The following is a 72,089-nucleotide window of genomic DNA, read 5'->3' as shown; positions in this document are numbered from 1 at the left end:
GACTCCGCTGCTACTAACCATATTTGTTGTTCCTTGAATGGTTTCAAGAAAACCAAAAGCTTAGAGGAAGGCGAGTTCTGTTTCAAATGGGGTGATGGGAGCCTGGTGTCTGCGAAGGCTGTGGGATCCGTGACGCTGTCATTTGAAGACCGTACTTTAAACTTGAATAATGTTTATTTCGTTCCTTCCTTTGGAAAGAACTTAATATCTGTTGCTCGTCTTCGTGAGCAAGATTATTGTTTAAAATTCATTAAGAATGGAATTCGTATTTCGTTTTCTGATAATTCTTTTGTCACTGATGCATGTATGAAGAGTGCTCTTTTCTACATCTATCTCACTCAACCTTCTCTTTTAGACACCAAAATAGATAACGATCTAGTTAGGGAGCCAAAGAGGATCAAACTTTCTGAATCCTCCGATCTAACAAAATCAACACACCTATGGCACTTAAGACTTGGTCATATCAGTCTAGATAGGATTAAGAGACTTGTGAGGGACGGTCCACTCCAAGCCTCTGCAATAGGTTCACTACCTACTTGCGAATCCTGCAAAGAAGGAAAAATGACTAAGCGACCTTTCTCTGATAAGGGTCGAAGAACCACTGAGTTGTTGGAACTAATACATTCTGATGTATGTGGTCCGCTCAGCCAACAGGCACGTGGGGGATACGAATACTTCGTTACCTTCACTGATGATTACTCATGATATGGTTTTGTCTATTTGCTCAAACACAAATCCAAGACCTTTAACGTATTTAAGGTCTTTAGGGCTTTAGTGGAAAAGCAAACTAGCAAAGTGATCAAAACCCTTCGATCTGATCGAGGTGGTGAGTATATGTCTGGAGAGTTCGATGACTTTCTTAAAGAAGAAGGTATCGCTTCTCAGCTTACCGCACCTGGCACACCTCAACAAAACGGAGTGTCAGAGAGAAGGAACCGAACTCTCATGGAGATGGTTAGATCAATGATGAGTTACTCATCACTCCCTCTTTCCTTTTGGGGATATGCCCTCGAAACAGCTGCTTATATTCTGAACCAAGTTCCGTCTGAAACGGTTCCTGGTACTCCTTATGAAAGATGGACTGGCCGTAAAGTAATTTTGGGCCACATCCGAATTTGGGGTTGCCATGCACATGTGCTAAGGCAAAAGACTAGCAAGTTGGCTAGTAGATCAGAATTGTGCTTGTTTGTGGGATATCCAAAGGAAACCAAGGCTTTCATCTTCTATAGTCCCGAGGACGATAAGACTTTCGTTAGCACGAATGCTCGTTTCCTTGAGGAGGACTTTATGAAAGATGCAAAACCTAGAAGCAAAATTGTGCTTGAAGAAAAGTTGGGTGAGGAAGCTTCTACCTCATCTGTAAAAACTGTTCTTACCCCAACTGAAACACAACCTAACTCATCAGAATCTCGTCAAGTAGTACTTCGATGTAGTGGGAGGGCTACTCAAAAGCCTGATAGGTACATGTCTTATGGAGACTCTCTCGTAGCCGTCTCTGACATGGATGATCCTGTTTCCTATAGCCAAGCGATGGCTTGTTCTGAATCAAACCTTTGGCTTGACGCCATGAAAGTTGAAATGCACTCGATGTATGTCAACAAAGTCTGGAAACTTGTAGACCTTCCTGAAAGGATTAAACCCGTAGGGTGTAAGTGGATATACAAGAAGAAAAGGGGTCCTGATGGGAACGTCGAGACGTTCAAAGCACGACTTGTGGCGAATGGTTATACCCAACAAGAAGGGATTAACTATGAAGAAACCTTCTCACCAGTCGCGATGCTTAAATCCATCCGCATACTCCTATTCATAGCTGTAGCTCTCGACTATGAGATCTGGCAAATGGATGTCAAGACAGCCTTCCTGAATGGAAATCTTGACGAGCGCATTTGCATGGCTCAACCAGACGGTTTCGTGGAAGAAGGTCAAGAGACCAAGGTTTGTGAGTTGCTTAAGTCCATTTATGGATTAAAGCAAGCATCTAGGTCATGGAATATTAGATTCGATGAAACTGTAAAGAGCTTCGGCTTTGAACAGTCAATAGATGAGCCTTGTGTTTACAAGTTAATACACGAAGGCAAAGTTGTGTTTCTGGTACTATATGTCGATGATATATTACTCATAGGTAACGATGTGGGTAAATTATCTAAGGTTAAGGTCTGGCTAGCAAAGCAATTCGATATGAAAGATCTAGGAGAAGCCGCGTACATTCTGGGGATCCAAATCTTTCGAGATAGGAAAAACCGAACACTGTCGCTCTCTCAAGCATCTTATATTGATAAGGTAATGGATCGCTTCTCGATGCAAGACTCCAAGAAGGGCCAAACACCCTTTAGGCATGGAGTCTCACTCTCTAAGGACTAGTCTCCCAAGACTGCACAAGAGATTGAAGATATGAGGAAGATTCCTTACGCCTCTGCCGTAGGAAGCCTCATGTATGCTATGCTTTTCACTAGACCTGACATCTATTTCGCCGTTGGCGTAGTTAGCCGTTTCCAATCCAACCCTGGACCCGAGCACTGGATTGCTGTTAAGCATGTTCTTAAGTATCTTCGAAGAACTAGGAACTTGATGCTTACATACTCAGGTACTGACCTGACTATGACGAGATATACCGACTTCGATTTTCAAGCGGATAAGGATTCCAGGAAATCCACTTCGGGATCTGTGTTCATCCTTAATGCTGGAGCTGTTGTGTGGAGAAGTATTAAGCAATCTTGCATTGCTGACTCCACAATGGAAGCAGAATATGTGGCTGCTTGTGAAGCATCCAAAGAGGCTGTAAGGCTTAGAAAATTCCTTAAGTATTTGGAAGTTGTTCCAAATGTCGACGAGCCCATGACCCTTTATTGTGATAATAGTGGGGCTGTCGCTAACTCAAAGGAACCTCGAAGCCATAAGCGCTCTAAACATATTGAGAGGAAATAGCATTTGATTCGAGAGATCGCGCAACGCAGAGACGTAGAGGTGAAGTAGATCTCTAGCAGATCTATTCACCAAGGCCCTAGCGAACATGGTCTTCGACCAACTTCGAGAGGGATTAGGCATGAAGGACTACATACATCTTCTTTGAGTCAAGTGGGAGTTTGTTGTCAATGGTGCCCACAAGAAGAGTTGTAGTGTGTATTTATGTACATTTGATGTCATATAGTCTTACGAAGACTCTTGCTTGTAATTTCTTATTCATTAATAAAAAGTTGAAACATTCATTCATTCTTTCTTGTCTGTTTGAAGCTTTATGATAAAAAAATTAGTCTTTAGTCCATAAAACAAACTAAACAACTTACAAAGAGACAAATGTAGATTTGCATGAACAAACTCTTCGTAGTTTTCTTAAAACGATATATTCGCAATCTAAGGGTCAAAGGACTATTGACCCCAGTATGATTGTTAGAAGAATCTATGATGTCTGGTTATGAGGCATTGAGAGTTGGAGACTCTACAGTTCTTCTAGGTATCTTTCGAAGGTACTGAATTGACCAGTGTACTTCTAGAGACAAGATAAGAACAAACCATTTAACCTCTTATGTCTCGAAGTCATTACGTATGAATTGCATCGTGCTTACCATAATCCTGAAATGAGACATGTCATTTCACACCTTAGTATTCTCATTTGAGAAAGTCAGAGTTCGGACTCACTATGTGATTCGGAACAAGTCCTATTGGTGAAGTACTAAGTTGTGAGAATGTCATGAGTAACTTTGTGAAGTTCTCATAGATATGGAATTTATGTACAAGATTGCTGAAATGCAATGTATATCACATCATGCTTTGTTCCTTGGAGTGTGAATAAATGAACTGGCCACTGTCCAAATTGAGTCTTGACTCTTTTGGATGAAACAATGTGACTTGTTAGCTCCTCGTCAATACATTGTTTCTAACTTATTCACAAGCGACAAAAGAGTTGAGGAAATAACAGCTAGAAGGGAAAAATGATAACTTTGTAAATCCCGACTAGCTCTGATGATATTCATGAAGGGTAAAGACTGATAATATTCTGTGGATCCACTCATTACAATTAGGTTGAATTCTTGAGTAGAAAATAAATTCATTTGAACCGAGAGACTTTCAGTGTCAACTCTTTAGTGGAGTCAGTTGGCATTAAGCTAAACTTGGAAAAGGTTTGTGAACTTTTGAGTCCAAGTGTTTAGCTCAAGCTTTGTTCATTTGGATCCATGAGGTCACTGTCACGAATCACATCGAATAGGAATGAAATGAATGTCAATAAATTTTTTGACATGGTCATTTGATGACAAGTAACACTCGGCCATAATATGAATAATTGGGCCTTGTGAGTTAATTTCATTTCATAAGAATTTTATTGAAAATTCTTAATGGGCCTTTTCCATGTTGTCATGAACAAATGGAAAAGCTTCTAGAAGGCCTTTCTAGAGTGTAGTAGGCGCCCAAAATACCCAAGAGAAGGAGAGAATATTTAGTGCATAAATGTATCAAGATACTTGCCAAAAGAAAAAGAGGAAACAAATTTCCCCTAAGAGGAATCAAAGTGGGCGCCCAAGACAAGGACAAGGCAAGCAAAATAGGAAACAAATCTTGTTTCTAGAAGGCTGCCACACGTCCAAGAAGGGAATGGGAAATAAGGGATTTTTGCTCATGAATATGTGATATTCTATAGAAGAGGAAACTACCTTATTGAAGGTGAGACCTCTCCTATAAATAGGAGCCTCATTCCACACATTTCATTCATCCAAGTTTAAGAGATTTGAGAGACTCTCTCTCTAGAACTTGGCCGCCCCTCTCCTCTCTCTCTCTAGTCAATTTTGTTTTATTGTTTTGGCACCTAGGTCCTCATTTGACCTAGAGTTTAGCTCTGCGACTTCAAGACTCGTTCTTAAGTCGTAGTGTTTAAAAGTGCCCACTCACTGATTCCTTTTATTTCGAGTGATTTAGTGATAGAAACTATCGTGGTTGCTCGAGGTGCCGAGGGAAGAAAGAGAGACGTGCTGCGAGGGAGACGAGCGTTGCAACTTTCCAAAAGCTTCTCAAAGTTCAAGCTTCAAGAAAGGTTAGTAAACTTCTTAGCTCATAATAGTTTTTATTTATATGTACTTGCTCTTTGTCTAGGTTAGTAAAAAACTGTTTTTACTCGAAAAGAAAATTTTTAAAATTCCGCCGCTTTGCGAAGCGTTAAACTTTTTCTTAAACCCTAGATCAATTCCAACACCCCCCTCTTTGGGTTACCCGTCGTGCTGAGCAGAAGCGGCCTATGATCCGAGCCCCAGAACTCGAGATGGATAACTCTCGCAGAAGGATACAAATTCTTCCATCCCGAATTCTGGAGACACCGGCCCGCATTGCCACCTGGAGTGTCACTGCGTCGCCAAGTAAAAATCTCCCCCTCAAAACCAAGGTCGCAGAGGCCATAATCTTCCATCATCCTGCGGAACTCCTCCAGCAATCCCGGACCTCTCGATCTCTGCCCACTAAGCTCCGAGTTCGCCGCTACCTCATTAAGGTCCCCACCAACAAGCCAAGGATGGTCGGGCCACGGACGTAGCCTTCTGACAAGCTCCCAAGACAACTTCCTCTGAGCAGCCACCGGGTCCCCATAAAGACCTAGAAAATTCCAGCGCAGCCCCTCCTCATCGATAACCAACCCTTCCACATGGAATCTCGAAAAAGAACGAACCGAGAAACCAATGGATTTTCGCCAGAGTACCATAAGACCTCCGCTACGACCCACACTGTCCACAGTAAAACACCCCTCGTAACCCAAAGACACCCGAACCCTCTCAGCCGTCATACTCCTCATTTTAGTCTCCGAAAGGAAGATAAGATCAGGACGATAAGTCATCGTTTAAGAATGCAGAGCCCTCTTCGTCCGGGGGCTGCCCAGCCCCTGGACGTTCAAAAAAACGCCTATCATTGCATTCGGCGGCCCTTCGCGAAGAGGGGCGCCGCTTCAGCTAACAAGGAGTCTTCGCCAAAACCCCCCGACGGGGAAACAGACGGAGATGAGGGTGGGGTTGAAGCAAGGGGTAAACTCTCATGTGGTGGCTTCGAAACCACAGGAGACAAAAACTGCTCGCCGGTTACAGCCTTAGACTCCCCACGAGCCATCTTCATCACAGGATCCACCCAGCCAACCCCACTGGATTTTCATTTGGAGCCCGGGCCAGGGCACGCCCCCACGAAAATCTCTTTCTTATGAGTCGAAGCTTTACCTTTCCTTTTCCTCGGGACCGGGTCAGCAACATGCTTCTTGGCTTTGAACACCAGAACATTGTCCTTCACCACGTTGCTAGCGTTCGAGACCTGTCTCTTCAAAAGGGAGACCCTGTCCGAGTCCTGGAGTCCAAAACCCACTGTGTTCACAACCCTCACTTCTTTACGCGCAAGTTTTTTCCACCGGGTGCCATCCCCCCTTACACACAAAGCAGCGAAGGGGTTAGTTTTAATCGCCCAGTTCCCGGTCGGGTTTCCCTCCTGACCCCCAACATGGAGAGGCGTCGGTAGTTCCCCCTTCTTAGACTCCTGCGCCAGAGTATCAGTCTTCGCCGTCCGAGGATCCTGGGGAGCGAGGTCGTCACAAACGAACTCCACATCCGAAGACGCACTGGAGCTGACGTTACCAGCAGGGGAGGCAAGAGCTTGACCCATCCCAGGATAGGGAATCCGGCCCGAGTGAGTAGGCCGAATAGGGCTCTCAGGTCCACTGAGAGAGGACCCGGCAGAGGGCCCAAATTCAGAGAATCCTGGCCCGATTTCAGGATGCCCATGCTTAATCCACTAGGCCCACCCTTGGGCTTGGAGAAAGCCTCCACACGGGCTTTAATAAGTGGGCCTACCTCTTTAAAATCAGCCTTAACCCTATTAGGGGCCTTCGACCGGGAAGAAGACGTAAGTGTCGACTTCGAAAAAAGAACCGCATTGGAACCAGGTTTCCCATGTCTCTCGAACAAATCCAACCCAGTATTCCCATAATTACTGGTGTGATTCCCACAACTTTGGGATTGAGCAGCCGAAAAGAAAGGAGGCTTCCTAGTGGTCGGCTTGGACCCACTTGTTGTCAATGGTGCCCACAAGAAGAGTTGTAATCCTTATATTGTACATTTGATGTAATAAAGTCTCATGAAGACTCTTGCTTGTAATTGCTTATTCATTAATAAAAAGTTGAAACGTTCATTCATTCCTCCTTGTCTGTTTGAAGCTTTATGATAAAACATTAGTCTTTAGTCCATAAACAAACTAAACAACTTACGAAGAGACAAATGTAGATTTGCATGAACAAACTCTTCGTAGTTTGCTTAAAACGATATATTCGCAATCTAAGGGTCAAAGGACTATTGACCTCAGTATGATTGTTAGAAGAATCTATGATGTCTGGTTATGAGGCATTGAGAGTTAGAGACTCTATAGTTCTTCTAGGTATCTTCCGAAGGTACTGAATTGACCAGTGCACTTCTAGAGACAAGATAAGAACAAACCATTTAACCTCTTATGTCTCGAAGTCACTACGTATGAATTGCATCGTGCTTACCTTAATCCTGAAATGAGACATGCCATTTCACACCTTACGTATTCTCATTTGAGAAAGTCAGAGTTCAAACTCACTATGTGATTCCGAACAAGGCCTATTGGTGAAATACTAAGTTGTGAGAATGTCATGAGTAACTTTGTGAAGTTCTCATAGATATGGAATTCATGTATAAGATTGCTGAAATGCAATGTATATCACCTCATGCTTTGTTCCTTGGAGTGTGAATAAATGAACTGGCCAGTGTCCAAATTGAGTCCTGACTCTTTTGGATGAAACAATGTGACTTGTTAGCTCCTCGTCAATACATTGTTTCTAACTTATTCACAAGCGACAAATGAGTTGAGGAAATAACAGCTAGAAGGGTAAAATGGTAATTTTGTAAATCCCGACTAGCTGATGATATTCATGAAGGGTAAACACTGATAATATTCTGTGGATCCACTCATTACAATTAGGTTGAATTCTTGAGTAGAAAATAAATTCATTTGAACCGAGAGATTTTCAGTGTCAACTCTTTAGTGGAGTCAGTTGACATTAAGCTAAACTTGGAAAAGGTTTGTGAACCTTTGAGTCCAAGCATTTAGCTCAACCTTTGTTCATTTGGATCCATGAGGTCACTGTCACGAATCATATCAAGTAGGAATAGTTAAACTGGAAGCTAAGTCAAAACAAGAACGAAAATAGTCAAAAGGGTATTTTTGTCTTTTGAGACATAGGATGAAATGAATGTCAATAAATTTTTTGACAAGGTCATTTGATGAATCAATAACACTCGGCCATGACTTGATCATTGGGCCTTGTGGATTAATTTCATTTCATAAGAATTTTATTGAAAATTCTTAATGGGCATTTCTCATGTTGTCATGAACAAATGAAGAAGCTTCTAAAAGCTCCTTCTAGAGACATGTTGGGTGCCTACCACCCAAAGAAAGAGAGAATATTTTGTGCATAAATGTATCATGATACTTGCCAAAAGAAAAAGAGGAAACAAATTTCCCACACATGCTTGTAGGAATTTCGGCCAAGTAGACAAAAAGGCAAGGCAAGGAACAAAAAAAGAAACAAATCCAATCCTTCTAGAAGGCTGCCTTGGCCGTGTGGAATAAGAGGGTAATGGGCAATATTTGCTCATGAATATGTGATATTCTATAGAAGAGGAAACTACCTTATTGAATGTAAGACCTCTCCTATAAATAGGAGCCTCATTCCACACATGTCATTCATCCAAGTTTAAGAGATTTGAGAGACTCTCTCTCTAGAACTTGGCCGAACTCCTCTCTCTCTCTCTCTAGTTAATTTTCGATTTTTGTTTTGGCACCTAGGTCCTCATTTGACCTAGTGTTTAGCTCTGCGACTTCAAGACTCGTTCTTAATTCGTAGTGTTTAAAAGTGCCCACTCACTAATTCCTTTTCTCTCGAGTGATTTAGTGATAGAAACGTTTGTGGTTGCTCTAGTTGCCGAGGAAGGAAGAGAGACGTGCTGCGAGGGGAGACGAACGTTGCAACCTTTTTCCAAAAGCTTCTCAACGTCCAAGCGTCTAAAAAGGTTAGTAAACTTCTACGCTCATATTAGTTTTTATTTACATGTGCTTGCTCTTTGTCTAGATTTGTAAAAACTGTTTTACTTGAAAAAGAAAATTTTTAAAATTCCGCCACTTAACGAAGCGTTAAAATTTTTCTTAAACTCTAGATCAATTCCAACAAATGGTATCAGAGCTATGGTCAAAGATATGCATGTACATGTATTTAAAATTATGAGCTTGAAAATCGTTTTCGAAAGTTTACTAATTTTGTGACAAGTTAGAATTGTTTTCTTAGATTTTTTTAATTTATTGCTCTTGCCTTTAAATTAAAAATCATGTTGTTTTTCTATGAGTTTGGGATGTTATCAAAATACATTAGAATCAGTTCTAAAATTTTTTGATTTTTTGTATTGAGAAACGTGTTTTAAAGGTTTGAGAAATTTCGAGTAAAATTTTGTGACTAGTTATATTGTCTTGCTAGTTTCTTTTATTTACTTGAATCGTTTTATGCATGTTGTTATTTCTTTTATACCATGTTATTACCTTGCTAATAAAACACAAATAAAAGCTTTAACAACATCCTAAAACGCTCCGTTACACTCGATACTTTTTCGCACCTAAAAAGGACCTAGCTTTAATTATTTCTTTTTCTTCGAGCTGGAGTAAAATCCGCAGTAAAAGTGGCATAACTCTCTTCTCAAAAATCTAAATTTAATGATTCTTGAATCATATTAAAGCTCTGTCTGTCTTCTCTCCAATTCCACCGTTTTCAGGTCAAAAGGACATTGGAGCCGCCAGTTATGGTGATTTTACTCCGAGGTGCGCGGCTGTTCCGAAAGTCCAATTTTTTAGAATTCCGGATTTTCAGCCCCACTACCATGAGTTATAGAACTCTAATGAGAAAAATTTCTTGAGAAAAAATGTTTTTCATAAGATTATAAACATGATGTGTAAGGTTAAAATGTTTTGATTTTTGAAAGTTTAATTGAATTTTTTTATTTACAAAACTAGTTTGAATTTTGAAAAACCGTTTTCGCTTTCAAACTTGAAAATACTTTGTCATCCAAATCAAATAAGTTTTCAAAATGTTTTCAAAACTATATCTATATCACATATGTTCAAAATCTATATCCTCTTGAAATTTTGAGTGGAAGATCTCTTTGTAGACAAGCCGAAAAATAAAAAGATGTGTAATCTCAAACTTTCAAGTGTTCGAGTGAGTTGAAGTTCACACTTCCCTCATGCACTTTCCCGAAATAGAAAATAGGAAAAGATCAGAGTATGTCCCGTGTGCCTTTATGCACTAACACTGCTCTGAACATGAAGATCTAGGATTCTCTTCTAGTTGTCCGCTCTGTCGCTCTCTAACTAGGAAATCTGTTTCCGAACTTATAAGAGTCGATGAACCAACTCCAAAAACTAAGTGGGAGGGTTATATTTGTTGTTTGTAACCCACGATCCCCAACACTAATGAAAGAAGCAATTAACGTGGGACTAAGAGCCGCTCTTGCGACTCTCTCTTAAATGGGAGTACTCCAAGACGTTTTTGCTTCGATCATTGCTCAATGAGCTACGTCCGAGAGTGAGATGATGATGACAAGGCCTCCCCTTGGGGGATTGTTTTTCAAAGTTGACCTTTTGGACTAAGTGGTTGGTTGCACACTTAGGCTCAATCCCTAGTAATCCTCCCTTGAGGCTCTGCGAAAGGATGTGAGTGATCAAACCAATTTAAAAGGTGGCTAGTCAAAATTGATGTATTGACATCATGGCTAAGCATTAATGATGTGTCATTTACTTATAAATGGAGATTTTTTGCGGCCTTCCCTCGAAGGAGTAAATTATCGTTTGGTTTATAACACCTTTGGATTTTATAAAAGTCATAAAGAAACTTAAATCGTAAACCAAAGACTAATCATAAACTTTTTTCAACTTATATAGGCAATATGTCTCTCAACCTTCTATCGTTCATCCTTTCCTCGAACAAACTTGAAAACGAAAACTACGTAGATTCGAAACATAACCTCGATATCATCCTTTCCATTACTAAGCACAAATGGGTACTCACCACCCCATGTCCTCCTCTGACGAATGATGATTCGACTCAAGAGGACAATGACGCCTTAGCGGCCTGGCTTCGATCCGATGAGATTGTGAGGTGCTATATCTTAGCATCAATGAACAATGTGTTGCAACAACAACATCGTGACATCGAGACTGCCGCCGACATGCTCAACAATATCCATGAGATGTTTGGAGGGCAAAGGCGTCAAACAAGGCAACAAGCAGTCCGACAGTTTATAAACTGTCGCATGAAGGCTAGGACTCCTGTTGGAGACTTTATGATACTGATCATTAGTTTTCTGAATAAAATGGAAATCCTAGGATCTGAGATTGATGAGAAGAATGTCATAGATATGATCTTATAAACTCTCCCCGCATCTCTTGATACCTCCAAGATGAAATACTCCATAAACAAGCTAGAGTACACTGTTACCAAGCTTATGATGGAACTTCACACTGCTGTAGGTCTCACTAAGAGAAAGAGGAATAAAGGAGAGGCACATGCTACTGAGCACAAAGCCTCCGCCTCTGGAACTAAGAAGAGACCTCACAAGGCCGATAAAAAGAACTGTCCTGCCTATCTCAAAGCAAAGGAACATAGTATTGTACTAGTTACCGAAGCATGCTTAGTAGCTAATAATGTATCAACGTGGATTCTTGACTCCGCTGCTACTAACCATATTTGCTGTTCCTTGAATGGTTTCAAGAAAACCAAAAGCTTAGAAGAAGGCGAGTTCTGTTTCAAATGGGGTGATGAGAGCCTGGTGTCTGCGAAGGCTGTGGGATCCGTGACGCTGTCTTTTGAAGACCGCACTTTAAACTTGAATAATGTTTATTTTGTTCCTACCTTTGGGAAGAACTTAATATCCGTTGCTCGTCTTCTTGAGCAAGATTATTGTTTAAAGTTCATTAAGAATGGAATTCGTATTTCGTTTCCTGATAATTCTTTTGTCACTGATGCATGTATGAAGAACGCTCTTTTCTAAATCTGTCCCACTCAACCTTCTCTTTTAGACACCGAAATAGATAATGATCTAATTAGGGTGCCAAAGAGGATCAAACTTTTTGAATCCTCCGATCTAACAAAATCAACATACCTATGGCACTTAAGACTTGGTCATATCAGTCTAGATAGGATTAAGAGACTTGTGAGGGATGGTCCACTCCAAGCCTCTGCAATAGGTTCACTACCTACTTGTGAATCCTGCATAGAAGGAGAAATGACTAAGCGACCTTTCTCCGATAAGGGTCGAAGAGCCACTGAGTTGCTGGAACTAATACATTCTGATGTATGTGGTCCGCTCAGCCAACAGGCACGTGGAGGATACGAATACTTCGTTACCTTCACCGATGATTACTCGCGATATGGTTTTGTCTATTTGCTTAAACACAAATCCGAGACCTTTAACGTATTTAAGGTCTTTAGGGCTTTAGTGGAAAAGCAAACTAGCAAAGTGATCAAAACCCTTCGATCTGATCGAGGTGGTGAGTATATGTCAGGAGAGTTCGATGACTTTCTTAAAGAAGAAGGTATCGCTTCTCAGCTTACCGCACCTGGCACACCCCTAAAAAACGGAGTGTCAGAGAGAAGAAACTGAACTCTTATGGAGATGGTTAGATCAATGACGAGTTACTCATCACTCCCTCTTTCCTTTTGGGGATATGCCCTCGAAACAGCCGCCTATATTCTGAACCAAGTTCCGTCCAAAACGGTTCCTGGTACTCCTTATGAACGATGGACTGGCCGTAAATTGAATCTTGGCCGCATCAAAATTTGGGGTTGCCCCGCACACGTGTTGAGGCAAAAGACTAACAAGTTGGTTAGTAGGTCAGAATTGTGTATGTTCGTTGGATATCCAAAGGAAACCAATGGTTTTACTTTCTATAGTCCTGAGGAGGATAAGACTTTCGTTAGCACGAATGCTCGTTTCCTTGAGGAGGACTTTATGAAGAATGCAAAACCTAGAAGCAAATTTGTGCTTGAAGAAAAGTTGGGTGAGGAAGCTTCTACCTCATCTGTAAGAACTGTTCTTACCCCAACTGAAACACAACCTAACTCATCAGAATCTCGTCAAGTAGTACTTCGACGTAGTGGGAGGGCTACTCAAAAGCCTGACAGGTACATGTCTTATGGAGACTCTCTCGTAGCCGTCTCTTACATGGATGATCCTGTTTCCTATAGCCAAGCGATGGCTTGTTATGAATCAAACCTTTGGCTTGACGCCATGAAAGTTGAAATGCACTCGATGTATGTCAACAAAGTCTGGAAACTTGCAGACCTTCCTGAAGGGATTAAACCCGTAGGGTGTAAGTGGATATACAAGAAGAAAAGGGGTCCTGATGGGAACGTCGAGACGTTCAAAGCACGACTTGTGGCGAATGGTTATACCCAACAAGAAGGGATTAACTATGAAGAAACCTTCTCACCAGTCGCGATGCTTAAATCCATCCGCATACTCCTATTCATAGCTGTAGCTCTCGACTATGAGATCTGGCAAATGGATGTCAAGACAGCCTTCCTGAATGGAAATCTTGACGAGCGCATTTGCATGGCTCAACCAGACGGTTTCGTGGAAGAAGGTCAAGAGACCAAGGTTTGTGAGTTGCTTAAGTCCATTTATGGATTAAAGCAAGCATCTAGGTCATGGAATATTAGATTCGATGAAACTGTAAAGAGCTTCGGCTTTGAACAGTCAATAGATGAGCCTTGTGTTTACAAGTTAATACACGAAGGCAAAGTTGTGTTTCTGGTACTATATGTCGATGATATATTACTCATAGGTAACGATGTGGGTAAATTATCTAAGGTTAAGGTCTGGCTAGCAAAGCAATTCGATATGAAAGATCTAGGAGAAGCCGCGTACATTCTGGGGATCCAAATCTTTCGAGATAGGAAAAACCGAACACTGTCGCTCTCTCAAGCATCTTATATTGATAAGGTAATGGATCGCTTCTCGATGCAAGACTCCAAGAAGGGCCAAACACCCTTTAGGCATGGAGTCTCACTCTCTAAGGACCAGTCTCCCAAGACTGCACAAGAGATTGAAGATATGAGGAAGATTCCTTACGCCTCTGCCGTAGGAAGCCTCATGTATGCTATGCTTTTCACTAGACCTGACATCTATTTCGCCGTCGGCGTAGTTAGCCGTTTCCAATCCAACCCTGGACCCGAGCACTGGATTGCTGTTAAGCATGTTCTTAAGTATCTTCGAAGAACTAGGAACTTGATGCTTACATACTCAGGTACTGACCTGACTATGACGAGATATACCGACTCCGATTTTCAAGCGGATAAGGATTCCAGGAAATCCACTTCGGGATCTGTGTTCATCCTTAATGGTGGAGCTGTTGTGTGGAGGAGTATTAAGCAATCTTGCATTGCTGACTCCACAATGGAAGAAGAATATGTGGCTGCTTGTGAAGCATCCAAAGAGGCTGTATGGCTTAGAAAATTCCTTAAGTATTTGGAAATTGTTCCAAATGTCGACGAGCCCATGACCCTTTATTGTGATAATAGTGGGGCTATCGCTAACTCAAAGGAACCTCGAAGCCATAAGCGCTCTAAGCATATTGAGAGGAAATACCATTTGATTCGAGAGATCGTGCAGCGCGGAGACGTGGAAGTGAAGAAGATCTCAACGGTGGACAACCTAGCAGATCCATTCACAAAGGCCCTAGCGAACAAGGTCTTCGACCAACATCGAGAGGGATTAGGCATGAAGGACTACACACATCTTCTTTGAGTCAAGTGGGAGTTTGTTGTCAATGGTGCCCACAAGAAGAGTTGTAATCCTTATATTGTACATTTGATGTAATAAAGTCTCATGAAGACTCTTGCTTGTAATTGCTTATTCATTAATAAAAAGTTGAAACGTTCATTCATTCCTCCTTGTCTGTTTGAAGCTTTATGATAAAACATTAGTCTTTAGTCCATAAACAAACTAAACAACTTACGAAGAAACAAATGTAGATTTGCATGAACAAACTCTTCGTAGTTTGCTTAAAACGATATATTCGCAATCTAAGGGTCAAAGGACTATTGACCTCAGTATGATTGTTAGAAGAATCTATGATGTCTGGTTATGAGGCATTGAGAGTTAGAGACTCTATAGTTCTTCTAGGTATCTTCCGAAGGTACTGAATTGACCAGTGCACTTCTAGAGACAAGATAAGAACAAACCATTTAACCTCTTATGTCTCGAAGTCACTACGTATGAATTGCATCGTGCTTACCTTAATCCTGAAATGAGACATGCCATTTCACACCTTACGTATTCTCATTTGAGAAAGTCAGAGTTCAAACTCACTATGTGATTCCGAACAAGGCCTATTGGTGAAATACTAAGTTGTGAGAATGTCATGAGTAACTTTGTGAAGTTCTCATAGATATGGAATTCATGTATAAGATTGCTGAAATGCAATGTATATCACCTCATGCTTTGTTCCTTGGAGTGTGAATAAATGAACTGGCCAGTGTCCAAATTGAGTCCTGACTCTTTTGGATGAAACAATGTGACTTGTTAGCTCCTCGTCAATACATTGTTTCTAACTTATTCACAAGCGACAAATGAGTTGAGGAAATAACAGCTAGAAGGGTAAAATGGTAATTTTGTAAATCCCGACTAGCTGATGATATTCATGAAGGGTAAACACTGATAATATTCTGTGGATCCACTCATTACAATTAGGTTGAATTCTTGAGTAGAAAATAAATTCATTTGAACCGAGAGATTTTCAGTGTCAACTCTTTAGTGGAGTCAGTTGACATTAAGCTAAACTTGGAAAAGGTTTGTGAACCTTTGAGTCCAAGGATTTAGCTCAAGCTTTGTTCATTTGGATCCATGAGGTCACTGTCACGAATCATATCGAGTAGGAATAGTTAAACTGGAAGCTAAGTCAAAACAAGAACGAAAATAGTCAAAAAGGTATTTTTGTCTTTTGAGACATAGGATGAAATGAATGTCAATAAATTTTTTGACAAGGTCATTTGATGACTCAATAACACTCGGCCATGACTTGATCATTGGGCCTTGTGGATTAATTTCATTTCATAAGAATTTTATTGAAAATTCTTAATGGACCTTTCTCATGTTGTCATGAACAAATGAAGAAGCTTCTAGAAGCTCCTTCTAGAGACATGTTGGGCGCCTACCACCCAAAGAAAGAGAGAATATTTTGTGCATAAATGTATCATGATACTTGCCAAAAGAAAAATAGGAAACAAATTTCCCACACATGCTTGTACGAATTTCGGCCAAGTAGACAAAAAGGCAAGGCAATGAACAAAAAAGGAAACAAATCCAAGCCTTCTAGAAGGCTGCCTTGGCCGTGTGGAATAAGAGGGTAATGGGCAATATTTGCTCATGAATATGTGATATTCTATAGAAGAGGAAACTACCTTATTGAAGGTAAGACCTCTCCTATAAATAGGAGCCTCATTCCACACATTTCATTCATCCAAGTTTAAGAGATTTGAGAGACTCTTTATCTAGAACTTGGCCGAACTCCTCTCTCTCTCTCTCTCTAGTTAATTTTCGATTTTTGTTTTGGCACCTAGGTCCTCATTTGACCTAGTGTTTAGCTCTGCGACTTCAAGACTCGTTCTTAAGTCGTAGTGTTTAAAAGTGCCCACTCACTAATTCCTTTTCTCTCGAGTGATTTAGTGATAGAAATTTTGTGGTTGCTCGAGTTGCCGAGGAAGGAAGAGAGACGTGCTGCGAGGGGAGACGAACGTTGGAACCTTTTTCCAAAAGCTTCTCAACGTTCAAGCGTCTAAAAAGGTTAGTAAACTTCTACGCTCATATTAGTTTTTATTTACATGTGCTTGCTCTTTGTCTAGATTAGTAAAAACTGTTTTACCTGAAAAAGAAAATTTTTAAAATTCCGCCACTTAACGAAGCGTTAAACTTTTTCTTAAACCCTAGATCAATTCCAACACCACTCGGTTCGCACGTCTCCGGCTTCTTCTTGGAATCAGCGTCAGTCGTCTGAGGTTGCAGGTTTGTCGGCTTCGCCTTGGGAACAGTGCCATTCTTCTGTTGCTGATGACATGCCTCTCCCGGTGGCTCAACGGTCGGGTTCCGTTGACGAGTGATCCTTCCGGCTCCCAACCGTCCCTTGCCCTTCCTGGTGTCCGAACCCCGACACGTGAAGGTGTTGTTCACAAATATGTTAGGGGCCTCCGCCCTGAGCCAGGGCCCAAATCTGTGGTTCGTCTCCCTCTCCTTATCTGTCACCTCTGGCGAGTTCTGAGTCTCAGAGCACTGCCTCCAGCTGTGACCCAACCTTCCACACTCGTAGCAGAAATCAGCCAGTCTCTCGTACTCAGCCTCAACCCAGGATTTTGAAGCATTAGTGCCCAGTTTGACCGGTATTCCCCGTTTGAGAGGCTTGCTGATGTCAATATTAATCCGGACCCGGATGAAATTGTCGCGACATCTCCCATCTTTATATTTGTCAACGCGCACCACCCTCCCGAGCTGTCTTCCTCTCAAATCACCCATTTTAGCCGTCCGGGCTAGGAGGGGCAAACCGTGCAGTTGAACCCAAAGGTCCGTCTGGTTAAAGATCGGGGTTTCACCTTCCCTCCCTTTTGGATCGTACATGATTAGTAAGGATCTATTAAAAAGCCATGGTCCCGACTCCATGACTCTCCGTTTATCTCCAATGTTATCAAAAGAAATACACAAAGTGTTGTTCTCCACATCTCTAAACTTGACATTTCCAGAGGAATTCCACATACCTCCCAAAACATCTTTTAGAGCTTTCCTATTGTATTGTTTGTTGCATAAAAGTTTCCCCAGGAGAATCCCATCTCCCAGGAGCGAGTTATTGTCAATCTCATCATCATCGAAGACCATCACCTCTTCACTATCTTCAGATAAGTCCAACGAGGACCACTTTTGGCAGACTACGTCCATAGCAGCCCTGACACGCAGGGGAGAGAAAACAGCCCGACTATTCCCAACAACCGGCAAACACACTTCCCTATCTACCAGTACTCTCCAAAGGAAAGCAACAAAGGCAGGAGATCAGTGAGGCAGTGCAAGGAAAACCAGGCCGTTCTAGAGAGAAAAACTCTAAAAAGATCTCAAAAGAAAAAGAGGTCACTAGGTTAGTTCAGTTTAAAAAGTGTGAATTTTTTTTTTGTTTAACTTATTGCTGGAAGCTACAAGAGCAAAATAATCATTGAAAAATTGTTTACAAAAGAGCTCAATGTAGATGTAATTAATTTATCTAAATGACTAAAAATGATTAAAACACGATTAAATTAATCATTTAACACGATTATTAAATAGTTTAATTTAAACGGATATGGTTTTGTAAAAAATTAAAAGGTTATTGGTGGCATAAATACTTTAACTTTTTTATACACTTTTGTACCACAACTTTTTTTTCGACGGAAAAAACTTAATGTTACCTTTTAGTACCACCACTACTCTCAGTCCATTGAAATGACACGTGAGCGATTATTGACGGCAGAAATACCTTAACTTTTCTATTTTATACATTTTTAATCCGTTAAATGCCACGTGGACTCTTATAATCGAAATAAATTGAGTTAAAAAATGAAAATAAAAATAAGTAAATAAAATAAAAATTGATTAATAAAATCATAAAAGAAAATTAATTAAAAAATCAAAAGTAAAAAAAAAAAAAAACGGAGCAAGGTTGTTCTTCGTCGCGGTGCACGCAAACGTGAAGTCGAGGGGGAGTGCCGGCGAGACCGAGATGAACACGTCAAAATCCACGTGACAACGGCAACGACACTTATCTCTTTCTCTTCCTCTTCAGCTACACACAAATCCGAAAGAAGAAGACGATAAGCCCTTTGAATTGAAGAACAACTTACAAGGCGTCTCTCTTCTTCTTTTCTCAACGAACTAAATGTGAGTTCTAAACTTGCATTGCTCAAGGTATTTTATTTTTTAATCCGAATTCTGGTGTGTATATTATTAGTTTGTAGCAATTTAAACTTAAATTAAGTTGCTAATACATAAAAAGCTCAAAAAATTCGTCACGTCTATAAACTCCGTTATTCGGGAAAAAAAAAGTTGTGGTGTAAAAATGTATAAAATTGAAAAGTTAAGATATTTATGCCGTCAATAACTCTTCACATGACATTTTAACAGATTGAGAGCAACAGTGATACTAAAAAGTAATGTTAAGTATTTTATCTTCGAAAAAAAAAGTATTGATATAAAAATATATAAAATAAAAAGTTAAGATATTTATACTGTCAATAACCCAAAATTAAATAGTTAGAGTGATTTAAGTTTCAAACACGATTAATAAATAGTCGAATGTAGTTCCATGGCATATTTTCAAAAACAAAGCCACCCACACTTAATATCTACTAACTCTTTATAATTAAATATTAGAAGAAAAAAAAAAATTCTTAAATATAAAAACCAAGTGATACATGTACGATTAGAAAACCCGTCGCTCCAAATTGCTCGCCGTCTCCCACCGTCTCATCGTCACGACCACCAGGTGATTTTCAAACTTTTAAGTTTCAGTTTTTTATTTTATTTTGTTGATTAGAATTGCTTGAATTCCCCATTTCATTGCGAAAATATTTAATTGATGTGTTTTTAGTTAATGTAATTTGAAATCGTCTAAACTTCAAATTCCGTTTTTGACAAAGTCTAATCAAGATATACCAGATAGAGCATTCCCTGATTTTAGGGCTTAGATGATGGTTTTTGTTCGTGTATTTGGATTTTGGGGGATTTCGTCCTGGGTTTTGACTTAGAAGTTTAGGGTTGCGTTTTTCTTAGTTGAAACTGAATAAAAGTAAATGAAAATATGCAAAGTTGTTCAAGCAAGGTCATTCACCTAAAAATCCCAGCAAGGCATTTTCCAGACCTAAAACTTACGTTACTGAGGCGTTTTCCGAGCGTTTTACCGTTTCCACGCCTCAGTACCTACGTTTTTTAAAATCACTCAATTTTTTTTTTTTTTTTTTTTAATTTTGTACAGAGATATCAGAGATGGCTTTGAGAGGAGTTTGGCAACTCCAAAAAATGGTTGTTAATTACTGTGACTGGGGTGGCAGTAGCAGAGGGATCAGGTTTGTGCTGATTCTCGATTTTCCAGTCATAAAGCAATAAAAAAGAATTAGTGAATGATCAGGATTATGTGGGAGAAAAAATAAGCTGATTCTTTGTTCTTTCTGTATCTTAGTTCATACTCAATGTTATGGTCCTTATGTTTATATGGTTTACGAATTGTTTGCGAAATTCCTCGTGGATTTCTCGTTCCCATTGAGATGTTGGAGAGTCTGAAAGCAAAATTTCCCTTTGCAATCAACATTTCCTGTATCTTATTAGGAAATGATTTCTGAATTTGACATATTATATTTGTGGTTTGAAATAAAAAAGAAGTTAAATACGATATTTGCTTTGCTCCTATACTATAAGTTAATTCCTTTTTTTTCATAAAAAAAATCCGTCAATAGATGATTCTGTATGAGAAATTTTTATCAGATTTCTCTAGAATTTCCGTTGGCATATTGGCGATCATATTTTGGTGAAATCAAACCATCGGCCATTATTGACAACCGGAATTTTATTCCTTGGGCTGGGTCTAAGAAGTAATAGTATTCTTCGAAGCGTTGACTTAATTAACCTTGAATGTTGATTTCAGGGCGTTTATGGAGTCACAATTACCGGTATTCAAGGCACAAAATCCTCAGCTGGAAATTGTTACTGAGCTTATCCGCGGTCAACATCCGCTTTTGAAGGGCTTATACGGTGACTCTCTCTATATATATATATAGAGAGAGAGAGAGAGAGAGAGAGATAAATAAGCTTTTAGTTGTGTTTACATGCAGTTGAACATATATAAATTGAAGTAAATGGAACGTCTTGAGATCATCTAAATGAATTGTTAACAAAATGAATCAGATTTTACAGCACCACATACTTCTATGACCTAAAAGCTTATTATTGCATTGTGATATTTACGATAGCTAGCGAAAAAGAAAAATATATATACATAATACATATATAAAGTTGTAAAAGAAAATAAAACCTTTTTGGGATCTGTTTTTGTTGGGTGATCTCATGCAAATAAAACTAAAAGCATATTAATTATGTTGTTAAGTGTATTGTTTGTAAGTTGTAAGTGATGAAGGAAATAAACCGAACAGAATAACCAAAAAAAAAAAAAAAAAAAATTTAAGTCACTGCTGTTCTTGAACGTTGTTTCACTCGAGTCCAGAAATATACGTCAGGGATTTCATTTCTTAAAGATTTGCATACTCTCTCTCTCTGTGTGAGATATTCCGAAATTTGTTGCAGTGAACAAACGCGAGCGGGTAGTGTGTGTGAGGAACATGGACCCGGAAGAGATTCTCCGATGCGCAACGAAGCTCAGGAATTCGTTGGGAAGGAAGGTTGTGAAGCTCAAGACCAGGCACGTGACCAGAAACCCCAGCGTTCAAGGTACATGGTCGACAGCTGTCAAATTCTGAGCTCGTTGTGGAACCGTGTTTTTTGTAGTTCTGTGTATCAGAATACCCAATATATGTTGTGGGAACTATATAATTTTTTTTAGATGACTGCATTTTCTTTGAGATGAAATTTGACAGTGTAGATTTTTTTTTTCTTCGTAATAACATGCGGGGTTTGAATCCATGTTATGGACTCTTTTTCTTTTTGGCTATTTCGGTTTAGAATAAATCATGATCATGTGTGATAAGTCTGGAGAGAAATTTGTGAGCATGACAATGAAGTTTAAAAAAATATATAGATTGTGGTCACAGACTTAGAATACAGTCTATTAGGATTAGCATTTTGTGTAGCTGATATATGTTGTGGGACTATATAATTTTGATTTTAGATGACTGCCTTTACTATGACATAAGATTTGACGGTGTAGATTTACTTTATTTTTCCGTATGCGGGATTTGATACCATATTATGAACACTCTTTATAGCTATTTCAGTTTAGAATAAGATATGAACATGTGTAATATGTCTGGAATGAAATTTGTGAGCATGACAATTGAATTTAATAAAACATTTAGATTGTGGTCACAGACAAACTGACACCGCACGAAAGCAAGTATTATCAAATTTAAATATTCAGAATACGGATTTTTGGATTAGCATTTATTTAGCTGAGAATGTCATGAAAGCTTAGTGTGTGTGTGTGTGTGTGTGTGTTTTTTTTTTTTTTTTGGCATCATGAAAGCTTAGTTACAGTCTATGTTTGAGATTTGTAGAGCATGCTCTAGTAAAAATTATGTAAGAACGATTCAAGTCGGAAGCTGATTCAGTTTACTTTTATATCATATATATCCATTTATTCTTTTTCCTTTGCACCAAAACATAATGAACTAAAAGCTGAATGAAGTTTAGAAAACCCTCGGCTTCGTACTTGGGATAACTCAATAAGCGCTCATTATAGTAAAGAACTTACATAGTCTTTAAAAGCTTACAAAACCTTCTTTAAACATGATAATTTTTTCAACGGCAATCAAAGAAACATGCTCGAGGATTATCAATTGAATAAATTACACTTTTGCTTCAGTGACCAAACTAATTAAAACTATTTTCATACAATTTTATAATTTCCTCAATAACTAGACTAGGAATAATAATTCTCAGAGGGTAGTACTTTTTTCTTTCATTCAAGTGAACCGTAAAGCGATAAAGGAACTAGTCTAGTAGTGTTTACATAGATAACACATAACTTTTTCATACAGTTTTAAAACTCATCCATAACCAAACTTGACGAAACGAAATAATACCTAAATGGATAAGTGTTTGAAAAAGAAAAGAACACTATAGGGATGATATATCAAAGGAAAAGAAAAAGAAAAAGTTGAGGAGGAAAATAAGTGCCCCCATGCAGGATCGAACTACAGACCTTCAGTTTACAAGACTGACGCTCTACCACTGAGCTATAGGGGCACTCGCCATACTCTCACTGAAATTTTAGAATCCTATATTCTGAAAAAGAGAGACAACGATACTGCACTCTCATTTTCTTCTTTGGAAATATTCGTATGTAATTTTAGCTGGATAGGTCTGGCATATACTAAATTTTTAATGAGAAATTGCCCCATTTATCATCAATTTAATTACATTTTCTCACTTTCCACCAAAAGACTAATTTGTCCCAAAATGCCACCATCTATGTCAACAATGTTGACATCTATTTTTGCCCTTCACTATGAGATGTCAACATTGTTGACATAAATGTCAACAATGTTGACATAAATGTCAACAATGTTGACATCTCGGTGGCATTTTGAAAAAAATTAGCATTTTGGTGGAAAGTGGGAAAATGTTATAAAATTAGTGGCAAATGGGGCAATTTCTCATTTTTAATACCAAACTCATTGCTTTACAAAATTATGCTAGTCTCATGCAGGGCCGGTCCAACATATACGGAAGCCTTTAGTAAAAAAAAAATAATGGGCGCTCTAACTTACTAGCATTTTTAAAACTTAGAATTGTGAAATAGACAACGTTTTAGTAATATTTGATAATTAGTTAATCTTTGATGTAATAAGACATAATTATCCTCATTTTTTTCCCTAATTCTTTGCCAAAAATAAATTAGATGAAAATAATTTATCTATACCTAAATACTCTCTCTCTCTCTCTCTCTCTCTCTCTCTCTCTCTCTCTCTCTCTCTCTTCGTTACATTTTTAGCTATAACGAAAGTTGAAAAAAACAGCATCGCATATTAATTATGGTAGAAACCTATTAACAGTTATTACCGACTATTAGTTGAAACAGAAACCTATTAACAGTTATTAACAACTATTGATTGCGTTTTTTTATTTTTTATGTTTTTGACCTTTGTCCATGGCTAAAAAATGTGACGAGAGAGAGAGAGAGAAAGAGTGAACGTGAAAATAGAGAGAGAGAGAGAGAGAGAGAGAGATAGAGAGAGAGAGATATGAGATCCTAATAATTAGGGATTTTGAATAATAAATTAGATTTTAATTTCGAAAATAAATTATATTAACTAATTAATAAGGGTAAAAATGGTATAAACAATGTGCCACATAAGCACAATGACTAGAAATAAAAAAAAAATATGAAACGTACGACAAAATGAAATTCTTAAGTTTGAATAGTTTTAGTCAGTTACAAATCTCAAAAATAATTAAGTCTTTTAATAAATAAAAAATAAATAATTATATATTAAAACACTAATAATAGTTTTTAATCATAATGATCTAAATAATACACTGTTTTTGACAAATTAAGTATGTCGCCATATTTTACATTTAAACCAAGGAAAAAAAATGTCGTTTTCGTTGCCGTTTCGAGCCTCCTGATTTACGGAAAATCATCATGCTGATGGAAAACCCAACGGAAAAATTGTGGAAAAGGGCAAGTGAAATGCCGTTTTCAAATGTCGTTTTCCATGGAAAACCGACGTGCCGACGGAAAACCGAACAGAAATAATGTGACATAATATATTAAATATATATATATATATATATCTTCAATTTTAAATTTGTAAAATATATGGTACTTAATATATGTATGATATTTATTTTAAAAGTTTATGACAATGTATATATTATAGGGAAATTGACACAAATAATATCATATGAATGTCCCTTACCAAATATAGCCCAAAACCAAAAAATTGACACATGTAATACCTAAGCCATTATGTAAAGACTATTATATCCTCAGAAATCTTTTAAACGCATGCAAACCCATTCCTGGGTATTCTTCATCTTTTTCCCAAAAAAAAAAAAAACCCTCATCTTCTCTCTCTCTCGCACGATCCCCCATTTTTTTTCTCGCTCAAAAAAATCGGCCGCACGTATCTCAGCGATTTTGAAAGCTAGAACTCTGATACCCAGCGATTCGTATCTTAGCGATTCTTATGTCCGACACGCACGATTGTTAACTTACACCGTGTCTTTTTGGCTTCTAATGCTATTGACCTGAGTAGCTAGCCTCGTTCTTTCTCCTCGGTTGGTCTTTTTTCTCTATCTCTGCCTCTCTGTAAAATATTGTGTGTTCGCGTCGTTCGATTGATAGTTTACGTATTTAGATTTCGTGGCTAGGGTTCGTTCTTCGCGATTTGGCTTTAGGGTTTGGTTATGGAAGTTCGGAGAGGGGTTTAGCCGTTTGATTATTTATGTTTTTAGTCTTGAGTATGCTTGTTGATCTATTGTTTACTCTGCTTAATTTTGCTTGTGTGATATACTATCAGGGCATTGAGTGTATTGTCTATTGTGAATTGAATTTGCTGTTTTTATTGTCTGAGAATTGGATTGATGGCTGTTTAGAGTCCAATGGTCATGCTTTTGTTTTGTTTTACTGTTTTCTGTTGAGACTAACTATTGATGCTTAGTTTGAGTATACTGAGGTTATTTAGTATTGATGTTGTTGTTATCATTCACAACATTAGTATGAAGAATTTCCTTTTATTTATATATTTTAATTTCCAAGGCAATGCTAAACATTAAGGAACATTGTATATTAGGTTTGACGATCTTTGTTTAAGTGTCTAAAAAGGTATTGGCTTTCTTTAAGCTCTTACAAGGTTTTGGGTTGCTTTTAAACTGTGGAACTGATCACTTTTTCTTGGTTGTTACTCTAGACTATTTGGGAGACTCTTGAAGACCAACAGTGTCACGCAGTGTAGTCGAAGAAAACAGTCGAGGAAAGAGTGTAAACATAGATCACAGTTTAGTAGGCAACGGGTATGTAGATGTGACCTCGAGTGAGAAGGACTTTGACATAAACATAGATGCACAAGATCAGAGTGAAGGTGAACACGATGCAGAAGATGACCCGGACGATGCAGACTTCGAACCTGAATTCGGCGTCACAAGTGGTCGCACTCTGAAGAAGGTTTGCAATTATCATGTTAGACCAATATCTAGCAAGGTGTAGATAGGGGGGAGTGTTTGATCTTCTGACTTTAAGTCTGGTAGTTTTGGATCAGTTTTTTTAGAACTTTCTTTGTGTCTCCCTGAATTCAGATTATAGTATTAGTGGCATTTCTGTTAATTTCGCTTCCATCCAAAGGAGAGAAAATTGTGGAGGAAGAAACCATAGCGCCTTCTATTAATGTGTGAGTAATTTTTAAAATAACTCATGTTTTTAGCTCAGTTCGTGATAGATGTGCCGACAAATAATTCCGACGATAATTCCGACGATAATGCGTTCATTGTCGCACCTAAGATTAAAAAGGTATGGAATACAAACTAAGATACCCCTTTGGATATTAGGTGTTTTTTTTACGTTTTTTGTGACCTATGTGGCTTATTTATGATGATTGGGTTGTTTTTTGGTTAATACGGAGTAAAAACACGGTCGAGATTTCAGGCGTTCCTGAAAGGTAAGTGTCACAAAGTGAATTCAGTCTGTGACACATGTGTCACGGACTCGAGTCATTTCGTGACAGATTTGCCAAATTAAAAACACATAATAAACATAACATAATAACCAAAATTAATTAAAATGGTGTTTTTTGTTGAAATCCCGATTTTTCCAGGGTGTAACGAAGTGAATCCAGTTCGTGACACTAGTGTCACGAAGTGGATCCAGTTCGTGACACTTCCCGATTTTTCCAGGGTGTCACGAAGTGAATCCAGTTTGTGACACTTCCAGGTTTTTCCAGGGTGTCACGAACTGGATGTTTTTCCATGTTAATAACCGTTTTTAATACTCATATCTAATACGAGTGAACGTATACATGTATGGCGGAAATATGTTTATATGCTAAGCATGGCGGGAAGTGGGTAATAATGAGTGAAATATGTGTTTATGATACCCATGAAAGATACGATCTTTGGCGCTAAGAAGAAAATGAGAAGAAGAAGATGAGGAAGAAGAAGAAAGAATGGTTCTTGAACGCCATTGTTGATGATGAAACTATTCTTTCTTGATTCTTTCTCTGTGAAGAAAATGTAGTTTGTTGAATTGGGTGTGTGATTTGGTATGTAACTGTTAAGTCTAGAGTGTTGTTATATATGCGAGCTTCAATGCATTTGTTTTTTTTACTTGACGAGAATTATGTGAGAATAAAGTGGTTCTGTTGAATTGGGTATGTGATTTATTGATGATTTTTTGTTGTTGAATTCCACCATAAAAAGTTGAGTATTTGGTTGCATAGTATTCTTCGTCAATTGACAATGGTGTCTGCCAAGTTGGGCATTTGGGTATTTGTTGCATAATATGGACTTTAAAAGCTAAAATCACGTAAATCCTTTTTTTAAGTGATTACAGAAGGTCGGCCCTATAATATAATAAAAAAAACGTGTAAAAATAAAATTTGTCACTAATTGATTGTAATTCGTGGCAAACGTGTCACGAAATTCCTTGGTTCGTGACAGATATGTCACGAAATCTCCAGATTCGTTATAGATGTGTCACGAAATACATTGGTTCGTGTCACGAAATCAAAAACATGCCATATTTACTTGAATAACTCCTTGAATGATACAATTTTTGTAGAAGACTAATACAAAAACATACCCTAATTTTATCTTACACTAAAAGCTAGTCTAAGATTGTCTTTGGTTTTACTCCAAATTTTTTTCCCCCAGAGCGGCGATTAAAGTGGGACCCTCGCGTCGAAGTTGCATTAAGCTTAACGTAGCCCAAAACTCCTGGTTTGCATCAAGCTTTGGTAATTCAAGTTGATAGGCAGTAGAAGTGTAAGAGTACCACCCTCTTGGTACACGCCTGGTTGTACCCACTTCCCGCTATGCTTAGCCTATAGACATATTTCCTCCATATATGTATAAAATTGGTCATATTAGATCATAGTCTTTAAACAAGGTTGCTAATATAAAAAACACATTTAATTCGTGTCACAATTGTCACGAAATGCATCCAGTTCGTGACACAATTGTCACGAAATGCATTCAGTTCGTGACACAATTGTCACGAACTGCATCGTGTCACATTTGTCACGAAATGAATCCAGTTCATGACAATTGTGTCACGAATACCGTCACTTCGTGACACCTGGAAAATTTCAACACTGAAATTCCAAACACCATTTTTGGCGAAGTAAAAACTCAAAAAAGCTTTGGAACACGTTCAAACTGAACGAAATCACTAAAAATAGCTCTTAGTTGTTAGAAGAACAAGCTACTTACCCAGATTTGACGCCAAGATTTGACGGTCACCGGAGAAGACACTCGACCCAGATCTGACGACGGTGACCGGAGAAGACTTGGACCCACGCTGAAGAGGGTGAGCGATTGAAGAGTGAGCGTGAATGAGAGAGATGCTTGGAGGGAAATGAAGATCTGAGGGGGTTTTTTTTTCCAGAAAAGAGAGAGTGAAGATGAGAGAGAGAGCAAGAACGAATTATTATTTATTTTTTTAGAAAATGAAAGAGAGTGAAGATGAGAGAGAGAGAGAGCAGTCAAATATGAGAGAGAGAGAGAGAGAGAGAGCAGTCAAATATGGCTGCTTAGGGTAATTGAGGAAATTTTTATTTCTTTTTCCTAGTCAAAGTAACATATGTGTCAAAATATTGGTTTTGAGCTAAATATGGTAAGTGACAGCAAGATGATATTATTGCTGTCAAAACCCCTATATTATATCTTTGAAAATTTAATTATACATTGATGTGTTGTTTTTTTTAATTCAATGAGTAATAAAAACTAACAAGTATCCCATAATAAGTTTATGAAATTATTCAACTTGGTTATGTAAGGAAAATATGTGTTGCGACAAATAAAGTATTGTATCTATCACTAAAGAAATACCATATTCATATTAAGAAAATATACATATGATCAATTATTAGTTAAAAAATAGCTCATTTATTGTGAGTCACAAAATTTTGTGACAAAGACGTGATTGTAAGGTTTTCTGGACTAAATTGAAATAAAAAACTTGAGTTGGGGTTGGTTTATAAGCGGTGGAGCTAAGAGGGATTTATTACACTCTTCTTCTCCTTTTTCTTTTCCTCTTCTTCGATTCTTTTCATCTTCTTCTCCTCATTGCCGCTCGTCACCTGCAAGGAAACAGAGAAAAAAAAACAAACAACATCCAACAACTAAGAACAACTCTCGGCCGATCCTCGTCACCCATCTCTTTCTTATCCTTTCTTCTTCATTCTTCTTTCTCTTCAGCCCTCGCGCGCGCCTCCAAGCCACCACGTGCACACCGTGACCGAGGGAAAGGAAATCGCCGCGAGCCACCGTGGCCGGCCGACCGGGAAGCAAGCGCCGGGAGAGAGAGAACACACCCCGGAGAGTCCAATTCCACGAAAACAAGGTAAAAGAAATCAAACCCGATTGCCCAGGAATTTCGCCGGAAACAGCTTTGTCTTCTTCGTTTGTTTTCCACTGTGGTTGATACTTTTTTTTGCACTTTTCTCCGAAGTTTCGTCGACATCCACGGAAAAATGGAGGCTTTTACACTCCAAGTTCAGCGAAAACGACCGGTCGTTTTTCATCGAAACGACATGTCGTTTCGCCGAATTTTCACCGAAAAAAACGGCGAAATGAGCTTCACGCGTGTCGTCGGCCGCTGACTCTCCGGCAACGACTTTCGATTTAATTTTTTATATATATAATATAGAAACTAAAAATTATTTCATTAAGGGTATTTTGGATAATTCAAATTATTTTTATAAAAAAATAAACTAAAAGGGTGGTATTTGAAATATAACATATTTTTAGGGGAGACATATGTCATTTATATTAAACTAAAATGATATGTCTGATATGTCTAAAAACTGAGGGTATAAATCGCGTATTTCGATTTAACTGAAGGGATGCTGTTGATATTTTCCCTTTATAAATCTATGCATATTATATGGCAATTTAGATATGCATTCATGTTTTATTTTACAAGCATACCAATTATACCAAGTAAGTTGATTTCTTGGCAATTATATATCTATTTATTCATAAGTTGATTTTTTTCCTTCATATTTCCGGTAAAGCGGGCGAGTTAATAACTTATATTTGTAAGGATTTTATTTTGAGGAAATTTTAAATATCAATCTAATTATCTCGAAAAATATGTCTTGTCATATTTTGGATTTGAAATGTTAACCCAAATAAGTTTTCTTTAGGTTTGTATTTATTTAAGTGTAAATTAGTTGATAAAATATTAAGGTTTATTAAACATGAGTCGTGACTAATAAATGACTATTTTCCAACTCTTTTTTTAAGAAGAATTCTCGTTATCAAACCAGGTTACGGCCTTACATAGATCTCGGACAAAGGCCGATACCTTATTTATTAACAATCAAATGTCCTGAAATGAAAATAAGAAGCAGAAGACAAGCAACTAAAAAAAAGGAGGCAAGAACCTATTCCACCAAGTAATCTCATAACTCGTCAAGAAAGATCTCTCGGACACTAATACAAAAATGACTTTTAGAAGCGACGCACCGTTTTAGAAGCGACGAGGCCGTTTTTGTAGTAGTGGGACCCCTTCAACAAAGATCTTCTCCAATCCTAGAACGAGCAAAACTAGCGCTGCCAAAAACAGACCAACCGATTCCTAAACCACCTTGAAATCTCGAGGGCCTCTAAACCTGTAACAAGATTAAATCGAAAATTGGCTCTCCACATTACAACATTCAATCATTTTTTTTACCAGAGCGCCAACGGTACTCCAAAAAACCATAAATAGAGGACTAAAAATCAAACACTCTCATCCTAATAATATCCAGAACAGATCTAACTGCACTAAACTAAATAAAACACTAAAAAAAACAACTTTTAAGTTTTGATTTAGTCATTTTTAGTCACGAGATCCGTATTTTTATGAGTAAGAATAAGATGAACATGCCATCGAATATAGTTTTTGTTTAGTGATGATAGGTTATGTTTATGAACACGACTGTACCTAAATACGATGAAAACTATCTTAGTCATATGTTTACATGTTAGATATCGGTGTTTCACTCTCGCATGATTCAAATCGCATTAACATTAAATTTTTCTTTCGGGATTTGACAAGATTTTTATGGCATCTTCAATACATCATTCAAAGAAAGAGATGTTGTTGCTCTATGTCTAAGTTTGTCGTGCACTTTGAATTTGACATTGTCAATCAAGTCACCCAACGAAGTCCGATGTTGAGACGCTGATCTATGCATTGAATAAGATTCTTAAATTGAATTTTGGGTAAATAACCACGATATTTATATTTTAACTGTCAAAATACGTAATAAAGTTTATTTATATTTTATAATAATTAATAGATCAAATCTATAAATAAGTTTTATTATCTATATGGGTTTATAGATACCAGAGTTTAAATCTATTATTTTTTTAAAGATTTTTCTCATCAAATTTTTAAGATTATTTTCCTCCTAAAACGTTTTTAGTTGCATTTTTAAGAACCTAGCTCACGCGATTCTGGTGGGGGGGTGGAACGGCGACGAGGAAGATCCACTGGTGCAAGTGTGAGGACCTCACGCGACACAAGTCAGTGGGAGGGATGGGCTTCAGAGATCTAGAGAAGTCCAACCAGGCCCTTCTGGCTAAGAGTGTCTGGAGACTTCTCAAGAGACCGGATAGTCTGGTAGGCCGTGTCTACAAACAAAGCTACTTCCCCGATGGTGATATTATGATGGCTCATCCAGGCTCGTGTAGCTCTTCCATGTGGCGTGGTCTCCTTTGGGGACGTGAGATCATTCAGTCCGGTTCGAGATGGCGGATCGGGGACGGGGAATCTGTGTTTGTCATGGGCGACAGCTGGGTTCCTAGGGACAGACCTGCCACCTGGATTGATCCCCCTTGGATTCCCCCCGATATGCGGGTAGCTGAGCTTATGCGTTTCGACGGTAGTTGGGACGTCGATCTCATTACAGCGATGTTTGGGGTGGAGGACGCTGGGGCGATCTTGAGCATCCCGAGTGGTGGTGAGGGTATTCCTGACGTGCGTCGCTGGCATTTCACCGAGGACGGAGAATACTCCGTCAAGAGCGGTTACCGTGTAGCTATGGAGAGAGCCAGTACTCCGGCCGCCAGCTCTTCAGATCCGACGTTGATGGAGAGGTGGTGGACGAAGTTCTGGCAACTGAGAGCTCCTCCTAAGGTGAAACTCTTCTGTTGGCGAGTCTGTTTAGGCCAGATCCCGGCCAGAGTAGTCTTAGCCAAGAAGAGGATCACCTCTGACGACAGCTGCCCTGTCTGTCAGGAGGCGAGAGAGACTGTTTTTCACGCGTTTTGGGGTTGCAGGTAGAGCAGGAGAGTCTGGAAGGAGGTGGGCTTCGGCCACATTCTTCCGCCTTTCAGAGACGGCGATGCTTTCGATGCTATCCTCAGACTGACGGATGCCCTTGAGGTTCGTTTCCATGAGCTTTTCATTACTATCATATGAGAACTTTGGAACCACAGGAACAATGTCTTAGACGGGAGATCAGCTTGGAGCCAGCCACAGCTAGTCCAGTGGACGGCGAGCTTCCTCGAGGAGTACAGAGCGGCTACGGATGGGGTGACTCCGACGAGCACGAGGGTGACTACTACCCCCAGATGGACCCCCCAAGGGACGGGACCCTCTCGATTAACGTTGACGCGGCACTAGCTCGCGACCGTGGAGGCTTCGGTGTAGGTTGTATACTTCGAGACCACACCGAAGAGGTGATCGCCTCGCAGACGCTTTTCGTGGCTAGGGGGTTCTCCCCCCAGCTTGCGGAAGCGTATGCTGTCCTCCATGGCATAGAGCTAGTTCGCAGCGTTGGTGGCAGGAGAGCGGAGATCCAGTCTGACTGCTTGGAGGTGGTGAGGATGATCGATGAGGGCGTGACGCCTGCGACAGAGCTTGGGACGATCTTGCACCGCATCTTCAGAGAGGTGATGGAGCTTGAGGTTTTTCGCATTATGCATATTTCTCGTCTTTGTAATGTTGCTGCGCATAATCTAGCGCGCTATGCGGTTAACCATCACTCGTCTTCGACCTGGCTGAGTTTAGTCCCGCCTTGTTCGGAAGAGGCCATTAGGGCCGATGATCGTGAGTTGCGGTCCCGCACGGCCTCCTAGGGCCTTGTTGTTTGAGCTTTTCATGTTCTCTTTCCGTTGGTTTCTGTTTCATTCTTATCTTTGTAACCGCGGTTTTTCTCCGCCATACGTGAGGGCTTTTATGATATTTCGTAGCACCGACCACGTTTCCTCAAAAAAAAAAAAAAAGAACCTAGCGATTATCAAGTGGGTACGAACCCACACATTATTCGGTGCACTTCAGTTGCATTACCATCCGATATTAATCTCACAAATCCCAAATCTCCACTCCATCAGTGTTTGCTTTTTGAAGCCCCCTCGAACAAGAAACTCGGCAGAAATATAAAAAATAAAAATAAAATAGAAATCCCTCTTTATTGTAGAAACTGAAAGAAGAAGAAGAAGAAACAAGCTCCGAATCTTCATCTCACTCACTCACAGATCATCTCGGCGTTACGACTCAACTCATTTCTCTTCCTCTGTAGGTTCGATCTATTTCCCTGATTCGATCTTCTTCCTCAATCGTTTTAGATTCAGTTCGCTTATCTGGTGAGACTATTATCGAATTTTTTTTTTTTTTTTTTTTTTTTTTTTTTTTTTTTTTGTTTTGTTGCTCGTTTTGTTTGTTTTGCGGATATAGGTATACAATGATATGTATTTGTTATGATGAATGGAATCGGGGAAAATTACAACTGAAATTGTGTGTCTTTGACCCATTTTATTATCACGCAAGTCCTTAAAATTTACCAAATGATGTTCTTGTCCACTTGAACTTCTAATTGGATTTGGCATAGTCATGTTCACTTATTTTAGGTTCAAACTCCAAATCTTTATTTATTTATTTTTTGCTGATGTTTAGTTCTGTCTCTGAGTTTGGTGTGGAAATTTGGTGTGCTTTATTTTGTGAAGGATTATTTTGGAATCTAAAGATGTCGAAGTCTGCCATAGATGTTCCTCCAAGGGGCGGGTTTAGCTTCGATCTATGTAGAAGGAACGCTATGCTTTCAGAAAAGGGTGTTCGTGGTCCTTCGTACAGGAAGACCGGCACGACAATTGTGGGTCTCGTTTTTCAGGTAAAACACATTTTTTTAATCAAGTTTGATCGTCTTTCATGTTCGTAGTTCACTATTCATACCTGAATTAAAACTGTTGGCTGTGAAGTCAGATTAGGAATCACAATGCCGTATGGTTTTAGCTATTGATTGATCTAACTCATTTAGTTTTCAATTAGTTGGGTTGTGAAACAGAAGGATTGGACAGCAGTGTATTGAAATAGATAGTTGACTGTGTTGTTACCTTCCATTTCGAAAAAAAAGAGTGAACAAATGCTCAAATCTTTTGACGGATAGGGTTTTATTCCAATATGAAATTGTTTAGATGCCAAACCATCGTCCAGTGCATTTGTGCGTTCGTGTAGGAACTAAATGTTACAATTTTTATTTTTTTAAATATTTGCAAGTGAACCCCAATTACTTGGTCAAGTAGTAAGGGCGATTCTTGGGACATTAATAGACCCCGGTTGTGGTATGTATGCAGCTAAAATTGTATCATGCCAAGATAAAGAATTAGGGTTTATTCATGTGCTTATATATTTTACCTGTAAATGATTTTCTGCAGGATGGTGTCATTCTCGGAGCCGATACTAGGGCCACGGAAGGACCTATCGTTTGCGATAAGAACTGTGAGAAAATTCATTACATGGCACCGAACATTTACTGCTGTGGAGCAGGAACTGCTGCTGATACAGAGGCGGTAACAGGTAAGCAAATCGGTTGAGAAATGGGAAACAAGCAAAATAAAATCTACTGTGTCACTTGGGTGAATGTAGAGTGTGTAAGTTGGTTGTCTCTTGGTATTTTTTCGACCACTTTAAGGATTGTTGACATGCTTGCATTTCTTCAGATATGGTCAGCTCACAGCTGCAACTGCATCGCTATCACACTGGTCGAGAATCGAGAGTCATTACAGCATTGACTCTACTTAAGAAACATCTTTTCAAGTTGAGTTTGTTTTTCTCTTCAAATGTGTTTTAAGATTTTTTTTTATTGTACTTTATTTTACCATCTCATGATGTAAAAGATCTCGCTCTAATCAACGGTCCACTTTTTTTAATTTTTAGCTATCAAGGCCATGTCTCTGCTGCTTTGGTACTTGGTGGTGTTGATGTCACTGGACCTCATTTGCATACCGTGCGTTTTTTTCTTCTTTTCTTTCTTTCTCTTCCTCTACTTATTTTACGTTCAGAAATGTCAAATGATCTCTGCGCGTAATTGTGGTTTTGCATCTTGTGGAATGTTTTGTTTGGCAGATTTACCCTCATGGGTCGACCGACACGTTGCCGTTTGCTACAATGGGTTCGGGGTCTCTTGCTGCAATGGCAATTTTTGAGTCAAAATACAAAGAAGGCCTAACTGTAAGTAACATGACAAGACTCCAATACACTTCACCTATGTTAGGCGGGGTAATTAATGATGAAAATAAGGGATATTATAGTAACAGTCTGGTGCATGTAATAAGGGGAACATGAGTATAGTGAGGTCATTCAATCATTCTCAGATTTGGTGTATTATTGGAGAGCACACTGGTAAAAAAGTTAATACAATGGGTCATATTTTGCCTGCTGTTTATATAATCTGTACCATAGTCTATCATAGCCATTCCTTGGTTGATCTTAATTTACTACGAAAGTGACGCTAAGCAATGTTAGTATTGTATGGTATGATAAGTGGACATGATTTACTCTTACATCTCAAATGAGCTATACCGAGTTATTTCTCGATGTCGTGTTTCATATGTGTCACGTAAATTTGTGAAGGATTATATTATATTCTGATTGTTTGAGCATATTTACGTACTCTGACATACTTTTTTTTCCTGTTGCAGAGAGATGAAGGAGTTAAAATCGTAACGGAAGCGATATGTTCTGGTATATTCAATGACTTGGGCAGTGGAAGCAACGTGGATGTTTGTGTAATTACAAAGGTATATTGGCAAAACTAGCTTCGAACCGCATATGACGGGGATTTAGACTTGACTTCTCGCTTGTAATCTCAGGGACACAAGGAGTACCTGAGGAATCACTTGCTGCCGAATCCACGTACTTATGTCAGTCCGAAAGACTATTCGTTCACGAAGAAGACTGGTCAGTAACACAATCTACTTTTTGAACTTATCACATAATTTGTAAAATGCACTGAGACCAGCTACAAAAATGCTAATCCTCTTTAATCTTTATGGGTGCTCACAGAGGTTCTTTTGACAAAGATTACTCCGTTGAAGGAGAATGTGGTAGCGATTGAAGAAGGAGATGCCATGGAAGAGTGAAATTTAGACCGACTATTAGTGTTTCAAGTTTATGTGAACTTTATTTTTAGTTGGATATTCGTATAGATAATCGTTTTTCTGCAGAAAATCTTCCAGTTAAAGTTCTATACAGTCTTCGTTTCACCGTCTGAACTCACAGAGAAACTTTGTCTCCCCTTATTTAATTTGGGAATGACTGAAAAATGTTTGCATGTTCAAAAGACCTTATGAGGTTCTTACTTCCGATGATATGATTTTTATTTGGATCCATGATAGAAATGCCATGACATTCCACTAGTTGACTTGCCTGCCCGCGGCCACCAAAAGTTCATTTCATTTCCTAGTTTATCTCAGTGAAATGCCGGTAAAAATTCAAAATTCTGGCAAAAGTCAGCAGTACGAGATGCCATAATTTATTTGAAATTGCTTAATGACTGCCCTTTAGTAAAATTATAATTAAATATTCAAATATTAAAAAATCAAGCTCTCACACAATATAATTATGGATAGCAAGGCTAAAGATTTAACATTAAGAATTAATTTCACTTTTACCCCTTGAACTTGTTGACGAACAACAAACCTTATTCCAACTTTTATTTTGTTACAACTGGTCACCATATATTTTTCAAACCCTTTCACATTATATCCTTCCGTCAAGCTGTGGTCGATTCTGTTACCATTTAGACCACGTGTGATGCACGTGTGCCCATTTCAGAGTAAAATTATTGAATTGCCCTTTGATATCATCCATTTTATATGTCCAATTCAGAGCAAAAATCCCAAAAATTTAGATTTGGGATTTAGGGTTCTTTAAATCCCTAAATCAATTTGGACTCGTCAATTTCACCAAACCAGTCGCAAATCCAGTTCACCAAAACGCCATGGAAACTTACAGCTCGAGTAGTTCTTGGAATCGTCGAGTCTCAGCCGGAAACGACGAAGCCCATACTAAGAATTGTGGAACACCGAGATGCACTTGTGGCTTGGTTTGCTCTAAGAAGACATCGTGGACATCATTAAATCCAGGTAGAAGGTTTTTTGCTTGTCCCCAATATAAGGTACGTATCAATTTCCTTTGATTTTTTTATTTAACTGAGAACAATATTTGCTGGGTTTTTGGTAGAAGGTTTTTAAATATTACCGAATGCTAGATTTTGAGGTTTTTTTATTTCAGTGGGAATAAAAATTGTTGGTTTTTTTTGTAGTAGTTGGTTGGTATTTCCGAAGGCTAGATGTTGAGGTTTTTTTATTTAACTGAAAATAAATTTGTTGGTTTTTAATTTTCAATCAAGTTTGAAATTTGCAGAAAAACAAAGATATAGGTTGTGGATTTTTACAATGGATCGACCATGAAATGTGTAGTAGGTCAGTTGAAATTCTTCCAGGCTTGCTGAGAAAGATTAATGAAGGCGGCTACAATTATGGAACTCATGACGACGATGAACATAATGGATGTGATGCCATTATCGATGAATTGAAGAACCTCGGTCAACAGATTCAATGTGAAGGAAAATTTTTGAAGTTTTTGCTATATGTGATTGTAATTTTTCTCTGTGTTATAGTCATTTATAAGTAGGATATCCTTATAAGTAATGCAGTGAATGACTGTATCAGACTGAATTTTGGGATAATCTGCAAAGATTTTATAGTTTTTGCTATGGATCCTTTTGGTTTATGTGAATGTATCATAATGAAATGTATTGTTATCAACTTCTATGTTATAGTCATTTCATGTAAAAGAAATGTATTGGTATCATAATGTAATTAAATTCTGTTGTCAATAAAATTTTGTTGTTATTGACCTTTAAAATACTAATGTTTGGTCACATAATAAACAACATAAACAGATTCCAAAATGTGGGCAACAAACTTCAATTCCGTTGTTAAACCAAAAGATGCACATACATCGCGTAGAAAATGATCTACAAAATACTACTGTTTGGTCACATAATAAACAACATAAACAGATTAAAATATTGTTGGCAACATGCTTCAATTCTTTCTGAATAATTTTCTTGGCTGAAGAGTCTGTAACCTGTTTGGATCATCAACAGTCTTAAATCTCGGACTGCGCTGTAAATAGAAAAAGTCCAGATGTATTAGAAATATTGGGTGTGTAACTAATAACTTAGAAATTCACAAAGCCTTGTTTGTAATCGCTCACTCTAAGTTGTAGTTGAGGTTGACGTTGACTTGCAATTTGAGTTGCAGCTTGACTCGCACTTTGAGTTGCAGCTTGACTTGCAGTTTGAGGTACAACTTGACTTGCACTTTAACTTGCAACTTGACTTCCACTTTGAATTGACCCTTGACTTGCATCATGACTTACATCTTGACTTGCACCTACGTTGGGACCTGCGTGTGACTGTTGGCTATGTGGTTGACTTTCAGATTGGTCACGTCCTCGCTGAGAGCGTTGGCTTCCATCTCTAGCTTTCTTCTTTGATTCTCTCTGCAGAACAAAACAAAAAAACATATGATTACTTCTCATTTCAGCTCTCTGCATAATTATTGAGTTGAAATCACTAATTAAATTCTCTTGTTTTCTTCTGAAACAGGTCTTCATGTTATGGCCATATTCTCCACAAGATGAGCACTTGATGAAGACATATCTTCTCAGTCTTGTAGCTCCTCGAGGTGGCAAAACTTTACCTGGCTCCACCATTCTCAGTTTTCTTGGCCTCCCTTGCTTTGATCTGTTAGGAGGCATTTCCATTGGTGTCTTCCTAATTTTTGGCCATTGTTCAATGGGGTTCAATGGATGGATTTGGTGTCGGTACGCCTTCATGTATGTTTCTTTTTTTGTAATAGTCAGCTACGTACTTCTTAGGGTCTTCATTATTACTCCAAATACAACTGATCGCGTGTCCACAAGGTATCCCTGCATAACAACAGAAAACCAATGACGTCAATGAAAACTAGAGAAAAGGTTGTTATTTGCATAAGGAACAATACGTGATAAGTCTTATCTTTTGCATGATCAGGTCCCGTTTTTGAGGTCCACGGCGTACATGCTGCCATACATATTTTGGACTTGCCATTGCTCATTGCCACAATAATGTGCCATGTTATGTGCACTGAGCAACTTGTTTTTCTCTAGGATCTTCGAAATCCGAGGACCTATGTCTCCATGCCACTTATCTGCTGCTACCAATTGCTTAGTGAATCTCTGTAGTAGATACATCTTGATTCTCTCAAGCATTGAGAGTATTGGCTTTTGTCTAGCCATCAATAAAGCCCTAGTCCCGTTGAAGCATTCGCAAAGATTGTTCAAGACAATGTCGCACTTAGGAGTCGTTCTGAAGCATGCCCTTGCCCAATGACGAGGCTCCTTGTCAATCAGCCATTCTCAAGCCTTCGCATCTTCATTCTTGATGTCTTCCATCTCAGACAAATATTCCTCTCTAACACCTGGTTCACTCCCTTTTTTAGTCTGAGAAAAACAAAGGTCTTCAATCTCATGGTCTCCACGTTCTGTACCAGTCTCAGCAACACAAGGCTCACTAACATAACCAGTCTCAGCAACTAAAAGCTCACTAGTTAGACCAGTCTCAGCCACTAAAGGCTCACCAGTTGGACCACTCTCAGCAAAACAAGGCTCACTAGTCTAACCAATCTCAGCAACACAAGGCTCGTAAGATACAGAGGGCTAGGCGTTCTCGAGTGACCACACCATACTTCAACTTCAAAAGTTGTCTTAAGTATTTCCCCAATCCTTTGCAACAGAGACACATAATCTAAAATATATCCTACATCATCACTATCTTGACACTTAAAGTAGTAAACAGCCTCGACCGGGTACCCCAGGTCATTCTTCAGAATACCATCCATCTCAACCATAGAGTTTTTATCTATGTCACAGTAGTCTACATGAGATATGATACCATTTACGTACCTCCAACCGCGATTGTTGAACTCCATTTCACCCCCATGGTGAACCGCGTAGGTAAAAACCAGCTCCAGGGGCTGTAAAACATGAAACACGAAAAACTCATTCAGTATTGAAACAAATATAATACACAGTAAAAATGGACGATGCTGGCCCATATGTTCCCTACGCTTAGACAAAAAATGTGATATCAAGACAATAAAAATACTTAACAATGCAACATTAAATATGTATCACCAACCAACAAACAAAAAATTCAACGATGTGGTCCCTATCCATGTGAATTCGAGCAAGAAATAAAAAAAAGATAGGCATGCAATGGGGTCCCGAGAATAAAGAGACAAGCTTTAACACTTTCATATATATATATATATATATATATATATATATATATATATATATACACTCTTACTCACCATAGTTTGGAGTCATTCTTCTGATTCCTTTTCCAACATTCTGTTTAGGTTCCTTCGACGGATATTTCTTCTTCGTTGGAGTTTTCTTCCCACGTGTCTTCTTCGGAGGTGTTTTCTTCTTCGGAGGTGTTTTCTTTTCCGGAGGTGTTTTCTTTGTCGGAGGTGTTTTCTTCTTCGTCATCGCTCGGTTTGAATGTCAAAGAATCTCAGATTCCATTTCGATTTTTAGGGTTTTGCGGGGGAAATTTTTTTTCTTTCTCTGAAGTTTTAACATAGGATTTCAATTTTCAGTATTCAATTCCACATTGATTAACATCTTACGATAATGCCCTCTGAAATGGGCACACGTGCATCACACATGGTCTAAATGGTAACAGAATCGACCACAACTTGACGGAAGGATATGATTTGAAAGGGTTTGAAAAATATATGGTTACCTGATGTAACAAAATGGAAGTTGGGATAAGGTTTGTGGTTCGTCAACAAGTTTAGGGGACAAAAGTGAAATTAATCCTAACATTAATGTCTAAATGAATCATGTCTAGCTTTCCCATTTTTGTGTTTTTTTTTTCTGTTTACAATAATATTTTGTTGAATTAGAGAAACAAAATTAAATCAATGTTACGAGGTGATCTTATCCGCTTCTAATGAAGGAAAATCAAACTATGAGGATATTGATATTGACAAAAAATGTAAATTACAATTTATCATTTTATTGTGCTAATTTCAAGGATTAAAATATTACTAAAATTCAAGGAACTTTATGAGTAAAATACCGTTTTTGAACATTTTGAAGGCATGTTTTTCACTTTGTCATCACTTGATGATGATTTTATCGTTTTCCATGGTTTTGTAGTTTTTTTTTTCTCGTGTTGTTTGTTATTGACTTTGTTTGTCTATATTTAAATGACATTAATTTTCCCTTCTTTTTATGATGATAGGATATCATACGAGGTTTTTTTTTTTTTTTTTTTTTTTTTTTTTAAGAAGTGACACTATTGACTATGATTACATGATATATTAGTAGTGCATGTAGTATTATTGGCCAAAATTACATAATTTATGATAAATCCTAATAGCTCACATTAAGCATAAATTTGACACTAATAATAGATATTAGTTTTATAGCAAACAAAGCCTACCACAACCGTGTCGGATCTCCACATACTATATAATACTTTCTTGGTATGAGCCCAAAATTCAAACATAATTTTTAATTAATAAATTCAAACATAATTATTGAATTACAATAATATATTAAGTAAAATAAAAATTAAATGATATACAAATGTTATTATACTTTTTAGATGCAATACACTATCATGAAGAGCAGGGGGGGAAATACCCTTATATCTAGAGCACTACATTCCCAACATGCACAAATGTAAATACCACATCAAAGTTACATATTGGAATTAGATTTTGAGTCGAAATCTTCTTCCAACCAATATATAATTTTGTTTCTTGAGAATGGAAAATGAGTATTGTTTACATCACCAACGTAATTCTTGAAAGCATAACAAGCACTTATTTAAAACTATGATGAAATAATAAACACAATTTAGAGCATGATTTTAGAGCACACCTTAGTATATATCTTGGATCTCTCGCCATCTCTTCAGGTATGTCATTGATCCATAAATCTGATTGTTTTATAACATATAGTGCCAGAAACACAATATTATTGAGATAAAACATTGACTTATATCCTTACACTAATCGATTTCCTATGTTGTGTCCTAGGATGCAAATAGCCATTTCTAATTAATATCTCTAATGCACATCATCTTTATAAACCTTTAAATTCATAACAACTTTCAAAGCTATTGCATACACTTTAAAACACGTGTTTTTCTATGTGAAACATTCTACGACAGCACCGTAATTTTTCTTTTAAAATCTCTTGCATCCATACGTGTCATCCGTGCTTCGAATCAACACAAAAAAACAACTTTATCTACCTTATAAATTATAATAGAAATCACAATGATGTTATATAGTTCATTTACTATTCATAATGTTCAAACCAATTAAAATCCAACGCATATTAACATTACTTTCTACAAGTGACTTGAAAGCGAGGCTTTTTTTGGAGACCTATATACTTCCATCTGATATAAATTGAATCACATTAATTTTCTTAATTTTGGTAACATGCTTGTATGGCTGAGTGCATGTAAGCCACATACTGTGACTGATTATCCACCGCCAATCACTAGGCTACTTCTTCCCCCACGTTATCTTCTTTTCCCTTATCTTTCATTACTTCATTTAATTGAATTGTCATAGTGTTTAGCCAATGTAATAATTTGTTAGTGCATTTACCATTGACAACATAAACAACACACAATTTCGACATATCCAAATGCTCACGCCGACTCAAAATAAGAAGATATCATCTCTTCCTCAACACGTTCCCAATTCATGCTAAATTGGACTTGACTTTCTTCTTTCTGTCCCTGGAACTCTATCTCGACTTCTCTTCCATATTTCTTTCTTCTTCTTTTTATATTTTTGTTTCTCTTCGAGTGTGCCCGAGTACTAAAAGCTCAAACACCGGTCACGACCGAGTTGTCCATCTCCCATTGTCAGACTACGTTATCTCTTTTATTGGTTGCTCGTCTCCATCTCCAAGAACAATCAAGTCGTCTCTTTCTCAATCAATTGGAATCGTCTCTTATTTTCATTGTCGTTAGGAATCGGGCTTGTATTTTTCTTCTTCTGGTTGTCAGCTTCTGCTTCGCCGTTATATATCGATAAATATTTCTTTTGGAGTTCATTCTCTAAGAAGAGAAAGTCGTTTTTGCTATGTTTACGACTACAATCCTATGTAGCTGTGCGAAAACTACTACATCAGTGACATTGATTTAAGTATATATTTCAACATTATAATTATTTCATTTAATATATTACTTTCAAAATACATTAGCCATTTTTCTCACATTTTCTTGTTCTTTGATCAGATGTTGTTGTGTAGTACTCCATATCTCAAATAAAGAAGTAAAAAATAAATATGATTTTTAACAATCAACACTGATCAACAATAGGTTATAGCGCATCTAACAGCATAATTCCAATATATTGTACAAATAACCAAACGTAACTTTTTTTTTTCCAACAATAAGGCCGTTCTGCTATCAATATGGTATAACTTTTTTTTACGAATGAAGCAGCACCTATAAAGATAAAAAAATTTCGAGGTATTATTATTCACATAAACAAAATACTTAGAGCATATACATATTTAGGTAGCGTCGTCATATCAATAAGAAAAACAAGCTCACTAATATTGAACCCTAATTTCTCAGCTATAAAAGAATAAAAAATCTGGTTTATCCTTCAATAATCTTTCAATTTTGTTTACTCCCATTATGCTATTGATTCATTATTCTTGCTCTTACTTTTTGGAAAATTAACAACGCAAAAACTTTACAAGACTTGGCCAAACAACAACAAAATCAACCATCTACAACTCTTCATCAGCCATCCAAAACCCAGATAATCAGTCTACCTGAGTTCATTACTCTCTGCGAAAAGGTATTATGAATCTAAACATTTATTTCATAATTAGTATATCATAATTTCTTAGACACATTTTCATTCATATATTCTTGTGTAGACAATATACTGAATCTTAATAAATAATAAATTTATTCTTCGTTTGATTACATTTCAAGTTAGTATCATACTAAAAAATAATATTTTAGATCTTAACTCTTGGAGTGCTACTTCAATCAATTGAAATCGTCTCTTGTTTTCTTTGTCGTTAGGAATTGTGCTTGTATTTTTTTCCCATGGTTGTAATTTTTTGCTTCGACATTATATATCGATAAATGATTGTGTGTATGCGTGTACGTGTGTGTGATGTGAGTGTGTGCGCGCGCACGTCTTTATTAGATTCCAAATTTTCTCTTTTATTATGAGCTTAGTTTGTCTTAAGCTAGGCTCTTTGGTCTTATGAAGGTTTTTTTTTTCAATTTTTAATAAGTACTTGAATCTTCATTACGTATGATCTCATTCTCTTCCACTCTGAGACATTCATGGCTACTTCCAGTGAAACTATGATGTTCATTTTTCCTTCGCTGTTAGTTTAGTAAATACATATTTTGAAATATATAGATGTTACTATTTTCTTTATTGATGGGCTATAGAGTCAAAAGAATCAAACATTTAAATTAATTGTGACAATGATTTTTCCTTTTGAGAATGATCCACGTGATTAATTTATTTTAAAAGAAAACCCCTCTTTCTTAATGTGAATTTAATAATTTTCAACCACACAAGTGTAAAGAGGTTTATTCGTTCTTTTTGCTTGAGAGATTGTATAAATATGTGTTCGAGTTTAGCCACTTCCATTGCTAAAACAAAATTTTAGCTTTGTCAATTTGAATTATTAGATTCATTTTCTAAGATGTACGAGTTTCACCTAAATCACTGAAATATGTCGCGGAAGTAAATATATTTTCTTGTTTCCTTATACCTTTTCGTATGCCAAAACAAGATGATTTGAAAGTTATATTCCTTCATTTTTTAGATGTGTATCTTAAACAAATCATTATTGTGTTTGTAGTCTATTTTTCTTACCACTATGCGCACTTTCCTTTATTGACTACGTTAATTTGAGAAAAGTTTAAATCTGATTGGTTTTTTATGTTGAGTGCTCACTATAGTTTTGGATAATATTTTGACTTCTTTAAATACAAAATCACTTGAAATTCTTGCTTGGTATAGTTGGTATGCTTGAACATGTAAGGGTAAAACTCTTATTCAATATTTGATTTTCTTGTTTCTCTGCTTGGGTGGTTTATTTTATCTAAATCAGTTTGGTGAGATAAGCGAAGATAATGTTGTTTATCAATGCAGTTAAGATGATAGTTTTTTTTAATGTATTCTTGTTGTTAGCTTTTCTTTATTTAATTCAATATTCTCTATAATGGGTTCGGTATGATACTGGTACCCATGAGCCGTGTGATGGTTTTCTAGAAGTACATGTTGTTTGAGTTTCGTTCTCTTTAAAGATCATGGCAATTAGGATTTCAAGACGCAACAACCATATTCGTTATTCGTTTGTCAAAGATCATGAAGCGATGCTGGAAAAACATCTTACTTATGTGTCTTCTAATTCATACATTAAGAGTAAAATTGTATCTACAAATTATTTAGAAGAAAATAAATCGCAAAACAAGAAGAAAGTGAATGACGAATGTATTTTTTCTAATCGACCGTATCTTGTGCTTCTTCTCCGACGCAATTCCCATATTTTCTTGTTTTCGTTCTTTCTTTCTTTCTTTATTTCTTTAGCTATCCTCTTGATCCGAATCTTGCCTTTGTGTTGGTTGACGAACTTGATTAGAGCGTTTTGAACTTCAATGATACTTGTTCCTCCAATTGGCCTGGAAGATCATGAAACATTAAAACTCGTAATATTAATTTAAGAGGTAGCAAAGAAACACAAATTCAATATAATATGTAAACTCATAACCCTACTTTCAAAACTTACTGGCTTGGGTTTTGACGCTTACACCATCCACTTTTCTATTTCTCTTGAAATTTTCTCAGTGAATACCTATTTAAATTTAGAAAGGATAAGGAATATGAACAAAATTATATATGTGAACAAGGAGTTGTGCCTTACAAACCTTTGACTACTTTAATATGAGAAAAGTTTCAAAATGATTGATTTATTATGTTAAGTGCTCACTAAATCTTTGGATAATATTCTGACTTCTTTAAATACAAATCTAAGTAAATTCTTAGTTGGTATAATTGGTATGCTTGAACATGTAAGGATAAAACTCTTTTTCAATATTTGGTTTTCTTGTTTCTCTGCAATTGAGGTGGTTTAGTTTGTCTAAATCAGTTTGATATTACTTATGTGTCTTTTTCACTTTAGAGAAAGCAGAATATTTCTTATGAAAAATTAATTTCAAGTTAGGCACATTGAGGCCGGTGTATGGAAATGTTACTTTACTATAACATATTCACAACATTTACAGGCCACAAATTTTTGAAGCAATCGGGTAAAAGAAAAATGCATCAATTACGAACTACAATCGTAATTTTTATTATTACCGCTGTAGCAACTGTAAAAAACGGAACGAACATGAAATAACAAATCGTTTATTTAATTGCTACAACTGTAACACTTCAAAAAACACAGTCATTCCATGGTAAATCTATTATACAATTTAACTTTACTTTTAATTGGCCATATTATTTTATGCAAATAACATAAAACATTTCTCCACATGTTACAAATTCAGGTGACACTTATCGATGAAGCAAGCACCAACACATAACCTGTTTTGCACACACTACAGAGAAATTGTTTTCCTGCAATGTTAAAGAATTATGAATACGTTCGGAACAAGTAAGAACATAATAGACAACATAACAACTTACAAGCATCTCATATTTCTAATTTAGCTACTTTTTCATAAACTAATTCATACAATTTACCATAAGATTTCCATATTATTATCTCTTCATTTTAGGGCTCAAACCAATCCTCACTTGAAGGAATCTTCAAATTTGGAGAAGAAATCATCAAAACATCTCATGTACAAAAGGATACTACGACATAAAGTACAACTACACAATACACTATAAACCAAGTTTTTCTACAACTTTCTTGAAGAGAAAATCATAGATCACTCAAATACCAAGGGGCAATTAGGAATCAAGTTCGAAGAAGAAGCAAAAAATTGAGTAAGAAATGGTAGTCTAATTCCGAAACACTTTTGTAAATAGAGTATCATGCCGGTTTTGCATGCTTTATCAAGCCTTCAAATATTTTGTTTATGAAGACCCTCCGTAGGTAAACGCTCTTTTCGGAAACTTTTATAATGGCTAATACTGCTGCTCTATTAAGTATTTCTCACTTTACTACTTTGATAGTATAGATATTTGTGTTCCTTTTTAATAATTAGGCTTGCTTAGTTAAACTGTTTTGTTTAAATGTATGTAACATATTAAGTACAAACATATACATATATGTTTATGTATCTATGTACGGTTTGAGTGTTTCTTTAATTATCAGTTTTTTGGGTGTTTTTAGCTATTAATTTTGGTTAGCACATTGCTTTACTATTAGTTAAAAATAATGTCTACACCCACTCAGCTTTTTTGAGCCAAAATTTGCACTATTGTATAAACATAATGTTTTTTACAACACCAAGTCTATACAACACATGTAACATGAGTAAAATCTTATGCTTGAAAATATATTGAATCATAGGAAGTTATATACTATATCTGCTCAATTACTCTATGTTTGAACATGCATATATATACATTGACACAACAAATTAAAAATAACTAACTAAATTTTGACGAGGGGGAAATGGAAGCTTAAATAGTCTTAATCAAACCCTTTTTTCAATCACTCGATGTCCTTTACGTGCGAAACACGTTCCTTACCTAGTATTTTATCAAAATCATATCATTTTTATTAAAATCAATCCAAATTTAAAATTTGACAATTTTATTATTAATTAGTTGTATAAAACTATAATACCTGAAATTCTGATTAGTTGCAACGGCAAGATGTCGCACACAATGCGTTGACAATGTGTCCGACAACTTGCTTGAACACAGATATGGATAAACAACAAAAAGTGCAATAAACAAAGTACACAGGATATGGTTACCCAGTTCGGTGAATCACACCTACATCTGGGGGCACGCTGCCAGTGGAAAGGATTTTCACTATCTTGTAGTCAATAGTACACACAAGGTTTATATCTGATTACAATCAACAAATCAATAAAACCTAGAGACTATTACTACCAGTGATCACCTACACAGGGACTCCCCCTGAATTTGAGCTCCGTCTCAATTCCACTCTTCGAGCAACCTCCCGGCTCGGATGACCTTCAGTCTTCAGTAGTACGTGAACCTTCAATCACGAAAAGCACAAGAACCCAACTCTCACATACACTCAATCTGTAGAATAGTGTTTGAGAGAATACACCACTCAAAACCAAAACACACAGCCTCTCAGTCCGCCGGTCTTGCACGTCTAAGAGTTCTGAGTGTTTGATAAAAAGTGTCAAAGCTGCTAAGGGAGAGCGCATGGCTTTTATAGCAGTAGGACAATCCTGGAAGATATCTCGGGTTTCCTTACCCGGCCTCAAACGAATATCACAAAGTAAAGACTCCATCAAAGTGAATATTCGTGCAATGAAGATAGCAGCAAAGGATATCTTGCAATGAAGGCTCCAGTGAGGCAGATATCTTGTAATGAAGACAGCAGCGAGGCAATAACTCTGCAGTAAGACGCCAGCGAAGCAAACTGACGAAACTGGAAACTTGCCTGAAATACTGTCTGCACACACGAGGAAAGATGTCAATCCAGAAGATGAAACATACCACACGACATCTTTCCATACCACTTGCACTAAAAAATAAAGCCAACAAAAACACCGTAACAACAATCTCCCCCTTTGGCTATTTTTTTTAGGCAAGCACTTCCAGGACCAGTTCTCATACAAGCGTCATACCCAGAAAGAGAGTCAAAATAAATGACCTCATGACGCCTCTCCCCCTGATTGCCTAAAAAAGATACCAAAGGCAAGGATCGACCAACACAGAGGGAGGAACAACAGCCTGAAAAGGGAATGAGAACTAGGGAAAACAGCATATCATTCAACAGACAAAAGTATGATAAAGCTGTCTTACAAAGCATCCAAAACGAAACACATCAGTCTGAAGCACAAAGGAATAGTAGCAAAAGATGTCTAGAAAAAAGAATATTACAGACCAGAAACGAATCAACCAACAGTATCCTGATCATTCTCAGAGACATACACATCATCTTCAGAAACAGAGTCTTCAGTGGCTTCAGAGACATGAGACCCGGCGGCTGGACCTGGCTGAGAAGAGGTGGCAGAGCTCGGGGTAGTAAGGTCTTTGAGAAGAGCTTTACACTTGACTTTCCTGGAAGAGAGAGTCTCGATGGTCTTTTTCAGAATCTCAACCTCTTCAAGGAGTTCCTTCACCACGTTTCTCTGAACATCTTCAGACATGGAACTCAAGTGAAGTTTGTTCGCAGGTGCGTCAGATGTCTCGCCAGAAGGTCTGACAAGATCCTGAACATGTTTCCCTTCAAATAATTTGGGACTGAAGGAAAGGGCACCAAGACGCTTACCCACCACATCAGAACTCCTCAAGATGTTCTTGTTTTGATCAAGCAGAATCCCAGTGATAAGGGAGGGAAAGCCGATGGGAAGCTTTACTGCAAAAGACTTGGCATGTTTTGCCAAGTGATCAAAAACAAAATCACCAAAGTCGAAAGAGGAGCGAGTACCTATCTGAAATATGAGCCGAGCGAGATCTGCTGTGATGCTGGACCCATGAGAGGAGGGAGCCCAGTTGGCGATGCCAATGCGATATAGGACAGAGTACTTGACAGTGAGCTCGGCAGAGGGCAAAGTTCCCTTTGAGGGCCAGACCTTGGTCTCATTACCAGTAATTTCTTGCACGATGACGTCTAGAGAAGGAACTCGATCAGCGGTGATGATCTTCCCACGACCCAAAAACTTGTTGATCACATCAGGAGAGATCTCAAAACAGTGACCTCTGACAAAAACCTTCCTGAACTCTGGGTCTTCTGGAGAATCAAAGGAAGAGGAGAGATTAACAAAGAACTCTTTAACCAGCGCCGGATAGAACACTCCAATGCCAGTGACAGTCCTTAGCATCTCGGCGTCGTGAAGAAGCTCCATAATGGCATCAATTTTCAGCGCCTCTGTGGACAATTCCTTTTCAGGAAAAATGGCGCGATGATAGACAAATCTCCACTTGAGAACACCATCTTCTTTGTGGAAGGAGACATTATCCATGGGAGCAGCAGGGATATTCTTCGGCAGCTTTTGCCCTCCTACAGACCTCTTGTTTCCCAGACCAAGAGGGATAACAGAATCTTCTTCTTCAACCACCTGATCCTCAACGACAGGAGACAGGGGAGTCTGAGCCGTCTTCTTCACCCGTTTCTTAATCATGCCCATCTTTTTCTTTTTCTTTTTCTGAGCCGGGATGGGGACAGCCGAAGAGCTTTCTTCTGAAGACTTCTTCTTCTTCCTCTTCTCAGACAGAAGAGTGGCTAAGCACACATCCTCATCTCTCTGAGTCTTCTTCTTCAGAGAAGCGAGAATGTCCTCTGCAGCCTCCTGAACCTGGTCTCCCTTCCCCTTTAGCCCCAGGGAAGATGTGGGCGCATCTTTCGTGACATCTTTATTCAGGTCCATCATCCCTCCAATGACATCCTCAGGTGTAGGCTCATGAACATCAGGACGCGAATTCTTATCCCTAGAACTATCATCAGGGATATTAGGAGCTTTAGGGTTACCTCGAACAATCTTATGGGGGCTCTCGATAGGGGACTCTCCAGACCTTGCTTCTTCTTCGCGATCAGCTTCGTCTTGTCCCTTTTCAGAGGAGGAACTGCTGGAGCTTGCTTCTCCTGTGATGTCGGCGATGGAAAGAGCAGCTTTCTTCAGAATAGCGCTTCTGGCGGCAGAGAGAGATGGGTTCTTAGGAGGAACCGATGACCCAGCGTTCGCACCTCTGGCCTGACCATCGGCGCGTATGCTGGGTTTCAGACCTCGAACCCGGACACCATGCATGTTACTCTCAGCCCCAGGTTTCTTTGTGGCGACATGTTTCTTCTTCATTGTGGCTTTCTCTGACGGAATGGTAGTACTGATCCCACTTCTTGTCCCAACCATTTTGAATAAGATTTTAGGGAAACTGCCACAAAGATAACTGTCAAAATGGGTAAGAAAGAAAATTCGGGAAACAAATCTTAAGAGCACCGAAGAAGAATAGGAAATTTCGAAATTTAAACAGGAAATAACTTCCCCTTCTTTCTCGGGAGAGTAACCGTTTGCATGAGTGAGAACATGGCAAGAAAAACGACGTCGCGACTTCAAGTGGGCCTTGATCGTTCCTAGGCCCAGAGAGACAACTCTTGGCATTTTAGCCCGGCAAATCAGTCGAATGGGCCAACCAGATACATGGGCCCATGAGAGAAAAAACACACCAGTAACATGAACAAGAATCAGCGAAGGATTAGTACATAAGTTAAGATAAAAAAATCCTCCGATAAACAATAATTGCTATTGGTCAATAACACATAACCCAAGAGAAGATCTGAGATTTTCAAACCGGTTAGCATCCAAAGCCTTGGTGAAAATGTCTGCAAGCTGTTTCTCGGTGTGAATGTATTCGAGTTTGATCTTCTTTTCTTCCACAAGATCTCGAATAAAATGATGTCTGATCTCAATATGCTTGGTCTTACTGTGTTGAACAGGATTCTTTGAGATGTTGATGGCGCTAATGTTGTCGCAGAATAATGTCATGACATCTTGTCCAACATCATACTCAGCGAGCATCTGCTTCATCCAGAGAAGCTGAGTGCAACTACTCCCAGCAGCGATGTATTCAGCTTCAGCTGTGGACAAGGAAACACAGTTTTGCTTCTTGCTGAACCAGGAGATGAGATTGTTTCCAAGATAGAAACATCCACCAGAAGTACTCTTTCTATCAACCGTGCTACCTGCCCAGTCAGCATCACAGTATCCCACAAGCGTAGAAGAAGTATCATAGGTATACAGTAAACCAAAATCAGCAGTACCTGAGATGTACCTTATGATTCGCTTAGCTTGAGCCAGATGGCTAGCTTTGGGATTGGCTTGATAGCGCGCACAAACACCTACTGAGTAGGCTATGTCTGGTCGGCTGGCAGTGAGATAAAGAAGACTGCCAATGATGCTCCTGTAGAGACTTTGATCAACAGATTCTCCATGCTCATCCTTAGCGAGTTTGATGTGAGTAGCGGCAGGGGTCCGCTTGTGAGAGGATTTCTCCAGGCCAAACTTTTTCACCAAGTTTTTGGCATACTTACTTTGAGAAATGAAGATACCATCATTCATTTGTTTGATCTGAAAGCCCAGAAAGTAGTTTAACTCGCCGACCATACTCATCTCAAATTCTGATTGCATTTGTCGAACAAAAAGATCCACCATCTTGCTTGACATTCCTCCAAAGACGATGTCGTCAACATAAATCTGAGCTATCATGAGACTGCCATTCTCCTTTTTCACGAACAAAGTCTTGTCAACGCCACCTCGGGTATACCCATTCTGCACAAGAAATTGGGTCAGTCTTTCATACCATGCACGAGGGGCCTGCTTAAGGCCATAGAGAGCTTTTCTGAGTTTGTAGACATGTTGTGGAGAGCTGGGATCTGTAAACCCTTTTGGTTGAGCTACATAAACTTCCTCATTCAGGTACCCATTGAGGAAAGCACTCTTAACATCCATCTGATAGAGCTTGAATTGCAGGTGACACGAGATGCCAAGCAAAAGTCTGATAGCTTCTAGTCTCGCAACAGGGGCAAAGGTTTCATCAAAATCAACGCCTTCCACCTGTGAATAGCCATGCGCCACAAGTCTAGCTTTGTTCCGAGTTATATTACCATGTTCATCAGATTTATTCTTAAAAATCCACTTAGTTCCAATGACATTTACATTGTCAGGCTTAGGAACCAGCTCCCAGACTTCGTTTCTTTCAAACTGAACCAGTTCTTCTTGCATATCATTAACCCAGTATTCATCATCAATAGCCTCGTTAACATTTTTTGGTTCAATCTTAGAGACAAAGCAGAGATTACCAATCATTTCCCGGTAGTTAACATGAGGTTTTGGACGAGTCTTTATTCCTTCACTGATTTCGCCAATCACCTCATGAGCAGGATGATTTTTCTGAATTCTTCGAGAAGGGATTCTCTGTTCAGTCTCAGGAGGGGATCCTTCATCTGGAACAATGTCGCTAACTTTGTCATCAGCATCAGTCCTGACATGTGGATTTCCAGTGGAGATGTCGTCCAAGGGGTTATCAGCATCTGTCCTGACATCTGGGTTACTGGGAAAAACTTCATCCTCATCATTAGGACTGTTAGTAACATCATGATCATCATCATTTATCACCACATTTATCGATTCCATTATAGTCTTAGTGCGTTTGTTAAAAACACGGTATGCACGACTATTTCTAGAGTATCCAAGAAATATACCTTCATCACTTTTCGGGTCAAATTTACGCCGTGGATCTCTGTCAGCAAGAATATAACACACCGAACCAAAGACATGAAAGTATTTCACATTTGGCTTTCTCCCCCTCCATATTTCATAATGAGTGCTGGAAGTACCTGGACGAATAGTAACTCTATTGTGAATATGGCAGGCAGTATTGAGAGCTTCAGCCCAGAAATGTGGTGGAATATTCTTGGCCAACATCATTACTCTAGCCATCTCCTGAAGGGTTCGATTTTTCCTTTCAACAATTCCATTTTGTTGAGGTGTGATAGGAGCAGAGAACTCATGTGCTATCCCTTCTTCAGTACAAAACTTAGCAAAGCTCATGTTCTCAAATTCTCTCCCATGATCACTCCGGATTCTGATCACTTTGCCTATGCTCTCTCCTTTTTCTCTCTGAACCTTCTTACATAGAGCTTCAAAAACAGCAAAAGTGTCAGATTTCTCACGAATAAAATCAACCCAAGTGTACCTGGAGTAGTCATCCACACAGACGAATACATATCTCTTCCCTCCAAGGCTCTCGACCTGCATCGGTCCCATCAGGTCCATGTGGAGAAGTTCCAGAACACGAGATGTGGTAAGATGTTGCACCATCTTGTGGGACTTCTTGACCTGTTTCCCAATCTGGCACTCACCACAAATTTTTCCTTCGACAATCTTCAGGTTTGGGACACCGATGATAGCATTCTCAGAGACAATTTTCTGCATACTTCTGAGATTTAGATGACCAAGCTTTTGATGCCACAGCTTGGTTTCGTCAACTTTGGTCAAGAGACAATTGCCTGTTGGTACGGGAGACCACATATAGCAGTTGTCACGAGATCTGTTTCCTCGCATAAGTTCATCCTGATCTTCATTAATCACCACACACTTATCACGAGTAAAGTTGACATGCAAATTCAGATCACAAAGTTGACTAATACTAATAAGATTAGTAGTAAGTCCTTCTACCAACAAAGCCTCAGTCAAACAAGACATACCAGGATAGTTTAATTGACCTTTACCAACAATTTTGGCTTTGACTCCATCTCCAAAGGTAACATGGCAGTTGGAGTAAGGTTTTACGTTGGTCAGGAAGGTGTGATCCCCAGTCATGTGGCGAGAGCAGCCACTGTCGAAGTACCAGTCATTCCCGGTGGAAGCACTCAGAGAGGTGTAGGCAATATTGGCACGATAGGAGGTATTTTTCACTCTCCATTCCAGTCGAGTAGCAGGTTGTTGATGAGAAGAGACATTTCTGTGGATGGACCTGTGCTGACGGACATTCCTCCCATACAAACGATAGCAGAAAGGACGGATATGTCCCTTCCTTCCACAATAATGGCATACCCAACGAGGTCTGTTGACAGGAGACCTGTTTGGTCCATATTGATGATATTGAGAAATGTCATGAGACTTGTTGTTACCAGATGGTTGAGGCAAGTTTCGTGACTTCTAGCTAGTCTGCTTTTGAGGAACGAACGTAGTCTGGGATGATGAAGCTCCATGTGTGTATCCAAGTCCCTTCATGTTCTTCGCGGGTTTGCCGATGTTGAGGATTTTGTCAAGGCTGTCAGTCCCAGAATTCAGCATTCTAACAGTTTTAGTCATGTGCTCGAGTTCGCCATTCAGACGACTGACTTCCTTCTTCAGATCCACAATAGTCTCCAGAAGCCTCGCCTTATCTTCAGTCAAGGTAAGGATCAAGGTAAGGATGAGAGCACTCTGTTTGTCTAGAATCTGGGATTCCTCAACCCATTTGGTGTGAAGGGTATTGTAGGCTTCATTCATAGCATCGTCAGATAGTTCATCATCAAGAACATATTTTTGAGAGCACTCACCAAATTTATTAGTAGACTCATGAGTATGGACAGAAGCAGTAAAGGCTACAAAATTACTTATCTGATCAGAGTCGCTCTCTTCATCTTCTTCATCCGAAAGAGTAGCGTTGTATCCCTTTTTCTGTTTCTTGAGGAAGTTGGGACACTCCTTCTGAATATGTCCAAAACCTTCACACTCGTGGCACTGAATGCCTTTGCCTTTCCCAGATCGTTCACCACTTTTACTATTCCTGTGAGGATAAGTGTTTTTTTGGAAACGTTGTTGGAAATTGTCCTTGACATCTTGTGAGACATTTTTCCAATTCATCTGGTTGAGTCTTTTCATGACCCTGCCATAGTTTTTTGCAAGCATAGCAATAGTATCGTCAATATCATTGTCAGAGTCTGAATATACCTGATCCCTTGGTTCATGAACAGAACTTTTGAGGGCCATTCCTTTTTGTTTCTTTTCCACCTTAGGGAGAGAGAGCTCAAACGTCATGAGAGATCCCATTAGCTCGTCGAACTTCAACGTCTTTAGGTCATGGACTTCCTCAATGGCCGTGATTTTCATCTTGAACCTAGAGCTCAAAGCTCTCAGGGTTTTTCGAACAAGGTCTTCATCTGTCATTGGTTTTCCGAGAGAATAAGATTCATTGGCGAGATCACGAATGCGAACGTTGAACTCAGCGACAGTTTTGTCCTCAAGCATCGTGAGGGCTTCAAAATTGGTTGTGAGGTACTGAAGTTTTTGTTTCCGGACCTTTATAGTTCCCTCATAGGCAACAACAAGGATTTCCCAGGCCTCTTTGGCAGTAGTGCAAGTATTTATTAACCTGAAAACATCTTTATCGACACCATTAAATATAGCATTGAGAGCACGGGAGTTACCAAGGGCCGCCTCATCCTCAGTGCGGGTCCAGTCTTTCTCGGGCTTTGTTCCAGTACGAGCTCGTTTGTCATCTGTAGTCACAGGAGCTTCCCACCCATGTATCACAGCTTTCCATGTTCGACTATCCAGGGACTTCAAGAAGGCGGTCATGCGTGCCTTCCAATATCCATAGTTGGTTCCGTCGAGTACTGGAGGACGATTGACAGAACCTCCTTCTCGGGAACTATCCATAATAGGCAATCAGAAAGAAAATACAGGAAACCACCTAAGAGATCAAGGTGCCTGCTCTGATACCAATTGAAATTCTGATTAGTTGCAACGGCAAGATGTCGCACACAATGCGTTGACAATGTGTCCGACAACTTGCTTGAACACAGATATGGATAAACAACAAAAAGTGCAATAAACAAAGTACACAGGATATGGTTACCCAGTTCGGTGAATCACACCTACATCTGGGGGCACGCTGCCAGTGGAAAGGATTTTCACTATCTTGTAGTCAATAGTACACACAAGGTTTATATCTGATTACAATCAACAAATCAATAAAACCTAGAGACTATTACTACCAGTGATCACCTACACAGGGACTCCCCCTGAATTTGAGCTCCGTCTCAATTCCACTCTTCGAGCAACCTCCCGGCTCGGATGACCTTCAGTCTTCAGTAGTACGTGAACCTTCAATCACGAAAAGCACAAGAACCCAACTCTCACATACACTCAATATATAGAATGGTGTTTGAGAGAATACACCACTCAAAACCAAAACACACAGCCTCCCAGTCCGCCGGTCTTGCACGTCTAAGAGTTCTGAGTGTTTGATAAAAAGTGTCAAAGCTGCTAAGGGAGAGCGCATGGCTTTTATAGCAGCAGGACAATCCTGGAAGATATCTCGGGTTTTCTTACCCGGCCTCAAACGAATATCACAAAGTAAAGACTCCATCAAAGTAAATACTCGTGCAATGAAGATAGCAGCAAAGGATATCTTGCAATGAAGGCTCCAGTGAGGCAGATATCTTGTAATGAAGACAGCAGCGAGGCAATAACTCTGCAGTAAGACGCCAGCGAAGCAAACTGACGAAACTGGAAACTTGCCTGAAATACTGTCTGCACACACGAGGAAAGATGTCAATCCAGAAGATGAAACATACCACACGACATCTTTCCATACCACTTGCACTAAAAAATAAAGCCAACAAAAACACCGTAACAACAATACCCTTCATAATTTCATGACAGATTAGTAAAAAAATAAATAATTTTATGATAATTCGTTAACGAAATTAAATTTTTTCGAGAAATTAGTTATGAAATAAGAGAACAACCACGAAATAATATATTTGTTAAAAAATTATTTTTTCTCCTAATTTTAGTAGATGGTCACAAATATCATTTTCTGTCAATATCCTATAAACACAATAAACATTTGTAATGATGAAAGTATAGGTTCCAAGTTTCACATTTTTTTGGATCAAGTGGTTATAAATGTTTCATTTGCGATAAGTTGGGAGTAAATATTCATAACAATTTCTATCCATGATTTTTAAATATTTTATTTCTCATTTTTTTTTTGTTAATTGCTTATAATTACACACGTTAACAAGAGAAATTTCATTTCTTTGGCCTCAAAAGTGAAAAAATATCAAGGTTAGACCCACTACTAGGAAAATATTCAAAATCGGACTTTTGACTCGAATTCGGAAAAATACCCTATCTCCCATTTTCCATCTTAAATCATCATATTTCATCAGAATCCATTAGAATTCATCGAAAATCATCTTAACTCTTCCACTTTCATTCGAATTCATCCAAAATCATCTTAAATTCATTTTAAATAGACGAATTTATTCGTAAACAGCTATGAATTTCATCGCAATTTATCTTAATTCATTGTATTTCATCAGAAAAAAATTCAAATTAAAAATTCTAAATATTTCAGAATTGATCCAAATCATCTAATAATCACTCTAATCATTATTAAAACTATCCTACAACAATTCAAATACAAAATAAAGATGAAAATCTTATGTTTTGGTCGTTTTGAGCTCCAGAATCCTAAATCCGAAAGAAAGAGAATATCATTTTGAGTGAAAATGAGAGAGAGAAAGAGAGAGAGAGAGAGAGAGAGAGAGAGAGAGAGAGAAAGAGATAAAAATGGGATGAAAATGTATTTTTGTCCGAATTTAGGTAAAAAAATCTAGTTTTGGATATTTTCCAACTAATGAGTATAACCTTAATATTTCTCCACTTTTAGGCCAAAAATTGAAATTTCTCCTTTAAAATGTATTATGGGAGCCAAATAGTTGCGATAATCAAGTGGGTGCAAATCCACAGACACTTAGGGGCATTTTAGTTGTATCACCGTCAGGTAACAAATCCTAAAACACAGACCATCAGTGTTTGCATTAATAATTTACAACAATGACTTACACACATATTGTTATAAAAAAAATTTAGCCAAATAAGCCATCGAAAGTCTAAGAATTGCTAGATAGCCAACTTTTTGTAAATCTTTTGTAAATAGTCACCTCAGCTTATTTATGGCACTCAAAAAGACAAAAATATCAAAAAAACATTCCCGCCTATTTTGGGTTTTTTTTGTCTTTAAGAGTGCTGTAAATAAGTTGAGGTGGCTATTTACAGAAAATTAACAAAATGTTGGCTATTATACAAAACGCTATAAGTCAAATAGTTATATAGCTAAAAGACCCTATTGTTATTAGCAAAACAACTTTCTATTGCATTCTGATTTATTTTTTTTCTCCTGAAAAGCAATAACTACTTATAAAAGCTTATTAATTCGAGGATTGTTATTAATTATACTAAACAAATATAAAATATGATTAATCAACTTCAATGCGTGTGATCGTTCCTTTATTTAACTTGCTTAAGCATATAGCAATATGATGGGAGAATCGCAAAACTATTTGTGGTGTGCCTCTAATTAAGTCCTTGGCAAATTGCATTCCCTTTCAAGCCTTCCAATAACTTCCATTAAGCTCAAGTTCGCTTCGCATGAATCTCATAAGAAATTTTGGCTCCGGAAGCTTGTTGCACTCACTGTAGTGTCCTTTCATGCGAGCACCAATGAAAAAACTCGATGATTGCCTGTGACGGATGGATTTGTATTCTAGCGAACATGTGTGGAACCTATTGTATTTCAGTACAATAAATGTGTTTGAGCTAGCTCATTTGTCGCGCGCAACCTCCACTTGCAACTTGCATCAATACACACTACTTTTTTCAAAGATTTTGTTGACTTGACCTCTTTTATTTCGAACATTCCTCTGATGGCTATGAGGTTCATTGTGATATTAAATCTACTTTGTTAAGAATCACCAACTTTTACATTAGACCCATCATGCCTCTTTGTCTGAAGAGCTGTGAGTGAATCAATTTCAGGTTCGTCGAGTGCACGATGTCGGCTAGGACCATCATAAACCGTCTCACGTACGTTGTCACATTCTTGCGAAATATTTTCAGCTCCATCAAGTATATGATCATCTCCACCCAAATTATCTTCTTTGTTCATCTCATCGCGATATTTAATTATAGCATCATTATCTCCCGTTATAGCATCATTGTCCATACCTGATACACAATAATAAACATAATCATAATCATAAAAAATAGTAGCTATATTATTTTGAAAGCAAACAAAAATATATGACATAGTTGCTTACCGGAATGAGAAAAATTCAAATGATCATTTTCAACCGCAAGGCCATCTCTAACAATTTGACAATCAAAATAATCATCATATGCTTCATTCGGATCTCCGTCACCATTGCTCGAATCTTTATCACCATTGACCCGTACTATTTCCTTTCCATTAGTTTCTATATGCATGACAAAAAGAATCATTCCTTCTTGGTCTCGATACAAGAGCATCAAATATTTAATATCCGCATCATTTTGAAATAACACCGACGCAACGGAGTCTCCAAATATGTGGCTAGAAGGTTTGCATGTTATTTCAATAGTGACTTTTTATCGGTCAACGCTTGTTCTTTCATACACTGTATCCACCAATTTTGAAAACATGGCGCTTCTTTCAATTACAAATCCTTTAGCCATGCCAACTCCAATCCATTTCCAAGAGCCACCATGAATATTTTCTCATTTTCCATCACTCTCTATGTGAACGTAAAATGCAACTCATATTTGTAAAAGATTGTAAAATAATTTGGTTTAATAATTATAGTTGATCTCTAAGCATTCTAAAGCAAAGTTATAAAAATTATACATCAACTTCTCCTCTAAAAATTTCAAACTATTTACATAAAAAAGTACAATCTGAAATTTATTTCATATGTAAGAAAAAAATACTTTCAACTATGAACAAACTGTTGTCAATGGTGCCCACAAGAAGAGTAGTAGTATCTATTTATGTACATTTGATGTAATAAAGTCTCACGAAGACTCTTGCTTGTAATTTCTTATTCATTAATAAATAGTTGAAACGTTCATTCATTCTTCCTTGTCTGTTTAAAGCTTTATGATAAAATCTTAGTCTTTAGTCCATAAAATAACTTAACAACTTACGAAGAGACAAATGTAGATTTACATGAACAAACTCTTCGTAGTTTGCTTAAAACGATATATTCGCAATCTAAGGGTCAAATGAGTATTGACCTCAGTACGATTGTTAGGAGAATCTATGATGTCTGGTTATGGGGAATTGAGAGTTGGAGACTCTATAGTTCTTCTAGGTATCTTTCGAATGTACTGAATTGACCAGTGTACTTCTAGAGACAAAATAAGAACAAACCATTTAACCTCTTATGTCTCGAAGTCACTACGTATGAATTGCATCGTGCTTACCTGAATACTGAAATGAGACATGCCATTTCACAACTTACATATTCTCATTTGAGAAAGTCAGAGTTCGGACTCACTATGTGATTCTGAATAGGACCTATTAGTGAAGTATAAGTTGTGAAGATGTCATGAGTAACTTTGTGAAGTTCTCATAGATATGGAATTCATGTACAAGATTGCTGAAATGTAATGTATATCACATCATGCTTTGTTCCTTGGAATGTGAATAAATGAACAGGCAAGTGTCCAAATTAAGTCATGACTCTTTTGGATGAAACAATGTGACTTGTTAGCTCCTCGTTAATATATTGTTTCTAACTTATTCACAACCGACAAAGGAGTTGAGGAAATAATAGCTAGAAGGGTAAAATGGTAATTTTATAAATCCCGACTAACTGATGATATTCATGAAGGGTAAACATAGATAATATTCAGTGGATCCACTCATTACAATTAGGTTGAATTCTTGAGTAGAAAATAAATTCATTTGAACCGAGAGATTTTCAGTGTCAACTCTTTAGTTGAGTCAGTTGACATTAAGCTAAACTTAGAAAAGGTTTGTGAACTTTTGAGTCCAAGTATTTAGGTCAAGCTTTGTTCATTTGGATCCATCAGGTCACTGTCACAAATCACATCGAGTAGGAATAGTTAAACTAGAAGCTAAGTCAAAACAAGAACGAGACAAGTTTTACGAAAATTGTCAAAAGGGTAATTTTGTCCTTTTGGACATAGGATGAAATGAATGTCAATCAATATTTTGACAAGGTCACTTGATGGCTTAAAACCACTCGGCCAAGATTAAATTAATTGGGCCTTGTGGATTAATTTCATTTTATAAAATTCTTAATGGGCTTTTCTCATGTTGTCATGAACAAATGAAGAAGCTTCTAGAAGCTCCTTCTAGAGAGACTTGGCCACCCACCCTATAGAGAAATAGGAGAGATTATTTTGTGCATAAATGTATCAAGATACTTGCCAAAAGAAAAAGAGGAAACAAATTTCCTATGCATGGCAAGAGAGAATTCGGCCAAGGCATAAGGGAAGCAAAAGAGGAAACAAATCCAAAGCTTCTAGAAGCCTTGTTTGGCCGCCCAAATGAAAGAGGAAAAGAGGAATATTTTGTTCATGAATATGTGATATTCTATAGAAGAGGAAACTACCTTGTTGACGGTGATCCATCCCCTATAAATAGAGGCTTCGTTCTTCACATTTCATTCATCCAAAGTTTAAGAGATTGAGAGCCTCTCTCTCTCTAGAACTTGGCCGATCCTCTCTCTCTCTCTAGTTATTTTTCGATTTTTGTTTTAGCACCTAGGTCCACATTTGACCTAGCGTTTTTATCTCTTTGACTTTGAGACTTGTTCTCGAGTCGTCGTGTTTAAATGTGCCCACTCACTAATTCCTTTTCTCTCGAGTGATTCTTGTGATAGAAACTGTCGTGGTTGCTCGTGTTGCCGAGGAAGGAAGAGAGACGTGCTGCGAGGGGAGACGAATAGCAACTTTCCAAAAGCTTCCCAAAGTTCAAGCTTCTAAAAAGGTTAGTAAATTCTTTTTTTCTCATAATAGTTTTTATTTACATGTGCTTGCTCTTTGTCTAGGTTAGTAAAATTGTTTTACTTGTCAAAAGAAAATTTTTAAAATTCCGCCGCTTACCCGAAGCATTAAACTTTGTCTAGCTTGTTCTTTCTTAAAGTTATGTCTATCTTATTTCCAATGCCACCGGTTTTGGGTCAAAAGGACATCGGAGCCGCCAGTTATGGCGATTTTACTCCGAGGTGCGCGGCTGTTCCGAAAGTCCAGTTTTTTAGAAATCCGGATTTTCAGCCCCACTACCATGAGTTATAGAACTCTAATGAGAAAATTTTCTTGAGCAAAAATGTTTTTTTATAAGATTATAAACATAATGTGAAAGATTAAAATGTTTTTATTTTTGAAAGTTTAATTGAAATTGAATTTTTACGAAACTAGTTTGAATTTTGAAAAACCGTTTTGGTTTTCAAACTTGAAAATATTTTGTCATCCAAATCAAATAAGTTTTCAAAATGTTTTCAAAACTATATCTATATCACGTATGTCAAAAATCTATATGCTCTTGAAAATTTGAGTGGGAAGTCTCTTCGTAGACAAGCCAAAAAATTAAAAGATGTGTAGTCTCAAACTTTCAAGTGTTCGAGTGAATTGAAGTTCACACTTCCCTCATGCACTTTCACCGAATAGAAAATAGGAAAAGATCCGAGTATGTACCTTGTGCCTTTATGCACTAACACTCCTCTGAACATGAACCTCTAGGATTCTTTTCTAGTTGTCCGCTCTATCGCTCTATAAAGAAAATCCGTTTCCGAACTTATAAGAGTCGATGTACAAACTCCAAAAACTAAGTGGGAGGGTTATACTCGTTGTTTGTAACCCACGATCCCCAACACTAATGAAAGAAGTAATTAACGTGAGACTAAATGTCACTCTTGTGACCCTCTCTTAAATGAGAGTACTCTATGGCGTTTTTACTTCGATCATTGCTCAATGAGCTACGTCCGAATGTGAGACGATGAAGACAAGGCCTCCTCTTGGGGGATTGTTTTTTCAAAGTTGATCTTTTGGACTAAGTTGTTGGTTGCACACTTAGACTCAATCCCTAGTAATCCTCCCTTGAGGCTCTGCGAAAGGATATGAGTGATCAAACCAATTTAAAAGGTGGCTAGTCAAAATTGGTGTATTGACATCTTGGCTAAGCATTAATGATGTTTCATTTACTTATAAATGTAGATTTTTTGCGGCCTTCTCTTGAGGGAGTAAATTATCGTTTGGTTTATAACACCTTTGGATTTTATCAAATGTTTAAAAACTTAAATCCTAAACCAAAGACTAATTATAAACTTGTTTCGACTTTTATAGACAAAATGTCTCTCAACCCTCTCTCAAACATCCTTTCCTCGAACCAACTCGAAAACAAAAACTACGTAGATTCAAAACTTAACCTCAATATCATCCTTACCATTAACAAGCACAAATGGGTACTCACCACCCCGTGTCCTCCTCAAACGAATGATGATTCGACTTGAGAGGACAAAGACGCCCTGACGGCCTGGCTCCGATCCGATGAAATTGTGAGGTGCTATATCTTAGCATCAATGAACAATGTGTTACAACAACAACATCGTGACATAGAGACTACCGCTGACATGCTCTACAATCTCCTTGAAATGTTTGGAGGGCAAAGGCGTCAAACAAGGCAACAAGCAGTCCGACGGTTTATGAACTGTCGCATGAAGGCTGGGACTCCTGTCAGGGACCATATGATGATGATCATTAGTTACCTGAATAAGATGGAAATCCTAGGATCTAAGATTAACGAGGAGACCAAAATAGATATGATCTTGGAAACTCTCCCCAAATCTTTTGATACCTTCAAGTGGAACTACTCCGTGAACAAGCTAGAGTACATTGTTACCGAGCTTATAAAGGAGCTTCACACTGCTGAAGGTCTCACTAAGAGAAAGAGGAATCAAGGACAGGCACATGCTACTGAGCACAAAGCCTTTGCCTCTGGATCTAAGAAGAGACCTCACAAGACCGAGAAGAAGAACTGTCCTGCCTATCTCAAAGCAAAGGAACATAGTATTGTGATAATTACCGAAGCATGCTTAGTAGCTGATAATGTATCAACATGGATTCTTGACTCCGCTGCTACTAACCATATTTGTTGTTCCTTAACTGGTTTCAAGAAAACAAAAGCTTAGAGGAAGGCGATTTTTGTTTCAAATGGGGTGATGGGAGCCTGGTGTCTGCAAAGACTGTGGGATCTGTGACGCTGTCTTTTGAAGACCGCACTTTAAACTTGAATAATGTTTATTTCGTTCCTTCCTTTGGAAAAAACTTAATATATGTTGCTCGTCTTCTTGAGCAAGATTATTGTTTAAAGTTCATTAAGAATGGAATTCGTATTTCATTTCCTGGTAATTCTTTTTTCACTGATGCATGTCTGAAGATCGTATTTTTTTACATTTATCCCACTCAACCTTCTCTTTTAGACACCGAAATAGATAATGATCTAGTTAGGGAGCCAAAGAGGATCAAACTATCTGAATCCTCCGATCTAATAAAATCAACATATCTCTGGCACTTAAGACTTGGTCATATCAGTCTAGACATGATTAATAGACTTGTGAGGGACGGTCCACTCCAAGCCTCTGCAATAGGTTCACTACCTACTTGTGAATTTTGCATAGAAGGAAAAATGACTAAGCGACCTTTCTCCGATAAGGGTCGAAGAGCCACTGAGTTGCTGGAACTAGTACATTCTGATGTATATGGTCCGCCCAGTCAACATGAACGTGGTGGATACGAATACTTCGTTACCTTCACTGATGATTACTCAAGATATGGTTTTGTCTATTTTCTCAAACACAAATCCGAGACCTTTAACGTATTTAAGGTCTTTAGGGCTTTAGTGGAAAAGCAAACTAGCAAAGGGATCAAAACCCTTCGATTCAATCGAGGTGGTGGGTATATGTCTGGAGAGTTTGATAACTTTCTAAAAGAAGAAGGTATCGCTTCTCAGCTTACCGCACCTGGCACACCTCAACAAAACGGGGTGTCAGAGAGAAGAACCCGAACTCTTATGGAGATCGTTAGATCAATGATGAGTAACTCATCACTCCCTCTTTCCTTTTGGGGATATGCCCTCAAAACAGACGCTTACATTCTGAACCAAGTTTTGTCCAAAACGGTTCCTGGTACTCCTTATGAAAGATGGACTGGGCGTAAAGTAAATCTTGGCCGCATAAAAATTTGGGGTTGCCCTGCACACGTGCTGAGGCAAAAGACTAGCAAGTTGGCTAGTAGGTTAGAATTGTGTCTGTTTGTTGGATATCCAAAGGAAACCAAAGGTTTTACTTTCTATAGTCCCGAGGACGATAAGACTTTCGTTAGCACGAATGCTCGTTTCCTTGAGGAGGACTTTATAAAGGATGCAAAACCTAGAAGCAAAATTGTGCTTGAAGAAAAGTTGGGTGTGGAAGCTTCTACCTCATCTGTAAGAACTGTTCTTACCCCAATTGAAACACAACCTAACTCTTCAGAATCTCGTCTAGTAGTACTTCGACGTAGTGGGAGGGCTACTTAAAAGCCTGACAGGTACATGTCCTATGGAGACTCTCTCATAGCCATCTCGGACATGGATGACCCTGTTTCCTATAGCCAAGCGATGGCTTGTTCTAAATCAAACCTTTGGCTTGACGCCATGAAAGTTGAAATGCACTCGATGTATGTCAACAAAGTCTGGAAACTTGTAGACCTTCCTGAAGGGATTAAACCCATAGGGTGTAAATGGATATACAAGAAGAAAATGGGTCCAGAACGTCGAGATGTTCAAAGCACGACTTGTAGCTAAGGGTTATACCCAACAAGAAGGGATTGACTATGAAGAAACCTTCTCGCCAGTCGCGATGCTTAAATCCATCCGCATACTTCTATCCATAGTTGCAGCTCTCGACTATGAGATCTGGTAAATGGATGTCAAGACTGCCTTCCTGAATGGCAATCTTGACGAGCGCATTTATATGGCTCAACCAGACGGTTTCGTGGATAAAGGTCAAGAGACCAAGGTTTGTGAGTTACATAAGTCCATTTATTGCCTAAAGCAAGCATCTAGGTCATGGAATATTAGATTCGATGAAACTGTAAAAAGCTTTGGCTTTGAACTGTCAATAGACGAGCCTTGTGTATACAAGTTAATACACGAAGGAAAAGTTGTGTTTCTTGTACTATATATCGATGATATATTACTCATAGGTAATGATGTAGGTAAATTATCTGAGGTTAAGGTATGGCTAGCAAAGCGATTGGATATGAAGGATCTAAGAGAAGCCGCGTACATTTTGGGGATCCAAATCTTTCGAGATAGGAAGAACCGGACTCTGTCGCTCTCTCAAGCATCTTATATTGATAAGGTGATGGATCGCTTCTCGATGCAAAACTCCAAGAAGGGCCAAACACCCTTTAGGCATGGAGTTTCACTCTCTAAGGAGCAGTCTCCCAAGACTGCACAAGAGATTGAAGACATGAGAAAAATTCCTTACGCCTCAGCCGTAGGAAGTCTCATGTATGCTATGCTTTGCACTAGACCCGACATCTGTTTCACTGTTGGCATAGTTAGCCATTTTCAATCCAACCCTGGACCCAAGCACTGGATTGCTGTTAAGCATGTTCTTAAGTATCTTCGAAGAACTAGGAACTTGATGCCTACATATTCAGGTACTGACCTGACTATGACGGGATATACCGACTCCGATTTTCAAGCGGATAAGGATTCCAGGAAATCCACTTCAGGATCTGTGTTCATCCTCAATGGTGGAGCTGTTGTGTAGAGGAGTATTAAGCAATCTTTCATTGCTGACTCCAAAATGGAAGCAGAATATGTGGCTGCTTATGAAGCATCCAAAGAGGCTGTATAGCTTAGAAAATTCCTTAAGTATTTGGAAGTTGTTCCAATTGTCGACGAGCCCATGACCTTTTATTGTGATAATAGGGTTGTCGCTAACTCAAAGGAACCTCTAAGCCATAAGCGCTCTAAACATATTGAGAGGAAATACCATTTGATTCGAGAGATCGTGCAGCGCGGAGATGTGGAAGTGAAGAAGATCTCAACGGTGGACAACCTGGCAGATCCATTCACCAAGACCCTAGCGAACAAGGTCTTCGACAAACATCGAGAGGGATTAGGAATGAAGGACTACTCACATCTTCTTTGAGTCAAGTGGGAGTTTGTAGTCAATGGTGCCCACAAGAAGAGTAGTAGTATCTATTTATGTACATTTGATGTAATAAAGTCTCACGAACACTCTTCTTTGTAATTGATTATTCATTAATAAAAAGTTGAAACGTTCATTCATTCTTCCTTGTTTGATAGAAGCTTTATGATAAAACATTAGTCTTTAGTCCATAAACAAACTTAACAACCTACGAAGAGACAAATGTAGATTTGCATGAACAAACTCTTCGTATAGTTTGCTTAAAACGATATATTCGCAATCTAAGGGTCAAAGGACTATTGACCTCAGTACGATTGTTAGGAGAATCTATGATGTCTGGTTATGGGGCATTGAGAGTTGGAGACTCTATAGTTCTTCTAGGTATCTTCCGAAGGTACTGAATTGACCAGTGCACTTCTAGAGACAAAATAAGAACAAACCATTTAACCTCTTATGTCTCGAAGTCACTACGTATGAATTGCATTATGCTTACCTGAATCCTGAAATGAGACATGTCATTTCACAGCTTACGTATTCTCATTTGAGAAAGTCAGAGTTCGGACTCACTATGTGATTCTGAACATGACCTATTGGTGAAGTACTAAGTTGTGAAGATGTCATGAGTAACTTTGTGAAGTTCTCATAGATATGGAATTCATGTACAAGATTGCTGAAATGCAATGTATATCACCTCATGCTTTGTTCCTTGGAATGTGAATAAATGAACTGGCCAGTTTCCAAATTGAGTCTTGACTCTTTTGGATGAAAAAATGTGACTTGTTAGCTCCTCGTCAATACATTGTTTCTAACTTATTCACAAGCGACAAAGGAGTTTAGGAAATAACAGCTAGAAGGGTAAAATGGTAATTTTTTAAATCCCGACTAACTGATGATATTCATGAAGGGTAAACATAGATAATATTCAGTGGATCCACTTATTACAATTAGGTTGAATTCTTGAGTAGAAAATAAATTTATTTGAACCGAGAGATTTTCAGTGTCAACTCTTTAGTTGAGTCAGTTGACATTAAGCTAAACTTGGAAAAGGTTTGTGAACTTTTGAGTCCAAGTATTTAGGTCAAGCGTTGTTCATTTGGATCCATGATGTCACTGTCACAAATCACATCGAGTAGGAATAGTTAAACTAGAAGCTAAGTCAAAACAAGAACGAGACAAGTTTTACGAAAATTGTCAAAAGGGTAATTTTGTCCGTTTGGACATAGGATGAAATGAATGTCAATAAATTTTTTGACAAGGTCATTTGATGGCTTAAAACCACTCGGCCAAGATTAAATTAATTAGGCCTTGTGGATTAATTTCGTTTCATAAGAATTTTATTGAAAATTCTTAATGGGCCATTCTCGTGTTGTCATGAACAAATGAAGAAGCTTCTAGAAGCTCCTTCTAGAGAGACTTGGCCGTCCACCCTATAGAGAAATAGGAGAGATTATTTTGTGCATAAATGTATCAAGATACTTTCCAAAAGAAAAAGAGTAAAAAATTTCCTATGCATGGCAAGAGAGAATTCGGCCAAGGCATAAGGGAAGCAAAAGAGGAAACAAATCCAAGGCTTCTTGAAGCCTTGTTTGGCCACCCAAATGAAAGAGGAAAAGAGGAATATTTTGTTCATGAATATGTGATATTCTATAGAAGAGGAAACTACCTTGTTGAGGTGATCCATCCCCTATAAATAGAGGCCTCATTCTTCACATTTCATTCATCCAAAGTTTAAGAGATTGAGAGCCTTTCTCTCTCTAGAACTTGGCCGATCCTCTCTCTCTCTCTAGTTATTTTTCGATTTTTGTTTTGGCACCTAGGTCCACATTTGACCTAGCGTTTTTATCTCTTCGACTTTGAGACTTGTTCTCGAGTCGTCGTGTTTAAAAGTGTCCACTCACTAATTCCTTTTCTCTCGAGTGATTCTTGTGATAGAAACTGTCGTGGTTGCTCGTGTTGCCGAGGAAGGAAGAGAGACGTGATGCGAGGGGAGACGAACGTTGCAACTGTCCAAAAGCTTCCCAACGTTCAAGCTTCTAAGAAGGTTAGTAGATTCTTTTATTCTCATAATAGTTTTTATTTACATGTGCTTGCTCTTTGTCTAGGTTAGTAAAATTGTTTTACTTGTCAAAAGAAAATTTTTAAAATTCCGCCGCTTACCCGAAGCGTTAAACTTTTTCTTAAACCCTAGATCAATTCCAACACCAACAATGAAAAAACAATTAAGAACAACTACCATGAGCCCATAAAGATGCTCATGTACAAAATTGGTTGTTCATGTCCAATAGCAGTTGTTCCACTTCATTATTTGTCCAGAAATCATACTAACCTATTTAGCTTAATAATGAGTGTATTTATATAAACAATCATATTGAAAAATCATATCATCATTCAAATCACAAATAACAAATACAAATAGAACAACCGAGAACAACCACAAATAACACGAGCTAGTTGTTATGTGTATTTGTGGTTGTTCATGATTACAACAAAAATGGAAGCTATAATGAAATTTGTTCTTTTTTATTATTACGAAAATATTGCTTATATATGTAAAATAAAACTTTTTCACTCAAATTAAACAAGATCATATTGGAAAATCATATTATCAATCAAATCACAAATAACAAATAACAACCGAGAACAACCACAAATAACACGAGCTAGTTGTTATGTGTATTTGTTGTTGTTCCTGATTACAACAAAAATGGAACCTATAATGAAATTCGTTCTTTTTTATTGTTACGAAAATGTTGCTTATATATGTAAAATAAAACTTTTTAACTTAACTTAAACAAGATCACTAAGCATTACCTTTGTAAAAACTTGATATATCCTCGATTCACTTTCAATCTTTCAAAACCCACTTTTTAAACTTTTAAAAGGCCAACAAAACTCCAGTGAGGTTGAGCCCCGAGACCTCAAACACAAAAAAAAAATGTTTTGAATGAGTTGGGAAGCAAAGCAAAGTAAAAAAAAATTTTAATTCTTTTTGGGTATAATACTTAGCCACTAGTCGTGCTTTGAACGTCTCGACGTTCCCATCCGGACCCCTTTTCTTCTTGTATATCCACTTACACCCTACGGGTTTAATCCCTTCAGGAAGGTCTACAAGTTTCCAGACTTTGTTGACATACATCGAGTGCATTTCAACTTTCATGGCGTCAAGCCAAATGTCTGATTCAGAACAAGCCATCGCTTGGCTATAGGAAACAGGATCATCCATGCCAGAGATGTGGCTACGAGAGTGTCTCCATAAGACATGTACCTGTCAGGCTTTTGAGAAGCCTTCTCACTACGTCGAAGTACTACTTGATGAGATTCTGATGAGTTTGGTTGTGTTTCAGTTGGGGTAAAAACAATTCTTACAGATGAGGTAGAAGCTTCATCACCCAACTTTTCTTTAAGCACAATTTTGCTTCTAAGTTTTACATCTTTCATAAATTCCTCCTCAAGGAAACGAGCATTCGTGCTAACAAAACTTTTGTCGTACTCGGGACTATAGAATGTGAAACCTTTGGTTTCCTTTGGATATCCGACGAACAGACACAATTCTGACCTAATAGCCAACTTGCTAGTCTTTTGCCTTAGCACATGTGCAGGGCAACCCCAAATTTCGACGCGGCCTAGATTTACTTTACGGCCAATCCATCGTTCATAAGGAGTACCAGGAACCGTTTTAGACGGAACTTGGTTAAAAATGTAAGCGGCTGTTTCGAGGGCATATCCCCAGAAGGAAAGAGGGAGTGATGAGTAACTCATCATTGATCTAACCATCACCATAAGAGTTTGGTTTCTTCTCTCTGACAGTCCGTTTTGTTGAGGTGTGCCAGGTGCGGTAAGCTGAGAAGCGATACCTTCTTCTTTAAGAAAGTCATCAAACTCTCCAGACATATACTCACCACCTCGATCGGATCGAAGGGTTTTGATCTGTTTGGCAGTTTGCTTTTCCACGAAAGCCCTAAAGACCTTATACGTTAAAGGTCTCGGATTTGTGTTTGAGCAAATAGACAAAACAATATCTTGAGTAATCATCGGTGAAGGTAACGAAGTATTCGTATCCTCACCGTGCATGTGTACTGAGCGACCACACACATCATAATGTACTAGTTCCAGCAACT

At 38.1% G+C, this 72,089-nt stretch overlaps 3 protein-coding genes and 1 non-coding gene across 5 annotated transcripts; 2 read left to right on the top strand and 2 right to left on the bottom strand.

Annotated features, from left to right (window-relative positions):
• Positions 1–5,164: 5,164 nt before the first annotated feature.
• On the bottom strand, positions 5,165–5,812 carry LOC149383322 (uncharacterized). Its single transcript, XM_089627748.1, has one exon. The coding sequence runs from the start codon at positions 5,810–5,812 to the stop codon at positions 5,165–5,167; it is 648 nt and encodes a 215-aa protein (XP_089483874.1).
• Positions 5,813–19,467: 13,655 nt separating this feature from the next.
• On the top strand, positions 19,468–21,950 carry LOC149383321 (mitochondrial ribosomal protein L51/S25/CI-B8 family protein). Its single transcript, XM_089629043.1, has 4 exons — positions 19,468–19,575; positions 20,065–20,155; positions 20,731–20,837; positions 21,387–21,950. The coding sequence occupies exons 2-4, from the start codon at positions 20,076–20,078 to the stop codon at positions 21,557–21,559; spliced, it is 360 nt and encodes a 119-aa protein (XP_089485169.1). The 5' UTR covers positions 19,468–19,575; positions 20,065–20,075; the 3' UTR covers positions 21,560–21,950.
• A 981-nt stretch (positions 21,951–22,931) lies between these two features.
• Positions 22,932–23,003, bottom strand: TRNAT-UGU (transfer RNA threonine (anticodon UGU)). The gene has a single exon. It is a non-coding gene; the product is annotated as a tRNA-Thr (tRNA).
• Positions 23,004–33,278: 10,275 nt separating this feature from the next.
• On the top strand, positions 33,279–36,575 carry LOC149383319 (proteasome subunit beta type-7-A-like). Of its 2 annotated transcripts, none has more exons than XM_089629174.1 (9): positions 33,279–33,487; positions 33,912–34,075; positions 34,620–34,761; positions 34,905–35,001; positions 35,122–35,191; positions 35,311–35,415; positions 35,886–35,984; positions 36,057–36,144; positions 36,250–36,575. In XM_089629174.1, exons 2-9 carry the CDS (start codon positions 33,932–33,934, stop codon positions 36,324–36,326), a joined length of 822 nt encoding a protein of 273 aa, XP_089485300.1. In that variant the 5' UTR covers positions 33,279–33,487; positions 33,912–33,931; the 3' UTR covers positions 36,327–36,575. The 2 variants fall into 2 exon arrangements, with proteins under 2 accessions (XP_089485300.1, XP_089485301.1); XM_089629175.1 differs by having other exon boundaries at positions 33,297–33,483.
• The last annotated feature ends 35,514 nt before the right edge of the window (positions 36,576–72,089 follow it).

Source organism: Urtica dioica, chromosome 10, assembly GCF_054948205.1.
Source record: "Urtica dioica subsp. dioica isolate 48M chromosome 10, U.dioica_male_clone48M_v1_H2, whole genome shotgun sequence".
NCBI classification, from domain to species: Eukaryota; Viridiplantae; Streptophyta; class Magnoliopsida; order Rosales; family Urticaceae; genus Urtica; species Urtica dioica.
Note: the sequence above shows the minus strand (reverse complement) of the source record. Positions and strands in the feature narration are given on the sequence as shown.

Bases quoted from the DNA above. Each gene is read 5' to 3' on its own strand.
- LOC149383321 (XM_089629043.1), top strand. From the start codon at position 20,076: ATGGCTTTGAGAGGAGTTTGGCAACTCCAAAAAATGGTTGTTAATTAC. The intron at 20,156-20,730 runs GTTTGTGCTGAT...TGTTGATTTCAG, and splicing joins GGCAGTAGCAGAGGGATCAG to GGCGTTTATGGAGTCACAAT. The intron at 20,838-21,386 runs GTGACTCTCTCT...AATTTGTTGCAG, and splicing joins GCTTTTGAAGGGCTTATACG to TGAACAAACGCGAGCGGGTA.
- LOC149383319 (XM_089629174.1), top strand. From the start codon at position 33,932: ATGTCGAAGTCTGCCATAGATGTTCCTCCAAGGGGCGGGTTTAGCTTC. The intron at 34,076-34,619 runs GTAAAACACATT...GATTTTCTGCAG, and splicing joins TTGTGGGTCTCGTTTTTCAG to GATGGTGTCATTCTCGGAGC. The intron at 36,145-36,249 runs GTCAGTAACACA...GGGTGCTCACAG, and splicing joins TTCGTTCACGAAGAAGACTG to AGGTTCTTTTGACAAAGATT.
- LOC149383322 (XM_089627748.1), bottom strand. From the start codon at position 5,812: ATGACTTATCGTCCTGATCTTATCTTCCTTTCGGAGACTAAAATGAGG.